At 39.7% G+C, this 72,089-nt stretch overlaps 1 protein-coding gene, 1 long non-coding RNA gene and 1 other non-coding gene across 3 annotated transcripts; 1 reads left to right on the top strand and 2 right to left on the bottom strand.

Moving 5' to 3' along the window:
• Window positions 1-22,254: 22,254 nt before the first annotated feature.
• On the bottom strand, window positions 22,255-27,938 carry LOC133457693 (uncharacterized). The gene is made up of 3 exons (XR_009783896.1): window positions 27,686-27,938; window positions 22,759-22,820; window positions 22,255-22,642 (listed from the first exon to the last, which is right to left on the bottom strand). It is a non-coding gene; the product is annotated as an uncharacterized LOC133457693 (long non-coding RNA).
• A 1,824-nt stretch (window positions 27,939-29,762) lies between these two features.
• sox14 (SRY-box transcription factor 14) lies at window positions 29,763-31,852 on the top strand. Its single transcript, XM_061737001.1, has one exon. It carries the CDS (start codon window positions 30,260-30,262, stop codon window positions 30,968-30,970), a length of 711 nt encoding a protein of 236 aa, XP_061592985.1. The 5' UTR covers window positions 29,763-30,259; the 3' UTR covers window positions 30,971-31,852.
• Window positions 31,853-48,815: 16,963 nt separating this feature from the next.
• On the bottom strand, window positions 48,816-48,888 carry trnar-ccg (transfer RNA arginine (anticodon CCG)). Its single transcript has one exon. It is a non-coding gene; the product is annotated as a tRNA-Arg (tRNA).
• Window positions 48,889-72,089: the final 23,201 nt, after the last annotated feature.

Raw genomic sequence — 72,089 nt, 5'->3', positions numbered from 1 at the left:
ATGTAATCATTAGGAATTGAGCACATGAACAAAGGTGACAGGTTGGGAACAGCCAGGTCACCAAACTGATAACTGGGGGCAGCTGCCTTTGTTGGAAAAAAGGAAGCAAAGCTGTCAGCTGAAAAATTTGAGACAGGTGGAAGTGGAGGTGGGTTTGGCAGTGAGTTGAAGACAGAAACAAGTTTCCAAGTATCTGTGGTATAGCTGATCTTGTCGTTGTAATAAGCTGTTTTTGCTTTTGTGAATAGGGTAGAGAATGAGGTGAGGGGAGACTGAAATTCTTTGAGATCAGCGGGATTAAAAGTTTTGAGAAGTTTCCTTTCAGCAGCTCTGAGATTCTTGCGCAACATACGGATGGTATCAGTCGGCCACAGGCAACGCTGAGTCAAGCGTGCAGGTTTGGTGGATAGAGGACACGGACTATCCAGACAAGAGCTCCAGCATTGAACTCAACTGAGGGGAACATACTAAGAAGGCAAGGCAGTGGTTGACACATACTTGATACTGGATTTGTGAAAAATGAAAAGAAATTGGGGGTTTATTTTGTCTATATCCAGGTGTATATAATTATTCTAACGATTCCCATTCTAATGACTCCCAGTCATCAAGGACTATCATGTAAGTGTCCTCTTGGTGAATGTCAGTTACTCCAACTACTGACAGTTATAGTTTATTACTTTGTGAAAAAAAACATTAAACATTAAATTACCAATATATCTATTAATCCAGCTGTCTGGCCATCTATACATTGATTTTAAATAGCTTTAATATTCAAGCGCACTGATTTGTGCTGGAGTCTATCCCAGCTGTCTTCGAGCAAAAGACAGGTTATACCCTGGACTGGTCGCCAGTACTACAATATAAAGACAGTACAAGGAAAGTACATTTGAGCTAGAAAAGATGCAAGCAGCTGTTTTTTGTTTGTTTGTTTTATGTTTTTTCTTTACTGTCAATGCTCTAAAACAACCTGAATAAAAACCACAACTGAAAGTGAAGTTGTATGGCGTAGTAGTTCCTAAATCCTGATCAAGCAACCAAAATTTTTGAGCATGTAACATGTATTTTGAATGCAGATTATTCATTTACTCACTTGCTTACTTACTTATTTTGTTTTCTGGCAAATAAGCGTCCTCCTAGACTAATAGGCTAAACCTAACCATGCATTGGCAGAGATGATGATTATCTATTTTAATTTATTTTTTTAATCATCCTGGAGCAGACTTGGTGACAGGCTGTTGGACAATCTTGGATAAAGAGCAACACCAATATGGCGCACCATAAAGATGGAGCCTGAAAACAAAGAATATGAAAGTGGATCACGCCATGTACTCTGTCGGAACAGGAGCGTCTTATGAAGAACATTCTTCACTTATCCATGCTCTTGTTATTGCTTGGTTGACTTTTATTTTGCTTGTCGATAAAAAAAAAAACATTTGATAAAAATGTTTGAATCAAATATATATTTTGTGCAAATTACACAGTTATTTGTTTTTATACTCCTGAATGCATTTAGCACAGCATTCATTGTATTAAGTCATATGCAATGTGTTCTGTGAGTTGTTTTATTCCTAAAATAGATTTGCTATCAAAGCTTTGTTGAAATGTTTAGATTTTTTAGAATTAATTTGGTGTTTCTCTGTAAAATAAAACAATGAGCGATGCATTGTATTAAGATTACATTTTATACAGCGGTTGCCCTTGTAATGCTTGGTTTCATTGATCTAATCAGAGATGATTTTTCATCATCTGCTTGAGTCATATTTAGTGTGAAAATACCAACATTTTTGGTTGGATAAATATGTGAATTTATTGCTCTTTCTACTTTTACTTTTTTTTTTACATTTTTTACTTTTGTTTCATTGTTATTGAGTGGACAAAGAAAATACTAACATGGGCCTCCTTGGGCTTAGAGAGATGTTTTTTACTTTCTTGGTCAATAATTAAAAACGTCTCGATAATACTCGATAATAAATTGTAGCCTGGCATGCTGAGTCACTCTTCAATTAGCCCATCAATTGACCCTTTGTCAACGAGATTGTTTGATTAGTTTAGCTAATAGCACGGTGGAAGGGTGAACTGTGAGTGTGGCTGTTCACATAACTTTATCCAAAGCAGACATTTTTTGGGATTTATCGTCGATTTTGGGATGAAATGTATTTCTGTGATTATTTCTGGGTAGCAGGTGTCACTTTTACAAGTGTCCCAAGCACACGGCTTACACATTTTAAAATAACGCTTTTGCAGTTGTAGCTTTGGGTTTTAGCCAGCTGCCAAATGACTTTGTTTTGGTAGTACGGATACGATTTCTGCCAGTTTGGGGATATAAAATACACATTTTCCTCACTACACTGTGTGAAGTGTGTTCCCAAGTGTTTCTTTTGTTTGTTTGTTTATTGGTTTAAAATATACAGAAACAATGAATGGGCATTAATCAACATTTCTGACATGACATGAGCACAACAGTTAAAAAGCATTAAAAACAGTGCTATACCTATTTATAAACTACATTGCATACAATACATTATAACATACAATAAAATAAAAAATCATTACATTCTCTTACATGTTTACTAATAAAAAGTTTTAAAAAGATAATCCAGTGATTTAAATTTCGATACAAGGGATGTAAAAACTACGCTTTTTCCAATGATATGAACGAGACAGACGGCTGTTTTGTCCAACCGGATATTCTGACCCGGATGTATCAACGGAGAATGATTTTTCTGATTGGTCAGTGAGGGACCAATCAGAAGGATGACTAAGGGTCAATTACAACATTTTTGATTACACTTAGATCATTAGAAGCATCACCTAATTAAATAATGTTATGATATAAACATATTACTGTAAAATTCACAGGAGACAAATTTCGTTGCAGAGCTTGTGAAGGAATACTTGCAAGTTGTAGCTCTGAGGTGAAACCTTTTAGTCAGTCTGGTTGTGTGAGTGCGTGAGCCTAGCGCCATTTACCCTGAAACAGTTCAAGGAGGTGATTGCACCGTTGTGTACAGGAATGAATTAAGAAATGCAGTGCTGGGAAAGCCACCAGTATCTGGTGGTTTTGGTGGTTAGCACTGTCCCCTCACAGCTCGTTCCTAGTTTCAATCTTGATTTGGGCCTTTCTGTGTGGTGTACTTAAGAGGGATTCCAGGGACTCTGGTTTTCTTCCGACAGTCCAGAAACATGTACATCAGGTAAATTTATGATTCAAAATTGCCCGTATGTGTATGTGTGTTGTTTGACTGCTGCACTGTCCAGTGTGTATCCCTGCCTTTTACTGCCTAAATAGAAATGGATAGACATCCATGATGCTAAATGGAAAGAAAGATATATGTAGTTCATCTATCTAGAATGGATGAACTCATTACAAATAACATATGAAGTAAATGACAGCCAAACCCAAATTGGAAGATGTTTGACAGGAACACAGTGGTGATTTGATAGTGATTACATTTAGGACCAATAGATACTAGTGAATCAGTTCCTTGAATTATACTGAAAATGTATCACTGAATCTGATAGGTGGCTTTAATAACCCCTTCCCCCGACAGAACCGCTACCGGGTCGACCAGCTGTATGCACCAGTTCATGTATGAAAAAGTTACTCAAGTGATGTCAGGGTATTTTCTTTCAACTTTTTCTCAAACAAGAAGCCCTAAAGCCAATATGTCAAAACTCCAAGTATGTTTAGTCAACAAAGTAGCGCCCCCAACACGAGCAACACCCAGAACAAAACGTAACAGAATGCAAGATCAATTTTTTCCACCCCAACGTAGTGGGTATCATATGAAACAAAAAAAAAGCCTAAAAAAGCCTGTCATTTTCAGTCTATCCACACTATTGTTTGAGCAGAATTCACGGCTTAATCCTTCATAGTAGTGAAACTGCTCCATCCGTCGTCATTTCATATACTGCCGGTCGCGGCCATTTTGTTGACTTCTCATGGCTTTTGGGAATTTACGTAAGGATATATTACACTTGAACGAAACATCATCGATCAGGCCTCTATGGTTGAGCGTAAACTCTGGAGCGCAGCAGCCATCTTGGATCAGTGACGCACAGTTGCACAGTTCAGAGAGCGACACCCACCGAGAGACCCGCATAGAGTGCAGGGATGTTTGGATTGAGATTTTACATTTAAGAAATCATAAGTATTTTATAGCCACATTCCCTTCAAAGAGGTAAAAAACACATTTGGCACAGTATAGGTATCCAAGTGGCAAATAGAGAGTCCGCCTGGTACTATCCACACTAAAACCTTTGTCACAACCCTGGCTCAAAGGCCATGACAAAAGAAGGGGAAAGGACGCAACGTACTAGTAAATTAAGATATTTATTAAGGTAAACAAATAAGATAAGGAATGGGATGTGTAAAGTCAGTAAAATCAGTAGTATGCATGTGGATGAGTGTAAATGTGCTGTATGGTGTTGTGTGTGCAAAAGGCTCAACAAAACCAAAAGGAGTGCTGCCAGGATGAAAAGAGAGAGGAAGAGAGACTGAAGCCCCAGCCTTTTCTCTTCCTGAGGAGCACCCAGCCCAGGTGCTCCAGATCTAGCAATCAGCTGGCTCCACCTCGAAGAGGAAAACAGAGAGAGAGGGACTGAGACACAATATAACAGGCCATCACACCCCCCCCCATAAAGTCAATGTTTCCCATGGAACCATTGGCCCCCACAACAACCAAAGAACAAATCATACTAATGACAAAACATAAGCCTATCACCGTCCTCCTGCCTGCAGCCCACCACTGTGCCCCATCTCAGCAACCCTGGTACCTGAGAAGCAGATTAAGAGGATGAGAGCACAGAGCAGTTTAACAGGCAGAACAGACAGTTATTTGACTTAACACAAAGCCAAACTAACACAAAGGTGCACGTGATAATGCATCAACAATAACATTGTCTGTTCTTTATATGTCTAATGTCCAGGTCATAGGCCTGCAAAAATAGAGACCATCTTACAAGCCTCTGATTGGGACATTGATTGGGGTGCTCGAGCTCCTCCAACATAAACTTCAAAAATGTTGTAAGGCCCAAACAAGTGCCAACGCTTCCTTCTCTTCTTCCAAGACGAACCAACGATAGGCAAAAGCGCCAAAACCTGGTCGCCTGGACTGTAGTCATGACGCACGGAAAGACGGTCATACAACTTTTTCATTTTTTCTTGGGACACAGACAATTTTTCCCGTGCCATACAACCAGCAACAAACAATCGATGACGGAACCCGTTTACATAATCCAACAAACTGCTAGGCGGGTCAGTATCAACGCAGTCCCCCTTCAGCACTGCTAACGGACCCCGCACAACATGTCCAAAGACCAACTCATTTGGGCTAAATCCTGTGCTTTCTTGCACTGCCTCTCGCGCAGCCAACATGAGCCACGGGAGCCCCTCTTCCCAGTCTCTATCCATCTCCGTGCAATAGGCACGTAGGAGAGACTTAAGCGTCTGATGGAACCGCTCGAGGGCCCCCTGGCTCTGCGCATGATAAGCTGTCGATTGGTTCTGTCTAATACGCAGCAGCCTCAACACTTGCCCAAACAAGTTAGACGAAACGTTTGACCCCTGGTCACTCTGAACCACTTTGGGGATACCAAACACTGAAAAAAACTGCGACAATGCCTTAACCACAGCCTTAGTTGTAATCGACCTCAAAGGATATGCCGCCGGATAGCGGGTGCTCTGACACATCACCGTCAGCAGATATTTACAGCCAGACTTGGACGGCGGCAACGGACCCACGCAGTCCACAATGAGGTGCGTAAAAGGCTCACTCGCAACCGGGATAGGTTGCAGCGGCGCCGGCTTGAGACTCTGATTAGGCTTTCCAGTTAGCTGACAAACATGGCAGGTTTTAATGTACGCGGACACATCACGCTTAACGCGCGGCCAAAAGAAGTGTTTCAAAATGTTCAAATACGTTTTGCGCACACCAAAGTGTCCACACTCATCATGTGCCACCTTCAAGACAAGAGGACGAAACTTCACTGGCACTACCAACTGGAAAACGTCACCCTTCACACACTCATTAACAACAGGGACCCACTTCCTGAAAAGCACGTCATCATGCACCAAGTAACCATTTGCAGCACTAGATATTTCCGAAGCAGACAAGGCACGCTCAAACACCTCTTTCAATGACAAATCATTACGCTGCTCCTGTACAACTTCCCCGTGTGACAAGGATAAAGGCAGTTCAGATAACAAAGGAACCTCTAGAGCTACATCACTGTTACTGTCAGGCCCTACCGGATCAGCTTTGCTCATAGCTCGCGTAATTACGCATGATGACGAAACGTCTGGCAACACACCGGAGCTCTCCTCAGACATAAACTCAGACTGACAAGATGTAACTACAGGCGATGGAGGCGGGTCGGCGAGAGGTGTGGACGGAGTATCAGACCAAACCCGTCTACCAGCAAGGCCGTTGCCCAAAATCAAATGCACACCATCAATAGGCAACGCCGGCCGCACCCCAACAGCCACCTCGCCTTTAACCAGCTCACATTCAAGGAACATTTTATGCAACGGAACAGGGAGAATTTCTAACCCCATCCCCCGACTGAGAACACGGTCACCAGTGTCAGACTCTTCAGACAAAGGTAAAACGGAGTCAACAATGTAGGAATCATACGCCCCAGTATCCCTCAGAATTTTTATGGGGACCTTCACATCACTCCCTACAAGTGACACAAAACCATCACGAACGAAATGAGCATAAGCTGCCAACACATCTGGTTCACAGGAGTGAGGAACAAACCCCTCCGACACACAGCAACTCTTAACAGGTGCAGCAAAGGCAGCAGGCCTAACACCAGATCTCTTTCCCCCGGCTTTAGATTTTAACACAGGACAATCTGCCTTCCAGTGCCCTTTCTCATGGCAATAGTTACAAACATTGCCACTGTCAAAACTGCCACCTGCCTTGGAGTCAAACCTCCCAAAACCAGCTTTCTTTGAACGCTGCCTCTCAAACGTGTCATCAGCCCCAGTTCCACGCCCCCCAACATCACGAGCAACAGGGCGCTCCCTGAAACTGCTTTTATGAAGCAACATATACTCATCCGCTGATACAGCAGCATCAGCAGCAGTAGTGACTTTCTGCTCTATGATGTACGTGGCTATGCGTTCTGGCAAAGAATTTTTCAACTGCTCCAGAATCATCAGATCACACAAACTGTTAAACTCAGTGACGTCAAGCGCAGCTAACCACCGCTTAAAGTGAGTGGACAGGTCCCTAGTGAACTCCACATAGGTCTGACCATTTTTCCTCTCCCAGGACCGAAATCGCTGGCGATATGCCTCCGGCACGAGTTCGTATACTTTAAGCACCGCCGCTTTTATCTTAACGTAACTAGAGCTGTCCTCAAGGCTCAAAGACGAATAAGCCTCCTGCGCTTTCCCTGAGAGGACACACTGTAACATCAGGGCGCAGTCTGCATCAGACCAATTTCTAGCCTTGGACACACGCTCAAACAGTAGAAAAAAAGTATCTGGATCCCTTGCATTAAACTGCGGCAGCCAACGCAAATTGTTTATATCAAAGCGATCCACAGAAGACTTAGACCCCTGCTCGCCCTTAACAGACACATGCTTCTGCAACTCCAACTGTGCCATCTCTGACTCATGGCGAAATCTCGCTATTTCAATCCGTGTTTTACTTTCCAATTCATGTGTTTTACTTTCCAATTCATGCGTTTTATTTTCCAATTCATGTTTTCTAAGTTGTAACAACAAAATCTCCCTCTGCTGCTCAAAAGTTAACCCGTGTGCAGGCACAGCCACCGTAGGTGCAACAGAAGCAGTGGCCTCACCAAAATCTTCCTTTGAAAGCGCATCCAAAGCCTCCTGAGACGGATCGGCAATAAATGCGTCCACCACAGACATGACAAATACTTAGACCGAACAACAAGAACAAACTTTACGCACACAACCGGACCCGACAAGCAACTGTGCGCACCAAAGAGGAATAATCCTCCACTCGGCTTGGAGTTTCCCCGCTATTTTTTCCAAAACAAAAAGGGAAAAGGTTAACCCAAAAATAATGAAACAAAAGGAGATGGAGATCCCAGCCAAAAAGAACAAAAGAAGGGTAAGCACAGGGCCAGCCACGCAATGGGCCGTCGGACCACGTACTTTCCCCACTAAATAAGAAAACCCAAGGTAAACCTATAACCAAACAAAACCGATAACAGGACCACCGGCAATCTCCAACTCAAACTAAAATAAGAAAAACTCTGCACCAATTCACAGACAACTACGCACAGCCACCCTGTCGGTCCAGCTGAAAATAGCGAAAACAGGACAGACAAGCCAAAAAGCTCCCTCAAAAGAAACAAGTAACCCAAAACTTCGTGCAAAGCCACAAACAAACTTAGTTACTTACCCTGCAAAAGCACTCCAAACTTAAAGTCCTTTCCCTTAAACGAACAAACAACCGTGCAGCCGCCTGCACTAACAAACAAAACTGTGGGCGCGCACTCCAAACTAATTACGCACACCTGTGCCAAACCAGACTGCAGCCCAAACAGGCCCTTAACAAGCTGCTACAAGTTCATCAAACCTAAAGCTGCAAGCACTAAACTGCACAACTAGGTATTAAACAAAACAATGGCGCACACCTCACTCATTAAAGCTTACATAGACGCAAAATAACCAGGAAAAACACGGCACGAGCCCCCATTTGTCATGCCGGTTACTCACCAAACAGCTATGGACGAGCCCCCATTTGTCACAACCCTGGCTCAAAGGCCATGACAAAAGAAGGGGAAAGGACGCAACGTACTAGTAAATTAAGATATTTATTAAGGTAAACAAATAAGATAAGGAATGGGATGTGTAAAGTCAGTAAAATCAGTAGTATGCATGTGGATGAGTGTAAATGTGCTGTATGGTGTTGTGTGTGCAAAAGGCTCAACAAAACCAAAAGGAGTGCTGCCAGGATGAAAAGAGAGAGGAAGAGAGACTGAAGCCCCAGCCTTTTCTCTTCCTGAGGAGCACCCAGCCCAGGTGCTCCAGATCTAGCAATCAGCTGGCTCCACCTCGAAGAGGAAAACAGAGAGAGAGGGACTGAGACACAATATAACAGGCCATCACACCTTTATAAAATCTATGTGCTTTAAGCTATTCTCATGTAACTTGGTACAGTTGTAGTCAAGGAGTTGCTGAATTCAGGCAGTGTATCTTTATGCATAGATGCATTGCTATCATGGTGTTTTCCACTGTGCAAACAAAAAAAAAAAGTTGAGGATACAAATTTCAATTTTTTTTTTCTTTAGTTTATCACAATTTGCTCAGGCATGTGAACATTCACAATTTTTCTGACACTGGAAATGTATGCTGTGAGGTTTTCTCTATCCATTGACACCAAGATTATGCATATTGTCCTTATAATTGTGGAGATATTGTTGATTTAATTTGGATAGGCCTGTTTAGGCGAAATTCACCTCCAAAATTCCTTTGGGGTTAACAGGTTAAACTCAAATTACAAAAACAACACATGGATGGACACTATGTTGTGCACTGTATAGACCTCCTTTGATGCATTGCCACACTGTTCTTAAAATCCTACTTTTAATTTCATAACATAACTTAAGTGAGAAAGTTCGACTTCATCTCATGCACATGAAGAGCTGTTTGACAGTATTTGATGAATAAGCTGTAATTTTCCAGCTTTGGGTTAATTGCTGTCATTTGTAAGAAGTAGAGCGAGCAGGAATTTAACCACCTCCCTTACATAAACTGCATCCAATAAGGTCCTGAATAAATATGTGCAATCTGTCATATCCTAAGATTATAAATCGTTAATTTGACATGGATTCATGTTCAGAGCTGTAGCTTAAAAAAATAAATGAAAGAAAAACATTACAACCATCATAATCACATGGGATCTGATCAAATGGAGATCAAATGGGATGGACAATTAAATAATTGAACATCCTAAGTTCATGGTCTGTTTTCCCTTGTTTATTTTATCTTCATTTATTTTGTACAACTGTTACAGGGAGTCAATAAAATATGTATCGACTGAACCAGGAAATAAAATTCAGGAAAAAAAAATTCTACAATTCACTTTGCTCAAAACCCCTAAAAAGGATTGTAGACTCTCACTCTTCCATCTTTGTTAGTTTCTTTGTGTTTTTTTTAAATACATTTGCCAAAATGTTAAATAATGTTCATTGCAAGGCAAGAACTCTTTGTCCTGAATTTTCCTTATCAGAAAATTCAGAAAATATCTATATCAAAGTGTCAAGATCATGAAAAAAGTCACCATATCATTTTGTGCGTTGTTTTTTTTGGACAACTCTTGTAAAGTTGCAAAGGTTAAACAATGTTACCACATCTTTACTGTCCTCAGACATCATCTTAATTCATTCCAACCTTTTGCAACCCTCAGCGAAACCCAGCTCCTCACCCGCTTTTTTGTCAAGGCAACATGAAACAAACCAGAGAGCAAGCAATTTTATTGTTCAGTGATATCTTTAATTGTGATGAAAACGGATTATGTAGATTTCTATAAGCCTCCCTGACAAGACACATTTCAAAGTGAATAGACCATAGAACAGGAATATGTGTCAATGATGGAGGCTTAGTGGAATGCATTCTTAATAATAGGGTAATCCTGGAGTCTAGGGATCCCTCATTTACCCTCTCAGCCACAAGATGATGTGCACTGGTCTTCAATTTTAGTGTCTTAAAAGACAAAGGAAAGGACTCATACTGTGTGTCTAAATGTCATGGCTTTTATCTTAATTAGTCATTTCAGTAGTATGCAGCAGTATAACCAAGTGAGAGAAATTATTTCTTATAAACAAACAGGCTATTTAGTTTTCATATACTGAAGTTCAAAGGGTGTTGCATCACTTTACTTCAATTCATCCATTCATTATCTATACTCGCTTTAAATTTTGCACAGGGTTGCAAGGGTCTGGAGCGTATCCCAGCTCATTACAGGCAAAAGGCAGCGGTACACCCTGGACAGGTCGCCAGTCCATTGCATCAGAGGCGATTCTAGGGTCTGTTGGGGCCCTAGGCAAAAATTTCTAGGGGGCCCCTCAAACCAGCGTTCATCACCGTTATGTTATAATAAACTGACACCAACGAAAACTTTATGAAATTTATATTTATTTACACACTGCTAATTTACACACACGACACTGTGTGTAGTTTTTTTTTAGTTTTTTTTTTGACACTGCGTACAGGTGGATGGCCGTGATCATGGGAATGACAACGTGGGGCCCCTTAAGGGAGGTTTCTTACTGGCTACTGAGATGTCATTGTTGCCTTATGTTTGTTTAAGGAGGAGGATGTGGTCATTGCGGTTACCACATTTTGAGATCTGTACAGTAAAAACAGCCTTCAATACTTTTTGAGTCCTCAAAACCCCTGATAGGAAACACTTTTGTAATAAAAGTAATTATTTAAAAAAAAAAAAAAAAAAAAAAACATTTTTTTTTTTTTTGGGCCTCATGGGCCCCCTAACAACTCGGGGCCCCAAGCAGTTGCCTGCCTTGCCTGTTCACAAGCTGCACCCCTGCATTGCATACATACATGGCTACATACAGTATAGAGACAAACAACCATACAGACTCACATGTAGGCATTTTAGAATCATCAATTAACCAAACATATATGTTTTTGGACTGTTGGAGAAAACCGTAGTATCTAGAGAACATACCAACCTCACACAGAAAGACTCCTGCCAGGTCAGGGAGTCGAACGGCAAGCCTTTTTGCTGTGAGCTAACCACCAGGCACGGCAAGTTTTTTTGTGGAGCACAATTCATACACAAGGCAATTCAAAGTGCTTTACAACCACATGAAATCACAAGAAGGCAAATACAATTCTATAAAAGATAAAAATAATTAATTAATTAACTAACTAAATTGAAAATCATTTCAGTTATCATATGAACAGCTAAATACAACTGTTTTCAGCCTGGATTTGAACAGTATCAGAGTTGTGGTCTGTCTCACATCTTCTGGAAGACTGTTGCAGATTTTAGGAGCATAAAACTGAAACTCAGCTTCACCTTGTTTAGTCCTGACTCTGTGCACCAGCAGGAGACCCCTCCCTGAGGCTCTCAGAGTCCGACTTGGTTCATATGGAGCTAACATAGCAGAGATGTACTTTGGTGCTAAGCCATGAAGAGATTTGTACACAAGCAAAGCTGTCTTAAAGTCTATTCCCTGAGCGACAGGAAGCCAGTGCAAAGAGCTGAGGACTGGACTAATATGGTCGTACACGGTGGCTTGATGGTCAACACTGTTGCCTCACAGCAAGAAGGTTCCCCGTTCGATTCCTTGGCCAGGCGAGGGTCTTTCTGGGTGGAGTTTGCGTGTTCTCCCCATGCTTGCGTGGGTTCCCTCTCGGTACTCTGGCTTCTTCCCACAGTCCAAAAACATGCGTAGTAGGTTAATTGTTGATGAGTGTGAGTATGTCCGCTTGTTTGTATGTATGTGGCCCTGCGATAGACTGGCGACCAGTCCAGGGTGAACTCCTGCCTCTTACCTGTGACGAGCTGGGATAGACTGCAGAAGACCCCCGTGACCCTGCAAAGGATAAAGCAGGTATAGAAAATGGATAGATCTCAGTCCAATATTACCCCTAGATTTCTAACCTGATTATTAGGTTCTTGAGAGAAAATCGCAAGGGAATTGATAACACTCTTTCTTTGTCTCTGTGGACCAAAGACTACAATTTCAGTTCAACTGGAGCAAACTTTTTGCATCGTCAAACTGATCTGTTTGATGCAGTGACACAATATATCTACAGGCCTGTGTTCCTCTGCTGTCAGTGAAACCGATCTGAGTGTCATCTGCATAGTTGTGGTAGGACACATTATAAATGCATGTACAGAAAAATATGGGTCCCAGGATTGACCCCTGGGGAACCCCGCAGGTCATAGCCGTTTAGTCTGAATCACAGTTACCAATTTCAATAGAGCAGAAAGAGATAGCAGCTGAACCAGTTTACAGCAGTTCCAGTGATTCCCATCCAGTCTTCTCCCCTCTGTAATAAGATCACATGGTCAACTGTGTCAAAAGCAGCTAGTGCTCATGTCCAGCAGAACTAAGACAGAGACTTTGCCTGCGTCTGTGTTCAGGTGGATATCATTTGTCACCTTTATCAGAGTTGTCTCAATGCTGTGGTGGGACCTCAAGCCTGATTGGAAAGTATCAAAAGCATTGTTAGACAGAATAAAATCAGTAAGCTGCTGGTATATAACTTTTTCCAAGACTTTCCCCTAAGAATGGCAGGTTTGATATGGGCTGATAGTTCTTCAGTACTGTGGCATCAAGACTGATCTTCTTTAGAAGACACTTAATGACAGCAGTTTTTAAGGCCTATGGAAATGTCCCACTCTGAAGGGAGATGTTGACGAGACGAGTGAGTTGTGGTAACAAACTGCTCAGGACAGACTTTGAAAATCTAGTGGGCAAGTCATCAAGGCAGCACGTGGATGGACTCCGATTCAGATTCAGATTCAGATTCAGATGACTTTATTAATCCCTTTGGGAGGTTCCCTCCGGGAAATTGACATCTCCATCTCACACACACAGCACTGTAATTTACAAATCAAACACCCCAAAAGCCAAACACCCATATAAAGATAAAAAGATAAAAAATAAAGATAAAAATAGAAATAAAAAGTAAAAACTAAATAAAAATAAAAATAAAAGCAGTCTCAAACTGCAGATGATCTCTTCGATGGTTTTGTCAGTGACCGATGTGAAATGCGTCAGCGCTAAGTGTCTAGTTGGCTGCAGAGTTGTCATTTATGTTGTGGAAATTATTGTATTTTTAATGCTTTGAACTTCATCATTAATTAATATTCCAAACACATTACACTTAGATGTAGAAATTAGTTCTCTGGGCAGTGGAATTGAAATGTTTGTTAATCTGTTTAATGTAACAAACAGGACAGGAGAGTTGTCACTGCAGTTTTTGATAATTTCAGAAAAATGTTCTAAGCAAAGTCTGTGCTAATCAGTTCAATTAAATTCAATTCAATTCAGTTTGATTCAGTTCAATTCCTTTCAATTTAATTCAATTCAGTTAATTTTACTTGTGCCTTTGCTTTGCATGTTTTAAATGTTTCTCTGCTCAGAAAATAACTGATTTGATCACCAACAACTAGTCATCAAGGTCTACATAAATCAGTCAATGAACCACCAATTTGAGCCAGTGGTGTTTGAGCAAGGACACATCTAAAGTAACAGGGAAGTGGATCCTGAGGTCCTGGACTGAAGAACACAACAAAAAATATAATGGAGGTTAGTCCAATTATGGTTCAATTCAGCCCTTTTTTTTATCGTATCATCAATACCTATGTCATATAGTGTTTAGATATCAAACACATTCCTACATCATGACACTGAGATATTTTCAATAGATCAGTGATATGTGAGGAGCATGAGCTTAAAACCCATCTCAATCATGCTGTGACAGCATGGACTTAACTGTATGGCAGAGTACTAAAATGTTTATAATAATAATTTTCATGTTTTTCAAGATCTCCCAGGTTAGCCAAGAAATATAATCCCTCCAGTATGTCATAGATCGGCCCTGAGGCCATATTCCAATTCAACAGAGCCAACCATCAGACATCCACTTAGATGACTGACTTACATTACGACAAGATGGCTCATCTAGATGTTGAGGAGAAGTGGCGCTTTTCATCTGGTACCTCTCAGATGACTGAACTTCTTACGTTATCTCTAAGGGAGAATCCAGAAACCCTGCAGAGGAATACCCATTATGTTTGACTATACGTGAGGTTATGAACAAAGATCAACCTCTAGATCTTGCCTTTTGACTCAACCCTCTTTTCAACACAGACCAGTGAAGGGGCCACATAACTGCAGATACTGCAACGCTCCATTCTTTCCTCACTCATGAACATGACCCTAAGATACTTAAACTCTTTCACATGAAACAACATCTCAATTCTGAAAGAGGGGGATTTCACCGTGTTACAACTGAGAACCATAGATCTCAGTTGGAAAGTACTGATTCTAATAGGTCATTTACGCTAGTAAATCACCTACTCAGTTCTGCTTCACTCGACTGCTCTGCTTGAAGGGTTTTCCATGAGGTGATGGTAGCAGTTAGTGCCCATTTTTTTTGCACCTACTTGGTTGGGGTTCTAACTGAGCTGAGTCAGGCTGAAAATGCAACATCACCAGGATGTAGGCCAATGACATTTAGAGTACCATCTCACAACTCTTTCACATCTGCCATATTTAAAACCTAGCAACAGCGATCGTGATATTTATTTTACGAAAAAACTTTGGTGGAGCAAAAAATGGCAAGCAAACTAGTCAAACTAGTCAAGCAACAAGTCCACAAGTTTCTGTGCCTCGTGGCTGACGACTGCATTCAGAGGGAGCTTGATGGGGCAATGCTTTTCCGGCCGCCTTGCAATGAAGGCTCCACCCAATTGAGATGGTACTGAACTGTAATGGAGAAAAACTGAAACAGAGGCGAGAAGAGTCACGACGAGTCGAGGTGAGTCAAAAACTGTATAATGGAAAAGGGACATAAGTTTGAGAATCAGCCATGGTTCTCAGTTTGGAAGAGCTGATTTTCATCCACACTTCACACTTTGGTTGAGAACAACTCCAGTGAGAGCTAAAGATCCCTGCTCAATGAGGTCAACAGGACCACATCATCTGCAAAAAGCAGAAAAGAGATCCTTACACCACCCAACTGGACCGACAGAAGCGACAACAAACTCTTGATTTTTTTGTAATCCATAAGAATTTATCTAATTGCCCTTAGTCTGGCCCATCAACCAGGACTAATTTCCCTGGCCAACATAACTCCTGGGATTATTTGGGCATGCAAATCCCCTCCACTACGATAAGGTGGCAATCCCAGGAGGGGTGCATGTACCACTGATTTTGCAACAGTGGTTCACTATTTCTGACAGTTTAAAAGACATGTGGTGTTTCTAGTTAACTTGAACATTTTCCGTAAAAAGGTTGCCAAAAGCAGCAAAAACATTAACACGGAGAACATAAAGGGAGCTTAACAAACAGTGAGAAATATTGTGTGGTTTTGACATCTGTCACTTTCTACTTTCCTTACACAAATGATGTTTGCAGACAATAAATTTGGCTTAGCTACTAGGCTATCATACAAATCTCTGCTGTTTGCAGACCATGTGTGTGGTGCTGTATATTGTATCACTTTATTTCTGCAGTAAACTCTAACACACATCCTTGAACTATTCTAAACATAGCAACATGTATTTTTCCATTCAAATACTTTTACATCCAGTATGTCCATTCTAAATGTAATGATTAAATAAATAATTGTGTTTTATTTCAAAGCTACAGCATAGGAAAAGAGTAACCCCAAAGCACCGGGCATTTTTGGTTTTCTTTTGTTTTCACATATTTTAGAAACACTTGTTACAAATGAATGGAATAAATTATGAGCTGCACATTTATTTATTTACACACACACACACACACACACATATATATATATATATATATATATATATATATATATATATATATATATATATACATATATATATATATATATATATATATATATATATATATATATATATATATATATATATATATTTATATATATATATATATATATATATATATATATATATATATGTATATATATATATATATATATATATATATATATATATATATATATATATATATATATATATATATATATATATATATATATATATATATATATATATATATATATATATATATATATATATATATATATATATATATGCCAAAATGTTAATGATTATCTGTAATTCTTTGTTTAAAAAAAAACAGCATTTTAATTACTTTTTATTAGTGAAGTTGCAGACCAAAGCAGATTAGTTCTGCTTGTGGCACATTCATTTAGTTAATGTCTGTATATTCGAAAATGTTAGATTAATTTACTGTACCTAAAATTATTTTTTCATTTATTTCACCTGATCTGATAAGGTTATTTCCAAACTGTTAGCTGTGATATTATTATGAAGTAGTGTATATGCAAGCTTAAGGTTTAAGGGTTTTAAATGTGTGTTGAAAGTTTTATCACTGGAATAGTTCTACCTATTCAAAGCCAAAAGTTTTTGCACACTGAATAAAGAATGTGCATAATATTCAATTGAAATCCTCTGAAGTGAAAACCTTGTCACAGATTTACAATGTGAGGTATTTTTTTTTTTTACCATACTGACAAAAAAAGATGTGTTTGGAGAGAAATTTCTTTTTAAAATTAACCTTTTGAAAATCTGTTTAAATTATATGTGCAATCATTGTGTAAAGGGAAGTCTTCCTTCTTAGAGACTGAAAAACTTTTAGACATTGCTTGTTTTCATTTTTCTTTTCCATGAGAGCACCCCTTAAACTCACTTTGCACTAAGATTTATATATGAAGGCAGAGAGGCAACATCCGATGCAGATCCAATTGAATGTGTTGGATGTCTGAAGACACATTTCCTGTTTTCCCCATATTCTTTTGTTTAGTGAAGATATTGATAATGCTGCTCAAAAACAACACGAAAACACAAACTATAAGCCTCCAATGCTTATAACTGTGCTTATATTTATTTACACACCACTGGAACAGGCAGTTAAAAAACTTGCGTTTGTGTGTGTGGGTGTCAGGGGGAGGGGGATGTGACTTGCTTCTGTAGCCTCAACAAAGAGTGTAAAAGAAAGAATAAAAAAGGCTTTGTGAGTTGTGGATAAACAAAGACTAAGACTAATTACTGCTGGGGGTCAGCAATCCAGAATCAGATTGAAAGCGTTGGGTGTTGCCATAAATTTATAGCAGTCACAGTGATTTTAATAACATGAATGGGCAATTTCGCAGTGATTCTTCAGAGAAAGGGGGCATGAAAAAGTTGTGAAGAATTGATGATGGACTCTTTGAGAGGGAGTGAGATAAAATTGACCATGAAATCTGGAGCTTGGAATTCAATTGACTGGAAGAAGGGAAGAGGAAAAGGTGTGAGGCGTGATCATAAAGATTGCTTTGTCTTTCTGAAAATGCTAGGGTTAATTTGCACAGCAGTCAAAAGGATATTTTAAATGGTAGGAGATCTCTCGGGACAAAAGAAGGCCTAATAAGATTAAATGTAGTAAACATCTGGAATAGTTGCAGTGATTTGTGCTCAGTTTCTCTCTGAGAGTTTTGCATGTTTTTGTAAAATAATTGGTGTTTTTAATTAATATATATTAACAGTATGCTGTATTTTCTTTTAAGCCTCTTAAAATCTAACACAGTATCGTTTTATTTTTTGTATGAAAGAATATCAGAAGTTGAAGATGTCATGAAAGTGAGAGGTTGCACTACTTGACAAATTAAAGTATTCAACAGCGGTAAATATCTTACATTCCATCAGATAATACAGTATATACAACATTTTATGTATAGCGACTTTCTATTATTGTTAGCAGGCATATTTCAGTGTATACTTGATTCTCACAAGGATGCCTATAGTCTGACTTTGATTATTCCAACCATTGCTTTGTTACTGCAACTTTTTGAAATGCTGAAAGCACAATCTTTTCTTTGTGGGATTCAAACTTTGCACTTATGAATAATAGATCTTCAGGAAATCACACATGCACATGCTGACCATGGTGGGGACAAAAGCGTGTGTGTCTGTCTATCTTTTCCAACATCATTCAGTAGCTACTGCCTACAGTAGATGAGTAACACTGTTGGTTGTCTTCCAGGGTTATATACAGTGACCTGTGACATTTGGTTGCCTTGTGTTCGTTATCTTGAGCGCAATGTAAATTTTACCATTTGTATCCATTATACTGATGTCACCATTCAAAAGTTTTTGAAAAAAATTTGCTTATAATATTGGATCAATTATAGTAAAAAGCATAGCTTTTATTGTGGCCAAGGTCACATGGAGTTTTTGAAACTGTCTCATTTTCTGGTGCCTTTGGAAACATAACAAAAAGTATTAATTTATTAAAATAGCGTTTTGAAAATCAAAATTTTGTAGCAGAACCCTTTGCAATGGTCGTTTAATTAGTTTGTTGCAGATTAAGGTCTTGTTCCTACACTTCAGCTGCACACGCAGCTTCACAGAGTTGTAATGTCCTGTACGTCTTTACCGTTGTCATCTCCCAGGGATTGTGTTATTAGAATATATGCTTTTTAGAACATTTTTATTTCTCCGGTGTGGGCTGGCACCAGCTTGACCTTATAATCCTCAGCATTCCAATATTTTTGCGTCAGAACTGGTGAAGACACTGCAGGGACACAATAGACGACTGTTTTGTTCTCTTTGCCCTGAACCCCTCAGAGTTCAGTATACCGGATAAAGTTACCAGGGCATCCCACCTGCTAAAGTTCTGTTTGTAGCAGGTGTTGAATTCATGCAGAGGAGCATTTGTGACACAACCTTCCTCAGTTCAGGATCAGCTGAATGAGGGAGCTTGTACTGAATTTGATATGAGAAGACCTTGATGATAGTAAAGGAGTGAGTACATTTGAGTTCTTATGGACAGGTGAACAAAGACCAGCAACTCTGCAGATTTTCCACTTAAAGGCCCAGTCTTCCTCTTCCTTTGGAGATTCCAGTTTTTTAAAGTCTACTGCACTATGCTTCACATGTTCTCCCATGTGCTTTTTTCAACGAAGCAGCCTCAGTGGTGGTTCAGAACCAGTGCCTAACGTAGGACTAGTTCTTTGTTTTTCTAACAGCCAACCATGAAGAACGCACTTTTTCAGAGCAATGAAAACTGGTGTTAATCTCCTGGGCTGCATTAACTGTGTATGTTGTTCTTCAGGAGCACATCAGCTGGCCAGTAGAGAAGGCTGTAAGCCATCATTCCTAGTTGCTCTTTAGTAGCTGTTTTGGGCTCATGTGATAGTGATAATTGAATTATTTAACATTAACACACAATAAGGATCTTAACTTGGGTCCTGGTGTACTAATGATTACATTTTTGTTGTTGGTGATTCAGTAATATTGGAGGGAACCCTGGACCTTAGTATATGGCCGGACTGATTAGTGGGGCTGATTAGTTGATAACTTTAACTAGTTTGTAACTCGTTAATAACTAAGAATTTAAATTAACAAAATTAAAATGGATGATAAATGTTGGTAAATTGCAGTAACAGACTTGAAATGACCATATCCAGGTAAATGTCTGAGGGTAAGGGGGGGTTCAGGTCGTATTTAGCCCACGTTTCAGACTCGGGCCAGGAATTAAAAAGTAAACAAACTACTAAATCAGATGTAACTGACAGACGTGCACAGCTTTAGCATCAATACTGGATATTTACAGTGAATTAATGTTGAATAAATGCCACATATCAGTTCTCTTAGCTTTCACTGTTAGTTGTACTTTAGTACTGACTTGCCCCTAACTGATAATAAATTCTTTCAATCCGTCTGACGTCTGAAGTCGGAAATTATTTCCCTCATTGATACATTTATGAAAACAAGTTTTACTTCAGTAGGATCAGTCTGTAGAGCTCAGATGTGGCAGAGATGGAAATGGGTCACACCGAACAAACTTTCCGAAGATTTCCTGATCTAAATAGGATATTCGATTAAAACAAAATAACAACATCCCCAATAACATGACACATCATCTACATCAAAATCCCAAAGTCATTCCCTCGGCCCACTTGAAAGAGTTTGGTGAAAACCAGGGTCCAATCCGTTGTCCAGGAAGGCCCTTCATCATGGCAATAGAGAACAAAGAAAGCCAAAACCTTATGCTATTAAAATAGATTCACCAAAACCAATTGTTGTATATTAGCTTGGAAATGACACGGAGGAACTGATGAGAGCTTTTAGCTGCAGATGGAGTTTCCCCATACCATGAAATTTGTATACTTGGCTACTAAGAAAACAATTCTTGCTGGTAGGTTGAGCAGCCTTCCTGTTTTCACAGAGAAAGTGACACTGGGAGAGTGAGCGAGTGTGAAGCCTCTTTAATTGGCTTCGGTCACCCACAACGTTGAACCAGAGTGCCACGCAGCTTAGCAAAGGAACTGGGCACAGGGCCTGATAGATATTTTATCGCCCAAGTTAACGGTTAATGAATTCCCAAAGTGAAATCTGTCACTTCAAAAATAAAGAGGAAGGCAAATTAAAGGGAGATAGAGAGAGACGGGGGAAGAAAGGAACTGAAGAGGGTGACACAGTTTTAGAATGCCCTATCTTTTGGCCATCCGTTTTTCAATGGAATAAAGAAAACTCAGCCTCTTTCTTCTCCTCTTTTCTTATTCCACCTCTTTTTTCACCCTCCCATCCTCCTATCTCTCACACCGCTTTTCTCTGCAAAAATTCTCATGAATGATTTATATGTGTCTTGTTATCAGCAATGATTTCTATAGACCCCGACACATTCACCAAGACATTTGTGGCGTAATTGTTAATTTTAATGCCATAATGGCTTCAGATGGGAGCTTTGATTAGACATTTATTACACAATTAAATGAAACATACTCAAGAATCACAAAAGGCTTCCGTAATTATTTCAGGCCATTAATAAAATGGGCATTAAATTATATTGGACACAAAAGAGAAGTGAAATAGATTTCCATTAGAGCAATAGCGGCAGAGAGGGGTAATAGATCCTGCCTGAATTCACTCTGAAATTAATTGTTGCCCAGCCTATTTCCACACACAGAGGAATAAATGAATGAGAAAAGAGAGGAAGAGGAGAACGAGTTGGTGGCCAAGAGAGTGAGGGGAGGGTGTTACATTAAGAGCCTCTGATAAAAACCTTTTGTTTGACGCACTACAATGGACCCTCAATTCAAGAGAGTCAGACCAATTTTAGTTTCCGTCCACCTCTGCAGAGTTCTGACTTGAGCTTCTATCTTGCTCTCAAGTTTTTTGTGCTTCTGAATAAACATCTTTCACAGATCAACCTGTGAATGCATATATCTAAATGTATGACCTAGTAGAAAGTAATATGAAGGGCGAGATGCCATCCGAAGACTAACTGCTGGTTGAAGAACCGGGCAGTGAATTACAAGATATCTATCTGTTCTTTGATTAATAAATGACCTGCTGGATCACCTTCCAGCTGCAAATGATATCGGTCAAACTAAGTAGATAAGAAGAACATGTATAGAAGCTGTGACTCAATCAGAATCTTCAAGAAAGAAATGCCAGGGAAGATAATCAAAAGCTGGTCGTAGCTTCAATGAAATGTGAAAAAGAAGAAGGAAAAAAAGAGAAAAACACAATGGAGCAAATTTATTTTCCATCATTTCTGAACAGTGAGATTATGACAGTTAAAACACATCAAAGCCCAATGTATGGCAAAGACTTTCTGAAGCTACTTCCAGTGGGAGCTCTAAATTGAACGGCCCTTTGAAATACCAGTCTCTTGAGATCTTCAGTAAAAGTGTAAAAGAAATAGAAAGTGATATCTCACAAGGCTAGAAAAGATCATTCAGCCAAAATTAATTAATCATTCACTGATACAGATTTTTTCCCCTCCCCATCAGTCTGCTTTGCTTCAAGCGCTCTTACTTTCTTTAACTGTATTCTCTTCATTATTGCACATTTGAGTTGGCCCGGTCTTTACCAACACTGCAACGCACTGGTATATTTTATTTCATGTACAGGTTTCGCCACTTCATAATTCAGGATGTAAAAGTCTGCAAATAAAGCAAAGAGAAAAAGAAGAAAAGACAGCTCATTGATTTTTGAAAATTGGAGACAATCAAAGTTGCAAATTGGAATATTGATGTTCAGGTTTGGTTTTGTTTTTCACCTGATCTGCAGCGGTTTTCCAGCACATCTTCAGGTCCCAGATGAGCAGAAGTACAGGTGATCCTAAAGTGAAGGTGATAAACAAAAAGACAAGATAATTAGAACAATTTCAGTTATGCAGAATATTTATAAGAACCTGAATGTAGGATGTACTGCTTTGGCATTTACTTGACAATTTCATGTGAAAGTGAGCCACAATAATGCCCACTCCAATATAAGTTAGCTCTGGGTTTTCTATACTCACTTGACCACCAAATCCAATTAACAAAATAATTATACTCCACAAAGAGCTTTATGAAAGAAGAATTTTCCTGGTATTAAAAAGGAGAGAGTAAGGTTGAATTCGGACACATGAATGATGTTCTACGTTGAGATATGGCTCCTACGAGAGAGGTAATAAGTTCATAAAAATGTGTCACGATTGTTATCACAAATATCTTAGTTCAATGGTTGCAAAGATGCTGCTATTTAATTCAAAAATATCAAAAAATGAAATATTTTCATAACTGTGAAAACAGAGGTTCTCGTGTGGACGCTCCTATCAGAGATGAGTCTTGTATCATCATCTTGTTTGAACTTAATCTTTCTTCAAGGTTTTCTTGCATGAAGAAATGGGAGTTTTCAAGAATATTTTTTTCTTCTTTTTTTTTTAAGGGAAGCGTGACAGAGAGAGAAAACACTTTTACTTTGGCTTTGGCCTATTATCTATTCAGGTTGAAGTATTTTATCAGTATTTTGAACCCAAATGTTTCATGAGCGTCATTTATGCTGGATGGTTCTACACTCCAGCCCCTTGTTCTGTGGAAAGAGCAAAGGTTCTGGAAGTTGCCACAGTCGGACAGTCATGAATGTCTGTTTCTTACGAGCAGTTTGATTGCCATAGGTTCATTCTGATGTTAGATACTAGATCCCTATAGGAATGCACTCCGAGAAGGTGGTTACTTTGCTGACAGGCACTGAGATGAGTTGAGCTAGCAGAATCTCAGGGGACCAGGCAGGTTTCAACGAAAACAGAAACTTGAAAAGACAAACTGAGCAGAGACTTCATAGCTCGTTGGTCCAGAGCAATGTTCTTTTCTTTGAGTTTCAGCCTAGCACAAGTTTGATCTTTGTCAAGGTCTGGAAAAAAGGAATACAAAAGCAGACATGATCCAAAACCAACCCTTTTCTTCAGTTATGTACAGAGAAATGACTGATAGCCTAGGAAATAAAAAATAGACATTTAATTGTGCTATTGGCATCGTCAGACTCAAAGTGAGAGAAAGGAACGTTTGAAATTTGTTCTAATATCTGCTGAAGTGTTGTGAGCTGGTTTATTATTTGTTTATGTGGGACATAGTGCTGTAAAGCAATATACAATTGTCACATGAGGCGACTGGGATGGGGATCCCTGTTCATTTGTGCGTTTTTTGACACAAAGATCTCATGAATGAATGTATCAAATACCTGGTCTTACAGGGTTATTTATGCTGTATACAATAGCTGCTTGATGAGAAAACACTGGAGGTGCTGGGCTCTGGATCAGAACTGGTAGGAAACCACATCAGTGATCTGATTCTTCCTGTACCATTGACGATGAAAGCAGATGAGGTAGATCTCCAATGCTTTGCTCATCCTGGAATCATGCTGAATGGGTAATAGGCCAAATCATTGAAAGGATCTATCACTAATACTTATTTAGGACCTTTTCCACAATCAGCACGTTCAAGTTTCTCATGTTGTTGTTTTAGCAGGGTTGGGAGTTTTCAACATTGAGATAAACCTTAATTTTGAGCAAGAGGCTTCCATTTCTGCTGTTTTGATGAACTAGCATGGAAACATAGATGTCTTCTTCAGGAAATATCAGACACCACATGGACTACTTGCCTAAAAGATTCTTGGAGACTGCTTTGTGAGTTTGAAAATATATAAATGTTAAGCTGTATCACAACCCAACAAACTCACTATCCAGAAGCAGTTTTGTAGTTCTTCTCTGGAGTAGTTGTAGAGACTGAATATCAGATCATGGGATACAACCATAACAAAATAATTTGCTTTTACCAAAACGCTGCAGGGCATGGCATACATGCACATCGTGGGACCTCTGTTCATTTGATTTATCAATGCACTGGATGATTTTTCTATTGCACTGTATTCTATGGTTACCATGCCTATATATATATATATATATATATATATATATATATATATATATATATGTATATATATATATATATATATATATATATATATATATATATATATATATATATATATGTAAATATATATATATATATATATATATATATATATATATATGTGTATATATATATATATATATATATATATGTATATATATATATATATATATATATATGTGTGTGTGTGTGTGTGTGTGTGTGTGTGTGTGTGTGTGTGTGTGTGTGTGTGTGTGTGTGGGTGTTATGTTAGTGTTTAGCAGCAGTTCAGACTCTACTGGGTAAATCTTATCTAGAGAGTCAGAGTCTCAAGTGAAAGGCTGCAATCCCCCAGCAAAGAACGCTAGCTATAAATTAGTTTTGTTTTTTTTTTCTTTCTAAATGAAGGTCAGAAGAGGCACATCCTTCCTTTTGTGATAATTTATCCCTATCTCCTGTTATCTCAGTTTTGCCCCCTTAATCCTAATTGTATTGTATAATTGTGTGATGTGGACCTCATGGTCTTTGAAGTATTGGCCTATCCTTTCATTATTACCTGATGCCTTGAACCTCTGCTAATTTTTTCTGCTCTGTTCTGTGTGTTATCCACTATTGCAGAAGAAAAAGAAGAAGCAGCTCAAGTTCAGTCAATTTGAATTTTTTACAAGTCTGATTTAACTATTTTATTGAGAAATTATATGTATAATACACATCTCTCTCTCTCTGTCTCTCTCTTTCCCTCTCTCTCTCTTTCTCTCTCTGTATAGATACAGTGTGTATATACATATATATATTACGTGTTGGAAAAACATTTACAGTGTGGTTTTCTGCTCCTTTGATTGATTCTTTGAGTCTTTGAATGCTACTTGGAGAGGGATAATGTAATAAATTCTACAGTATTGTGAAAAGACTTTGAGTGTATGTAATTGCTTCCAGAGTAAAACAAAAGGCCTGATGTGTTAGATATTGCAGGATCGTGTATTAACAATTTTTGTATACAAGTCTGTATATGTTTTACACTACCTTGACTATGAACACTCAGTATTTACATTTATGAAGTTATTACATGAAGCAGATGCAATATGATCCATAAATAAGGCTCAAAAGCAACTTAGCTTTATTCTGTAACTGATCATCAGTTTCCATTAGAAATGAGATTTTTCTATTTTGGTCTGGGATGTGAGGGCTCATGAGGAGATTAACTTTTTGTCAGATCAGTGTCTGTGTTTGTGTGTGTATTTGTTGACTTGGTTTAAACAAACCAAAAAAATAACATGACAAAAAATGTAAGATTTTTAAATGGAGTTCATATTATATGTCTAAACTAAATAAAAAAAAAAGTGAATTGAACTAGCCAATTGCTGGTATTGTGTAGTGACTGAATGTTTCATGTTGCTCAGACATCCACCATGAAACCATCTTGCTGGTGGTATAAACACAACTTACTGTAGATGTAATGTTTTTCGGAAAATGTACTTTGGGTTACATGTACATGTAAGTATGTTACACTTGGCCACCCAGAAAAATAAAAATGTGTGTATTGCAATGAGTTTTTACAGTTCTCCAACAGTTTAATAGAAAAAATATTCACTTGTAAAATAAGAAGCAAACACATAGTCACAGACACAAACATATATATATATATATATATATATATATATATATATATATATATATATATATATATATATATATATATATATATATATATATATATATATATATATATATACATACAAAATACATACAAACATACAAAATATGTATATACATACATATTTTGTATGTATGTATATGAACAGACAGCCATCACTAAATAGGATGAAAATACAGTAAGGGGTATTGAAGTGTCAGCCTTAGCTATTAAGTTTTCAGGAAGGACGCAGCAAAGCCCTGAGCTTCAGCACCATGGACAGTTCCGCTGCGGAGCTTACAGCGCTGCTCTCCGGGAGCCGGCTGGGCTAATGGGCTCTGCGTGTCGGCCGCTCCCCATTCACTAGTTCAAGATAGATGGATGGACACGTGTCCGAAAATAATCCCACTTTTATGTCACAGCGCGTTCACGCATGCTCGCCCTCGTGCTCGACACTGTTTATTTGAATTTTATTTCACAAATAGTCCAAGTTGATATAATGATCTATAGCACCTATGCATTTCCAAATCTTATAATGGTCTATCGTATGCATACTGAGTAATATAGTCATGCTATAAACTTTTATAAATTGTGCATGTTGTGATTTATTTTTTAAGTTCCCTTTTCCTATTACATGGAGTTCCGACTTGAAGTTTACGTTTTTACTCCGTAACGCGTTTTCCAGTAGCAAAACCCAAACCGTACCAGCATATTATATTTTATTCTCACAATTTCATCTCAGACAATAACCGGGCAGAATAGAGCAATATCGGGCTATAATAAAGAAAACTAAAGAGAAAATGCTGATGGAAATATTCTCAATCCTTGACAAAATCAAAACCCACTGAATTTCTCATTATCCCGCTAAATTGTTGCGGGGACTGTCGGGCGTGTATTTACTAGACAATCAGCATTTGAATAAGAAACATAGCTGACTTCTCCCTTGTGAGTGGGACGCTCAGCCCCTAAAATAATTTCCTGTTATCTAATTCATTGATCTCAAATGGAGTCTAAGCTGGTGTGGGTTTGCTGTCCCCTAAACGCCACACTGCAGACGCTGTTCTGTGAAAGATAGCGTAACGTAATTTAAAACTTCAATGAAAGCTGAAACATACAGTTCAAAACATGCAGTATACTACCTTGTGGTCGCAGATGAACATTTAGTCTTCCGATTTAGGAGGTGTGGAGGAGATATTTCGTTCTTACATTAAAAATAATACTGTCGTGCGGGTAAATAATAATAGGGTAAAAAAAAAAAAAATCTGGAATTCGGTGTAAGGAGGCTCTTTTTTTGTAGAAGAAAATGCTGGTTTTCTTAAGGATTGGGACCATTTCGGGGTTTATAGCGAAAGATATGATGGAAATCTTCTGGTTACATGCTGCAGGCTGACGCATGCGTATGTGTGGAGAGGGGGCGCAGAGAGAGCGTGAGAAAGAGACACAGATGGGGTTGAAATATGGGAATATCACAGGTTGAACGATCAACATTTTTTCTTTTTTTTTGCCCTTCATGGTCCAAAAGTAAAAGAATTTAGTTTTTTTTTACTACAGAACAATATCTTAGTATTACCAGGTAAAAACACTTACACTCATATATATATATATATATATATATATATATATATATATATATATATATATATATATATATATATATATATATATATATATATATATATATACATATATTGATATATATTGATATATATCTATGTATAGGCTGTGTGCGTGCGTGCATACGCGCGTGCATGTGTGTGCATGTATGTATGTATGTAGTCTTTTTTCTTGTCAAGGACTTTATGTAATAGTATATTAATATCGGTTATGTTTGCATCAAGTAATTCAAGTGACACGTTAATGAGGCTTAAATGAGCTTTAAAGTAGCCTAAAGTGCCGCACAGCCTATAGAGAGCAGAGACAAAGATGAAGTGCTGATATTTGGCCTACAACATCTGCGTGTCCTGCTGAGTGCTCGTGAGCGCATGCATACAGTATCTACAAATACCCAGAAATATAGGCCAATGACTACCTAAAATAAATCTATATTGCAGTGTGTAACTAACCAAAAACGACTATCTCCAGTCACAGTATTTTAACGTGTGTGGGGGGTTTGAGGCTGGGGGCAAAGAGGAAGAAAAAAAAATCTGTCTGCCTTTCGTTTAATAATCACAGCTGAAGGAATCATATATCAACCACATTAGCCCGAGGCCAATTAGGCAATGGTCCTCACTGAAATTAGCATTTTAAAACGATCACTCAGTGCCTCCTTAAGACCACATGCACTGTCACAATTACAGGCTCACAATGACGACTTTTCTAAAAAACGCTTTTACTTGATGTAATATTTTCTGAATGTTTGTAATTCCGTCCCGATGTGTAGTCTGAAGTTTCACTAGTTTCTGCGGCCGGTGTCGGTCTCAGCTGAGCTCTGCAGACGGGCCTGAATGAAATGTTACCTTTGTTGATGTGTTTTTTTTTCTTTTTTTTTAATAACTCCCTCATGGTTTGGGTTTTTTTTTTTTTGTGAAGCCTCCTCCTCCTTGTGCTGCCGAAGTGTCCTTGAGCCAGGTACAGAGGAGCTGGATATGTTTGTTCATTTTGCTTAAGTGGCTCCTTTGAATCCCATGGGTAATTTTTTTTCTGTTATTATGTTATTACTATGTTATTATCATTGCTGTTGTTATCAAGTCAGTACTACCCAGTTTTCAGTTTATATATATATATATATATATATATATATATATATATATATATATATATATATATATATATATATGTTCATGTGCAAATCATTTTAAAAGAGGCTATATTCTCTTATTCTCTTGCATGCCGTCTACCCTCTGGATTGAAGAAAGATTTAAATGGGAGAGGTTGAAGGTCCACGTTTGTTGCGACTCATTAGGTTTCATTAGATGGAATCGGAGAGGGATCACAAGTATTACCCCCTCTAGACACAAGCGCACGCACGCCCATACACATAGAAACACACACCCTTATTTCCTTTTTCTTTTTGTCTTCTACTACCATCCCGTCTTTTGTTTTTTGTTGTAATGTACATGCCTGTGTGTGTGTTTTTTTTCGTGAAGGTATTCTAATAGCCGGTCTCCGTGCTGATTGGGCGCTCAGGTTAGTGAGTGAACGCCCTGCAGATTATGTCAGATTGCGTGCGGAAACCAAACCAGCCCAGCCTTTGAACTTCACCGCTTTTGGCTCGTATTCACGCTCTTCCGCTCATTTCCAAACCAGGTGCTTGACGACAAACCTCAGAGAGAGAGAGAGGAGAGTCTGTGACAGAAAAAAAAAATCACAGTGGACACTTTTATGAATCCTGCAAAACTGAATGCGGAACATTGCTTTCACCTTTGTGGATTTTTTTTTTTTTAAAACGTGTGTGCAACTTTCATGTGTTTTTTTTATTTTTTTTGTTGCCGCAGGTCTGACAGAGTTGTGAGCGGACTTGGTGCGAGCGCGTCAGTGTTTTAACTCGGGGAAGAAGAACCGAACCTGGCGCTTGGATTTTTTCCCCTTTTCTTTTTCCTTTTTCGCTTTGTTTGCCCCCCCAGAAAGCAAGCTGAACATCATCGACTGTGGCATGACCGGTATAACTGGCATTTCGACAGGTGAATAATTTCCCCTAATTCCTTCCGATAAGAACTTTCCCTTGTCATTACTTTTTATTGGGGAAGGGGGATAAAACTTAAGTTTTTTTAAAGATGTCGAAACCCGCTGATCACATCAAGAGACCCATGAACGCGTTCATGGTTTGGTCCCGGGGCCAGCGGAGGAAAATGGCCCAGGAAAACCCCAAAATGCACAATTCGGAGATCAGCAAGAGACTGGGCGCGGAGTGGAAGCTGCTGTCGGAGTCCGAGAAGAGACCGTACATCGACGAGGCCAAGCGGCTGCGGGCACAGCACATGAAGGAGCACCCCGACTACAAGTACAGACCCCGGCGTAAGCCCAAAAACCTGCTGAAGAAGGACCGCTACGTGTTCCCGCTGCCCTACCTGGGGGACGCCGAGCACCTGAAGGGGCTGCCGGTGTCCCAGGACTCGCTGCTGGGCGCGGCGGACAAAGCCCGGGCGTTCCTGCCGCCCTCCTCCTCCTACTCCTTCCTCGACCCCAGCCAGTTCAGCTCCAGCGCCATCCAGAAGATGACGGAGATGCCGCACGCGTTGAGCACCAGCACTTTGCCGTACGCGTCCTCGTTGGGATACCAGAACGGCGCGTTCGGCACCCTCGGGTGCCCCAGCCAGCACACCCACACCCACCCGTCGCCCACGAACCCGGGCTACGTGGTGCCGTGTAACTGCACCGCCTGGTCGGCGTCCAGTTTACAGCCGCCCGTGGCTTACATACTGTTTCCAGGTATGACCAAGACTGGGATAGACCCGTACTCATCCGCACACGCCGCTGCCATGTAACCTTCAAAAAACTGCTTCTTTTTGTTTTGATTTCATTTTTTGTTCCCCACTTGAATACAGAACATGCATGTAAATAAGTTCCGGACAGTGCGCCCCCCAACCCCATCACAAAAAGGCATAAACTTTGTTGAGTTGCCGCGGACTCTTGGCCAAAAAAAAGAAAAGACAGAAAAGAAACTTTTGCAGAAATCCAACAAGTTCTTCCTGAGCAAAAAAAGGAGCTGGGGTTTGGACGTTAAGGATGGAGCCCATGTGAACTGTAAGAAAAATGTAAATGTTATAACGTTTATGGCAACCAGAAAAAAGGAGGCCTTTAATTTTATTTATTATATGTACATTTCAGTGCTGATATGCTGAGTTGTGTTGATTATCGCTATAGGCTACTCGTTTATTTTGAAAAATTGGCTTGCACAATTAGGGTTCTCATTTCCTGTATAGGCCAAAATAGTCCACGTTTGGTAATTTTATGACGATGTTCTGGATATAGGGCCGAAATCCGAACACATGGGCTGCTTTATATACGGGTTATTTTGTTTATATTAAAATACCTGAAGCATACAAATAGATGGACTGTTTAAGATGACAAAAGGGAGGGTGAAAAATCATTCAAAAGTTTCAGTTTGCATTATTTCCTGTGGATCACTCCTCCCTATTTAAGTTTTTTTTTAATAGCAATTATCATAATCATTATTATTATTATTATTTTTGAGGATCACTTCTATTTGAATTCAAGGAGTTCTATGTGTATTTTCTATTTAAGATGGTAATTTAAAACATGTCATGTTATGGAAAGGATATTGTATCCAGAAGGTTGATACCTCCTGCTCTTTGTTCAAGTGCTGAGCAAAGACATTTTGAATAAAGACAATCTGTCTTCAACCAGATCAATTTCCTGTATTTGTAGGTTATTGATTTGACAAAGATAATATCATCATGCATAGATGCAGAGGGGCGGCCAAAATACCACGATACAGCTTCATTAAATAAATATTACGTCATTAGACCAATAGAAAGTCATATTGATAATAATAATATAGGGATCAATAATGAATATTTAAAAGTTGTGATAATCCCCCCAGGGGTTTTTTAGATAAACAGACTCCACAGAACAAGTCGGTGCTCCTTCTTGTATGTGGCAGTTGATGCTGTCGACTTTAATTATTTCCTCAACCAGATTTAATTACCTGCGTACATATGCTGCTGCCTCTTTTTTAGTTGCATCGTTGTTGTGACAATTCTCCACATTATCAGAGATGCAGGCTTCAGGTGGGTTGTTGCTGCGGCGCTGTGACACCGGGATGAACCGGTTTGTGATGTTTGACAGCTCAACAGAGGCCCCCGGAGGGATTCCGCCCGTCCGACTTGTCTGACTGCTTAATCACTTCAAGGAGCTGCTTAATTATAGGTTTAAGTCATGGAACAAAGTCAATGCCATTTTTTTCTTTTTGTGCAACTTTTCTGACTACTTGTGCAGCAGTCATTCTACGGCTGCAACGGTGTGTCAATGTGTGTGTTTGCTGCTGCAGCCAAAACTCCGCTTGCACTTCTCTGCATTAAAACTTCTCCCACGAGCTCGAACCTGTACCAACTTGAATGAAACACGGAGATGAAAAAGCAAAAGCCAGATCGAACCAGAATTTCAATGTGAATATGGCAACATTTTCATTTTGGTTTTCCTTCTTACTCTCATTTTAATAGAGGATAATAGATTTGCGGGCAGTGCGCGCCGCCAGTGTGCAGCTTGGCCATATTAGTAGGGTGGCATTAATTAAAAAAAAAAAAAAAAAAAAAATCATGTCACATCCAAATTGTTTACTTATCTGCCAGGAACATATGTGGAGAGATGTTACCATTCTGCACTATTGCCCAAGGTGCAATCTAGTCCTGGGGAGGGAGGGAGGGAGAGAGGGAAGGGGGGAGAGGAGGGGAGGGAAGGGGGGGCAGATTTTTATGACAGACTTAGTCCTTATCTGCAGCTGTAAATTAGGGTGATACTTCATTGAACCGAATGGGAAGTTTTAGGCTACATCAAACCCCTAAAGCATCCTAATTCAACTTTGAAATGAGACAATTATAATTACTTTCAGAACTGTAGCTGCAGCCTCGGTTACACATATTTCAACCTTAATATATAAGACAGTGAAGTTGTTTGAAATCCCTTTTACAGCCACTTTTTTGCCGGCTAGAATTCACTCACTACCTGTAATTATCCAACTTAGTCACGGGAATTGACTGCGGTTTCAACGGCACTGAAATAAATAACGATAAACGGCATCTGAGAGGTATAATGGGAGGGAAATTATGATTTTAAATTATAGTGGAAAGGGTGTGGTGTGTGCGTCTGTGTGTGTGTGTATGTGTGTTTAAATCTCTCTTCCCCCCTTGACGTTTTTATTGGAGCACAACAGAGAGAATTCAATCTGCCTTATCTCTCCAGGACTCCTTTTCAGCACAAGATCAGAGAAAAAAGGAGAGGATAATTGTTCTTTATTTTATTTAATTTAACGCGACAGCCAGCGCTTTCAGGTCATTTATATGCTTCATTTAGTGATAACAGTCAACGAGGAGGGGAAACACAGTAAAGCTGCCGCTTTGACTTCTTCTTTTCATCATTTTATTCCCTCCACAACACTTTGGTCCAAAAAGAACACATAAAATACATTAAACAAATGTAAAATGAGGTGGCATTTTAATTAAAAACTGGAGGTCATTTACATTACTGCGTTTTAAGTCACCCTGGAACTGTCAGCAGCAACTGGAGTTTGATACGTGACTTATATGCGAGCTAAATTCTTTAATCACAAGAAAAAGTACCAAGAAGGGGCTGTTGATGATGTTTTTAATGACGAGGATGATGATGATATGTAATTATGGTTAGGTAAGCTGATGATAATGATGACAGAGGAAGAAGTAATTGTGTTGAAATGGAAGTTCATAATCAAAAGATCCATTTATTTTTTCCGCGTCTTCGTGTCAGCGGCAGATTAATGGCAACATAGGGATGTGAAAGCTAATCCAATTCCAGCATACTAAATATTGACAACGCCAAAATAAATAAATAAATAAAATAAACACTAAAGAAAAATAATCACTGGCTAAATCCCGGTCTATCTGAAATTGAATCTGGGATACCATTTTGACGGGAGAAACAGTAACCGTACAGTTGTGTTGTTTGAAGACACGGGGGGGTTAAATTTGGGAGTCCCTGGATTCTCATTTGAAAGAAATGAAATGGTGAACGAGCTGATAAAGAAAAAAGACTGGGAGGAGATTGAGGGAGTGCATGAACTGAGAGAAAGGGAATCATGCCACGCTTCTTCAACACCCCGCGCCGGTCCGAAAAGTGATTAAGACCCACACTTTATTCTCTCCGACTGATATGAAGACACTGCGCGTCTTTTACTATCACTATTTATCGGATGCATGCACATGCACACACACACATGCACATGTTGGAGTGTGATTCTTCGGAGATGGTCAGACCTGCAGCATCGGTGCAGGACGCGGATGCGCTTCCAGCAGGGTCGCTCCCTGCACCGGACAGAGAGCTGAGGGTTCAGGCCGCTGCACGACCTGTCCGGTTAAAGCTGCTCTCCTGCAGCGACTCCCACTACTGAAAACTACACCACATTTTACAGAGGTGCGCTAAAAAAGGCGCTCAGAGCAAAGCGAGTCTTGGACTGATCACGCCTTTTTTGCACAATTTTACTGAAAATATTAAAGAAACTGTTTCAAAAGCAAAACTCCATTTATGGATACGCGTTTGGACTGAGGGGATATTGGTGCAAAATGTTGTATTATCTTGTACAACCTCATCTGTGCCAAAGTTTTACTGAAGTGGGTTGCACAATGTTGAGTCCTTTTTTTGTTACTTTTCTCGATATTAAAAGGTAACATCTACAGTGTGTAACAAAAATCACCGTTTTCTCTGTCTTATCCGTCGCCCGGGGTAACCAGTTATCCCATTCTTTTAAATCTTTTACATTTAAATTTAAATTTCTACCAGACGTTTATATGCCAATGAATTACATCAAATGAGCAAATAAGAAATGATCTCCACAATGGCATACAATTGACAAGAAATGTATTTAATTTTGCATTTCTACAACTTTCTTCACATTATGATTTTTCAACATTTTTACTTTTTTCTTGACTTTTTCTTTCATTAACGTTTTGGAGGCTGCAGCTGCTGCTTCTGTAGTTTCTGATCACACAATCTGAGGTCAAGTCCCTATAATTAAATAATAATTATTATAATAATGATAATAACATTTTTTGTGAAGAATAAAGTTCAGCAAGTTAGTGATCTTTTGACTGACTGCTTTTTTTCAGGATCATACACAAGCATGTGGCTGCTTTTGTGTGTCAGTGATTAAATACATGAACACTTTTGCTCAAAATAACCTTGAGTTATTCATGAATAATCAGCTTTTTGTTTTTCAGTACAGCAATTGGTTTAAGATTTGATATAAAGTCTAATTCTGATTCTCATTCTAATCTTCTAATCCCCAGATATTCAGTGAAACATGATTTCCATTTTTTACGACACCTTTATAGATCTTTTGAGGAAGAAAAGATTGAAAATATAAAAATATGAATACTAAACAATATAGAGATTAATGATCATTGTGTGTCAATAAAATTGTTTATTTATATATATATATATATATACATATATATATATATATATACATATATATACATATATATACATACACACACATACACATATACACACATATACACACACACACATATATATATATATATATATATATATATATATATATATATATATATATATATATATATATATAATATAAAAAATATATATACTTATATATATATACACACATATATATAATATAAAAAAATATATACTCATACACATTATACAGTATATGCATATACACGTATGTACAGATATATACTTTTTCTGGTGTTTTCTTGTTCTTTTCAAAAGTTACTTGACACCTTGAGGATTCTGTGATGTTTGATTTATGTGTCCATTAGGTATGTTTGAAGAACTCTTCAGTCATGAAATGAAGAGAGGAGCTCTGTAATCTTTACCACGTAAGCTCATGTGACTCTCCTCTTTAATCAGGTCTCACTTCTTTATCCAGACAATCTCTTTAAATTTCCTTCACAAAATACCCTTTTGGAAAAGTGCCATAACCACAACGGTACAACGGTTCCTGTTGAAATGACACACGCTGAACGTTGAACAGAAAGATGAATGTAGTCACATTAGCAAAGATGCAGGCTGCATATGGCCAAGTTTCACTGCGGCCACCACCAAGGCTTTGGGGAGTTTATTCTCTATTAAATTCAAAATAGGGTTGTGTGTCCCCCAGTATTAATAACAGACACTAAACTTGATATATATATATATATATATATATATATATATATATATATATATATATATATATATATATATATATATATTTCACAAAACATTTCACAATTTATTTGGTTGCCATTTTTCCATTTTTAACTTTCTCAACCACAGTATTTGTAAAACCCTGGTTGTGGTTCCACTATTGCATCCATGCCATAAAATAAAGGAAAGCTCTTATACTACCAGGTGTAGAGGATGAAAAGGAATATCCGCTTCTGATGTCAAGCTGTGAGAGATGCCTTTGAAGGGTGGCTAGCAACTCTCTCTCTCACACACACACACACACACACACACACACACACACAAGCACACAGCTACCTGGCTGCTGTAGTGCCGTCAGCGGCCCAGGTTGAGGGCAGCACTGGCCGGCCGAGCCAATGGAATCCCTCAGTAAAGAGGATGCTAATCGGAGCTTCGTGTGCCTGAGCATGTCTTTCTGGGCCAAATGAGATTAGAGAGAGTGGGATATGGCAAAACGACGTGCGTGGGGTTCTGGAGGTGAAAGGTAAAGGCACTTATCAGGAGGGTTCCCCTGGGGTCTTCGACGGCTGACTCAATCAAAACCCTGCACGCACTTCTCACTGGATTAGACTAATCAGGAAGGAGCAGGGGATGTATAGACCACTTATCTGAATAAAAAACATTGGGCTCTCTTTCCCTTTGAAAAGACCCTACAGAAATGTTTGTTAATTTCATTTATTACAGGATGCTTGTCGATGTGGCAATCTTCCATGGAATCATTAAAAAGGGCTCTTCCACTTACTGAAGGCACGCACTGTTTACATGTTACAAAGATAGAGGAGCCTTTGATGCCCCCCCCCCCCCCTTCACTCATTGTCTTCATTATTTACATATTTACTGAGATTTTTCCCCCCCCGTTTATTTTCACCATTTGCGTTTCTCATGCCACAACATATCATGGTGAAGGTGGTAAAAATAACAAAGACCCTGAAAGGTATATGAATATTTAATTCAGGAATGACTTCAGAGCCAGACAGGCCATTAGCAGTCAAAGCAATAGTAAAAAGATAACAGCAATTTTCACACTTAAGATTACCTCCAAATTAATCTCTTTTTCTTGGAGGTATATGGGGTAGTTGACTTTTCTATCTTTCATGTCTCCATTAAAAGGTTATTTAATCCAAGTTTCAGCTACTTGTTTGAGGAAAAATTCAAAAAACAATAGAAAAAATCTGAGTGAGAGCACATCAAGAAAAGGGATAAACTAATACAGAAAAATTGACAACAGCTAAACTTTTTAATTATGCAAAATCTTTTTTGTGTTTTTTAATGGGATGAACATATATTTTATAGATTTGCAATCTATAAAATTTTGAATATAGAAAAGGGGTTTTACTCTCACAAAAATATCCATCTTGACAATCTCCAGGCTATCCAGATGTGGCCAAATAAGAAAAAATAAAGAATCTTCAGACGAAATAGTTTCTTGCTAGCCACATTGTGACGAAAGTGAACAATGACTGGTGCTTTTCACTGATTGAATACATTGATTTTTCTTTAATCTGATGAGTAAAAGTACACTTGACACTGATGCGTCATCCAACCACCTGCTCAATGCTTTTTAAAAAGTGACTGTCCTGTTTGGACTGACTTCCATTCAAGACTTCTTAGACATTCCTGTGTAACAAACTATATAATGTTGGCAAGAAGTGGTGCAGGAAGTGGCGATGCACCACTTACTCTCACTGCCAGAAGGCCTTGATGCCGTACTCTAACTTATGAGGTACTAATTCTTTCTGATGTACTGGGAAATACTCAGTAAATATCGTACATGTATAGGAATGGTAATGGAGAACTTGTTTAGAACCAGTTCCTAGTGTTTAAATTCCTTTGCAATCGTTTGCCAATCTTGCAAACAATTCCCTTTTTCAACAGTGGGCACGAATTATGTCATCACGCAAGTTGCGTAGCTAACGTTGCGTAGCTAACGTTGCGTAGCAGTCAATAGTAAACATGGCACCGAAGTGATACAAACACTCTAAAGTCTGGTTAGATTTCAGTAAAAAAGAGAAAGCAGGGCAACTGGCAATACTCCAGGGGAAGAGACACTACCAACATGCAAAAACATTTGCGGGCACAGCGTGCAACCCTAACCCATTTTCCAAATGAGAATCGATAAAGAACTGAATAGTTAAGCAGCGGCTTAACCCAGCGGCTATGAACATAGTTGAAAAGAAATGACTAAAGTGGATGCTTTTGTACTGAATTCCTGTTATATTTTGAGAAAAACATGTCAGAGATTGATTAAGACTGAAAAGGCTGTAAAATTGCTCCTTCAACTACTTCAAGAAGCAATGTGTAAAATAATAGGTGAATATATCAACCAAAAACCTAGAAACAGCAAGAAAACAAGAAAAAAATAAGTGCAGTGCAGTACAAAAATGAGTATGTATTTTGCTAGTGAGATCTCTACCGAGCTAGCGTGTTAAATAACTCCCTTTGGTTCGTCCAGTCTGTAATACCAGTGTCTGCCATGTGTGGCGGTAGAGAGCAAGATAGCGGTCTAAAACATGGGGCACAAATAAGCCACATGGTTTGCCGGCATACTTAAACCTGTTGTCAGTCACGTAGGTACTACCTGTGTCTGCCCCTAAGATACACTTTTAGGGTAGGAAAACAGAAACAGCAGCTGAAGCTCTTATGGGGAGAACTTTGCCACCAACACAACCACCTGGTGCAGGGAACAGGCCTCATCAGGAAGATACAACAGGCCAGATGAAAACGGCTAAAACCAGAGTAAATGTCAGCAGTGCTTTCCCCCGTTGGAGACAGCTAATGGACGGCGGAAAATTTTACTTTAATGCGGAACTTGCAAATTTTCTTTTAGATTTGTTAGTAAACTGCTGCTGATTATTGTTTTGCTAAATAGTTTTGATGGCAGAGTAAGTCAAGTAACTACGGTGTTAATTCAGTTCCAAATGTATTGATCTTAACTACGTCCTGCCTGCCCGCAGTAGATTGACTCGGCTCTGATTTGACTTGTTTCAGAATTGCAACAGCAAAAAGAAAAAGCGCCACTGAGAAAGACGGCTCAGAAATGGAGAGGGTTTTAGAAATCATGGCGAAAAAAGAAAAGTGTGACTGAGAAAAATGATTGCAGGTGAAGATACAGATTTCTTGGTTACAGATTCTGTATTTTGATTCAAAGATTTTGGGTTTTGGTTCCCAAAACATTTGGCATTGACTCGATAAGGAGGGACTGTGCCTTTTCTGTTTTTTTACGCAAGCGTAGACCAATTCACTTTGCGTAGGTATACTGCCCCCATTTGGTGGGAGTGTGGAGTATGAATTAATTTTTGGATTCACATTACCCAATGCTCCTTTAAACTGTCTGAACAAAAAGGAAAGTAAGAGTGAAACAGAAAAAATATATCTAGATGTGACTAGACTCACTTAAGATAATGAATCCTGCCTTCAATCTGAAATGAAGTGCCCTGACAAAGGCCTTATGGGGGGTTTAGACCCGTCACCAAAATTAATTTCTTCAAACCTATTCTATCAACACACCTAGGAGCCGTTGAATTTAGTTTTTGTTTTACAATTAGAAACAACACCATTTATAAGGACACATCATGTATATCTTTGAGATGCAACAGATTTGATAAACCTGCACTTTTTGACACTATGTGAATGAGCAAGCATTGTGTACGTTATATTTGTTGCAAAAGAGTACCATTTAACAAAAGTTGCATGGTTTCTCATGATATTTGTATAACTGCATAACAAACCAAGTGAAGAAAATATCCCTCTGCACTAGTACAACATATTCACCTGTTTATACCCACTTCAGGCCTAATACATGTGCCATGTGAAATCACCAGGAATGCAAGAGCTCTGATGCTATTATCATGGAAGCTATTATGCACTCTCTCTGAGAGTCTGTACATATGTCTCCTGCCTGCAGCAAATTATAAGTGATGTGGGGGAGGAAAAGGAATTAAGTTATATGGTTTCTTGCACATGTGTGTTTAAGAGGTCTCCATAATACATAGTACATGTTTCAACATCAATACACAAACAAAAACAAGTCCTACAATGTGGCAGCTGAATATATTTGAACTTGTGTTGTCCGTGCCACTGTTGTATTCTCATTCTGATGTGGTAATGTGTTTTTCAATAGGCTGACAAGTCTCACTGCCTGTGAGCAGTGAACTGAGCCGCCATGGCATCTAAGAAACTTCAAGTATGTCACAGCAGCAATTACGTCTTTATAATGATTGTGACTGCAATCATGATGACAGTTCTAAAGTCCTATGGTATTCCAAGATGAACCAACACCCTACTTAAATTGTTTACCATGTATGCAATCAATACAGAAATCTTTTTGTTTGATATCCTGATTGACCTTGGCACAAAACTGAATGTGAAGTTACTCCTTCACTCTCCATTTACTTGATAGAAAGAGAAAATAGTGTGCAGTATACAACGCTGTTAATGCCACAAAGCCACACAGAAATGATTATGCCAACTAATTATCGCAGCAAATATTTGAGGAGCAGAAGATGAATAAGATATCAGCCTTGTAGAGAAACTTAATTTACTGTATTGTTGAATAATGTGGGTTTCAGGTGCCACTCATAGTTAGTTTCCTGCTGAATGCTTGTTTATTTTACCCTTGTTTCGGTTATTATTCAAAGAATTGAATTGACTAACACAGACACACATACATCTATACAAAAAAACACTCTGTGACTAATAATCTTATGTCACATGCCAGTGAATACAGTCACAATAAAGTGCTCCACGACTCTTAGAATTTGGTCGTCATACTTCTCGTATGAATATCTCGTAAGAATATTATTTTTATTCAATTTATTTTAAACTGATCAAAATGCAACAAATACAAAAGTGATTAATTTAACCGTATCAGGTTCTACTGGATCAGTCCTTTGTCCCACCACCTTAAGTTTCCTTGGCAGGATATTGAACGTCCACATCAGCCCTAATGACCTCATTGGACAGTGATAATTAAAAATAAAATAGTAGCATGAATGTTTTTGTGAGAATTGGTAAATGAGAAATGTTGAAAAGTACTTTAAAGAACCTGGACAAGGTTAAGCATGTACTGTAGATGTATAAATGCAAACCATTGATCATCATATCATTGAAAAAAATCATTGAACTATCCTTTAAAGTCTGACATATGAAATGATACACAGAAAAATCTTTATATTTTATTTGAAGTATATATTATACTGTTCTGTATATTGTAATAAAAAACATTTTTTTTATTAAAAAGTTTAAATAATCTTTTATCTCCATGAATATATTGGGTAATCCCATTTTTAATATATCTTTATTCTCCTTTTTAAAATTCTACAAAACCTTTTGCTTATTGGGTTGGTGCAGAGGACTTAAATGTTCAAATCAAATATGATGCAGGCTTCAAGGGTTTACCTGAAAAAAAGGATCCTAGGATTGAATTTAATTTATTTGAACTGAATTGAAGTGTGTAATGGTAGACAATATCAAGTGTAATCTTACAGTTTTGTCCCCGTCAGCTGTGAAGGATAATACAATCTTCATGTGGTCAGCATAATACGCATTTTTACTTTGGATCTAAAGGAGACACATGGACTTCTTCAAAAACTTGCATGAACACTTTGATGCAACCAGTGTTGATTAACCAACTCAACACAAGTTAGTTCTCTTATAATCACACGACATGGAGATAACTTCGGGGGGTCGGGGACAGAAGGTTGAGGTGATTACCAGGACGAGACAGGCGAACAGGTCGGGGTCGGTAACAGGTGATCAGGCCGGGGAAAACTGATGGAAAGTCAGGCACGACACAGGAACAATCTGGCAGCGACTGGCCGGGAGTGGAGTGCTTAAGTAGAAGCCCAGGGATGATAGCAGATGTGGAGCAGGTGTTGAAGCAGGAGAAACCATAGTGACACGAGGAGGTGGAGCTACAGGTGAGGGAGGCAGGTGTGGAGCTGGAGTGGATGTGACAAGTCCTCTATTTTTTAAATATTTTTTTGATATGGCGACCATGGTCTTTGGCTCATATCGACAAATATTTGAGCAAAATTGTAATTAGAATTATTAAGTCTGAAGTAGTCTGTTAAAAAAATAAAAACCAATATTACTGCATAAGTTAATAAGGGGCTGCTTGCAATTGCTGTCATGTCATTTTATGTCTTTGAGGTCTCACAATGTGAGACCTTGAATACATAGTAATAATGTTCATTATCCTGCAAACCAGCTTAGTGAAATATAAACGAAATGACAAGTGAGTGGTTAGTCAGCGTGTTGGAGGGAGAAGAAATGAGTCAGTGTAAAGACTTATTTTATATAAGACACACTTACAGACACCTGGGTTGGAATGCTTCCAAAAAAGCTGTTGGTGTACCGGAACAAGCAGGATCCACAGAGACTAAAACTTGCAAAACCTATCTGCTGCTGATACTGTAATGTTCAATGAACAGTCATAGTTATCTGCTTATGAACTTTAATGAGAGTCGAGAGAAGAACACATGGATCTGGAATCACCGCTGCTTCCGTACACACTCCTGCTGCACATGCTCACACTGCAGTCTCAATCTCAGATCACTCCGCAGCCTTAACTAGTCCCATTTATTACTGGACATTACAGCTTCCTTCCTTTGAGTAACTAAAGAAGTATGTGTCATAATAAATCAAATTCAAGCAGTGTGAAATAAAGACAGTATTGAAATAAATAAACTCTTTCTCTTAGTGCTTTTGCTGTCTTGTTAAAACAATAACATGAACTTAGTCAAGTATTTCTGTAGAGTAAATGCATGACAAATCTTTCAGGTGAGATGGCTGTTTCACTATTCTGCCTTTGATGTGGTGACAGCCGCTGGTGTTTGCATTGTTGTTGATTCATCTTGCTGTTGTTCATTATTTTTTTCTGCCATGTTCTTTTCCGTGGTTTCCTCCTCCTCATCAAACTGAGGCTGAGAGAGAGAAGGGGGCTGTAGACGCAGATGGCGCCTGTTCCTCTACAGAATGCCATCTTTGGTGTGAATCAGCACGGCCGGCCCATGCTACATGGGGCTCTAAGCAAAATGTGATTTTGGGGCCCTCTATTACTGCCAATAATACTGATTATTGATCATTCACACACCCACTATAAACTTATTTCATGTTCTTCCCTGTCATTACAAATACACTTGTAAAACTAGATGTAAGAACTTTTTGTTGTAGTTAGATTGCAATCCACAGTGATTAAGACCATGGAAGCTACAACAGATTAACAAACTTGCAGAAAAATCTTTCAATTAATATTTTGCAAAGTCAGCAACTGGCCCTACTGGCCACACAGAGAAGCAACAGGTCAAAGGTCAGAGAGCTGCACAGTTGCAGCAGAGTTGTTTCCATCATCCTACTGTCAGCCTGGCAGGTTTTTACCATCTATGGTTTTTAATCTGAAATGGAGCAAATTCAGCTACAAGAGCGGCCTGGGGTTGATTTAAACTTAATATTTAAAGTGTTATAGTACTAAGTGTGATACTGAGTGTCATCTACAGTGTAGGCCTACTAAAAGAAACAAAATAATCAAATACATCATTCATAAACCATTTACTGTAAACACGTTATCTACTTTATTTTTGGTTTTAAATAAACTGCAACTAAACTAGTCAATATTCCAGCAGTAGTCTACTCTAGTCTGTTAACATAATATTGTTCATGTAATAATATTAATTATTGTGTTTTTGTACAATAACATACCTTTGATAATGTATAAATCATCACTCACACATAAAAAAAATAATTGGATTTTTTTTATTTTTTTTAAACTCTTGGGGGCCCCCTAGTGGTCAAGGGGCCCTAAGCAGCTGCTTATTTCACTTATGCCTTGGGCCGGCTCTGTGAATCAGGTAGGTATTTGTAGGCAGCCTTGGCTCTGGAGTTTGCTGCTTTCACTAGGGCGATGTACGGCCACCGTGGGAGAAGCTTTTCTTCAAGTGCGGGAATAAGAGTATTTATTTGATGGCCTAGCATCAGTTGGGCCGGACTGTAACCTGATGCTTGGATGAAGAGCAAATGAGGGATCTGCGGCCTTAACTAGTCCCATATTACTGGACATTACAGATATCTCTCTGTCTGATAGCACAGGGCATCTTCAGAAGTCCTGTAGTTTTGGTCATATCAAGTCATGCAGACAGAGCTGGTGCCAGGTTTTGGCTTTAACAATGTATGCTTTTTATATTCTTACTATAATTGTCCTTAAAGCAGCCCTATGTAACTTTTCCACCTTAATATAATATTTCCAGAGTCATTGTGATGGTACATCAACTTCCAACAGGTTTAATGAACCTCTGTCATGGTCTGGGGGGTCTGTATCGCCTTCACTGGCACTATGTAACTTTGAGGAGCATGGTAGGAAAATGCCCGGACAAGAATAAACATTGGCCCGGCGTTCACTCGTTGGCGTGAGCTGAAAGACGAGGAGGGATGTCCGACAAGAGAGACAGAATTGTTATGATACGATGAAATGTAAATGTAGAGTTCTATGTTCAAGAAGAATCAAAATTAGAATGTTTTCACATACTTGCGTTCTAGTATTTTTCCTGAGAACCTTAAAATTGTGCAGGGCTGATCTGCAAAATATAAGGAATGGGCATTCAGTTATTCACACGTTATAAAGTATTTTTTTATTTTGTCAGTAAGTATGTTGGACTACTAATTTATGACAAAGTCTCTCTAAAAAACGTTTGTAGTTTGGAGCGCATTATCTGGCTGAAACAGGACAGGGGGGCGGGGGTGACTTCACTAATAAAACCAAATTGAAGTTATTGATTTTCAACATCGTCATATTATATTGTTTAGCCAAAAATAGTTACTTTACCTCTTCGCTATCCATCCTGCAAACGACCGCTGAAAACAGAAAAGTAGTTTTGAAAGTCCGTCCCGTCTTATTTCATTCACTGTCAAAACAAATGCAGCGACGGGACAGGAGTTTTCCGGCAGTACGCGCTGGTGCTCATGGGAAATGTAGTGTTCTTTCTGGTAAAGCACTACCGCTTTTGTCCAAAGGAGCCGCCAAACTCAACAAAAGCTGAAAGTTACATTGTGCTGCTTTAAAAGAGCATGAGGCTCCTTTTAAGAAATGAGACTCTCTAGCGCCACCCTTCACCACGACGGCCGTCGGGGGTACTGCAGCCAACAGTGAAGCCGGCACGGGAGAACGGGGAGAACGTGCATGCAGCGTCATGTGACGTCACATCCGCAGCCCAGCGCGGGAAATTCGGGACCGAATTGCAGCACATTTTGCAGCACACAGCCTGTTCAAGGCAATGGAGAGATACACTAGAGGAATCATTCTTTTGGGTTTGGAACGCTTCATCTGACATTATTACTAGAAAACTTAAAATGTATACGAATTTTTTTCATAAATCCTGCCTCAATCCTGCCTCAAGCTCCTTTAAGTAAACTCTGTATCTTTCTGTCATTCTGTTTATAGACAGTATCCTCTCATAGGTGCCCAAAGACATGGCTAATAAACGCTCCTTTTTTTATGACACAATGCTTTTCATAAATCACTGATGAAATCTTTCCTGATGTTTGGTGTAAATGTTTTCTACACACAGCTTATACACCTTAACCAGTGAACACCATTTTGGTGACCCCAAAACCACAAAAATCAGCACATGTTGTCATTATGTTATTGGTCAACTGTTAACTCAATTAAGATGTTAAAGTTTAGCATTTGAGTTTTATATTTTGTAGGTTTCAAATTGTAGAAAAATCAAATATGTTTGTATGCAGCTCACAATCAGAAAGCAGGCAAGGCCCATGTGACCAACTCATATCCCTGAGCAGAGTTGTGGTATAGTAACCTCAACAGTATTTTCTTTATCCTGAGGTGAACACATCCCGATGGTAAAGAAATAATATTTAGAATTCAAACCAATACATGGGCATTGATGGGTCTTTCTGGTCATAAAACTACAGTGAAAGTTTCTGTAGTTTTTATGTCGTCTTAGAATAAACAGCATTTATCACCGGTCAGAAAATGTCACCTCTTCTGGGTCTTAGTTTGCATGTTCTCCCCGAGCTTGTGTTTCCTGCAGGTAGTCCAACATCCTCCTACAATCCTAAAACATCTTTGTCAGGTTAAATGTTGATTCTAAATTTGCCATAGGAGTGTGTGTGAGTGTGTGTGGTCATCTGTCTACATGTGGCGCTGTGATGTTCAACTCATCAAGGGTTGATGATTAGCAACAACTTTTTGTAACATATCTTATTAAACCATCTGTAAGCAGTAAGGGGGCACTTAGTATTGATCATTTGGCTTTTATGTTATTTTTGCTTCATTTGAACAGCACTGTAACTATTTATGTATGTTTATGTATACATTATTTTCCTGAGGTTGTATTTTGCACCCTAATGTTGATATTTCAAAATTTATAAAAATAATATTCAGATCTGAGTAACTTTTTTACGCCTTTACTGTAAGTGTATAATGAGAAAAAAATACTTATTTTAGTGCACATAATACTGAGGCTTCAGACTTCCTCTTTGGCGTGAAACAGCACATTTGAATTCATGAGGATGTCAATCAAAATGTATAGTTTTCAGCAATGAAATGAACAAAAATTAGTTCATCTAAGGGGGTGATGTCTTTTGAAAAGGAGGGGGGTTGTTCCCCAAAAACAAATACGTTATTGTCAGATAATTGATAAAATTATTATTTAGTTATCTGTTTTGATAAAAATTGAGTAAACATTAAGAACATGCAGACCAGTGTAATGGGGGCATTTTAAGAGTCTTAAGCAACCACTGCAGCGGGCCATCGCAGGGTATTAAACAGACCTCCTTTGTCTCTCTGGAAAATGTCAAGGTGTAACTGATATTTCTCACCAGGCCCTTTATCTTTGTGCAATGTTTCAGCTCCTCTGATCTGGGTTCATGCTGACCTTTACCAGTGTAATATTTTCTCCCGCTTTTTTCGGGCCTTACTGAAAATATCTCAATGGAATTTCAGCATGGTGTCTTTTATTTGAGACAATCTTCCCTTCTTCCTCCTACCCGCATCCGCTTTGACAACAGCTATTTAAGTTGAGACTCAGATTGTTCAAATGCTGTTTGATCCAAGCTTTATTGTAGATGTCTGTCCAGGCTCTGAAGATCCGTCTTTCAGCAAACTTCTGCTTTCTACCATTGTCCTTGGATACTCACTTTGGTAATTCTACTTCACATTGTCTTAATACATACAAAACAGCTTGGAAATGAGAATAAAAATAATAATAATATAAGATCTGGGAGATTAATATTTTACCTTGGAAGTCTCAATATTTTCTAGTTCTTAATAAATATTGCAGAGAAAAGCATTTTTCTAAGGCCAGTTTAATATTGTGTTTTTATTTTAACTGGACTTTGGTCTGAGTTTTTATAGAGTAAAAGAACTGCGGAGCATCTCTTTAAAGTGGTGAATCAGAAACTAACTTTACCATCCTGGATCTCTAAAGCACTGAAAGCGGCTTAGTCGTCCAGCCCTGCAGAACCGCGATCCGAACGGTTCGGTTTCCTGCTACACACTGACGTTATAGCCGCTGAGCAGGCTACCAGCGATGACACAGAGGAGGAGGTTTATACCTGGAGGTGCTGCAAATGCTGCTCTCGCAAACGTTAAAAAGTTTCAACGAAACTCAAAATAAAAACTAAAATCCGCTGCTGATGTCAGCACGTTCAAACTGCCCGGACCCTGCGCCGCCGGGGTCTGCTTAGTACACACAATATGACACATCCATTGGTAGGTCAAATATGTGTCATATATGGTCACGAATCATTGGTTGTGTCATAATTTCAAAATACGTTTGAACGCCTTTGGCAAAAAGACCTGAATGGTCTTACTTGATATAAATTGGGATGACTGATTGGACCATCCAGTGGATCGCTAGCCATCAGAGGTGTTCATAAAGCCAATCACGCAATGCAGCACCACTAGCTATGTCATATGTAACGTTGGATGTTTAATGTTTATGAAACAAGCGCCCGCTGAATTGTGGAATTAATGTTGGATGTCACAGAGCAGCAACGCCAACATCGACATAAGTCACTTTGAGAGTTAGCTACTGCTCGCAGTGACTACGGTAGCTTTCAGTCGGCATAATAATGAAGACAAATTGGCATTGAAATAACTGGACTGTAATGTGGATTTTCCACATTTGAAGAAAGAAGAAGAAGAAAGATTCCCTTAGTACTCCCACAATGGGGAAATTCTTTCTCTGCATTTAACCCATTTTCTAGTTGAACTAGTAGCAGTGGTCTGCCATGCAATGGCACGGCGCCTGGGGAGCAGTAAGGGTTAAGGGCCTTGCTCAGGGGCCCAAGGTGGTTGACTTTTGGTTGCAATCCAGTGGCTTGAACCTGGGTCCTCCAGACTCCAGCCCTCCTCTGTAACCACAAGGCTGCCACTCCCCCCATAAAGAAAGGTCTAATGAGGCTTCCCGACCCAGGTGGGACTTGAACCCACAATCCCCAGCTCCGGAGGCTGATGCCTTATCCATTAGGCCACTGGGCCACAATGAATGAGTTCTTATTAACTGTAGTAGTCCGGTTATTCCATTGAACATACTGAAATTGTGGGTAAATTATCACCTTCCAGTTGTAAAGAATTTGTTAATGGGATTTTTTATAGTTTTATTGGTGATTTAAAACATCAGAGTCACATTTCAACTAATCAAGTCAATTGATAAATAATAATAACTAATTGATTCACAATGACCAGGAACTCTATTTGTTATTCCAATGTGGCCACAATGTATAAAAATATAACACTAGGGAAAAGGGTTGGTGTCTGGCTTGATCTGCCGGCATACACATGTGTTGATGATACCCTTCTATTAATGGAGGAAAAATCCCCAGTGATCACTGAAATAGTAATAATGAAAAATTAGTAATGAATAATAATTTACAGAAATTTGACTAATGAAATTCAGGCCTCGGTTCTGAATTTTTTTTATGAACAAAGGTGGGTTTTTTTGTGTACGTGTGCTGGTGAAGAAGTGTTTTCTTCACCAGCCCTCTTGCCAGTCTACTATATTTTATTAGTCCCTCAAGAAAAGGTAAAGAAGAAAAAAAAGAAAGAAAAATAAGAGGACTAAGATCACCAAACCCCTTTTTAAACAGAGGGACCACCACCCCGGTTTGCCACTCCAGCAGCACTGTCCCCTTCCTCCATGCAATATCACAGAGGCGTGTCAACCAAGACAGCCCTACGACATCCAGAGACTTGATGGACTCAGGGTGAATCTCATCCACCCCCGGTGCCACTGAGGAGCTTACGAACCACCTCAGTGACCTCGGCTCAGGTGATGGATGAGCCCGTCCCTGTAGTCAACTAGTAAATATACATATTATGGAAATTTGGTTTGAGAGAATCAGTTCAACCAAACTAATAAAAATTAACAGGAACACCTAAAAAAGACTGAAAATGACACTTTAAACTAAAGTATGTATAATTAGCCTCACAATGTTTTCAAACTTATAGTCAGTCACTGTGACAATTTTGAGGGTGAAACTCTGCTGTGCTGTTTGGTATCATGGTGTTCACCACGCTGAACTTGGACCAACAAAGAGTTGTCTGAGGAGCTCCGAAGGAAAATTATTAACAACCAGAGGATCATCTCCAAACAGTGTGTTGTTTCTTTGACTACATTTGTAAATTTCTATCAGAAATTTAGGGTCCACAAGATTGTAGGACACCTGGACGTGGTAGCGCAATGAAGTGAAGAGACGTATATTATGGATTGTAACCAAAGAGCCCAGAACAACTTCCAAAGAGATTCAAGATGAACTCCAAGGTCAAGGTACATCAGTGTCAGATTGCACCATCTGTCACGACTTTAGAAGTGGGTGGCCGAGGAGGAGTCTGGTGAAAGCAAATCATAAAAAGCGAGACTTAAATTAGTCAAAATTCAAATTGACAAGCTGTGATGGAAATTTTTAGTCACTCTGACCAGTAATGTGTCTGTGCAGTTTTGGTTCAGCTGTCTGACACAGCTGCAAAGAAGTTGTTTTTAGAAATGCTTGTTATTTTGTCTTAAGAGCACTGAGCTCTGTTTTGTAAAACCGCTGTACTGGTGACTCTCTGTGTCTCCTGCATTGAAACTTAAGATGTACGTTTGACCCTTTTGCATGCAAAAGATGACTAAATAATTCACTTCGAGCTATGTTGCCAAAACTTTATTTTAGAGTGCTATTATATTATTTCAGTCTTACTCATGTACTGCTGTCACCTTGAGTGGTTTAAATTAGTTATACAGAGGTATTAGATATTTATTTTCCACAACACAAGCCACAAAGCTTCCGGAAGAATGTCCCTTGGACAGATGAGACAAAACTGGAGCTTTTTGACAAGTCACATCAGCTCTATGTTCAGATACAAAAACGAGGCATGTGAGGAAAACAATACCGTACTTAATGTAAAAGGAGGAAGAGATTCAGAGATCTTCTGGAGCTGCTTTGGTGTGTATGGTACCGGTTGCCTGTAGTTTGTGCAGGGTTCCAGGACCTCTGAAGACAATGAAGACAATCTGGAGAGAAATATGATGCTGAGTAACAGAAAGCTTGATCTCAGATCATGAGTCTTCTAACCAGATAATGACCAAAAACAGGCAGTCAAGATATCAAGATAGCCGTGTTCTCCCCTACAGCTGATTTCTAACCTAGGTGTGCAACCAGTGCAACCGAGGTGTGCAACCAGTTGCTAGCTGTCAACGTTGCCAAACTTTAGGTCATATTTTTGCAGTAACAGATGCCCTAAATATGATTAGATTTTTATTTCCTTGCAGTCCAATGGCTAAAAAATACAATATATTAATACACATACATACATACGCTACATATAAAAACAATGCCTTAGTTGTCTGTGTGCACTCACTCAAACTTCATATAATAAAATTCATAAAATTAGAGGGAAATAAAATGTAATCTTACATCTATGAAGAACAGATAACTGGTTATTTTAAATATGAACACTGTGACTGTAGTTTAAGAGATCAAAAAATGATTTGTTGACATACCTTTACAGCCTATAACGGTGTTGTATTGCATTTACACTTCTAGGCCACCGTACTAATGCCTTTAAGAAATATATCTAATCAACACAGACAGTCAGTCGAGTTCAATCACACAATTGTGTGTCCCTTTCTTTTCCACGGCTTGTCCTTTTCCTTGTTAAAGAAGGAATTCCCCAAACTACTGTAAATGCTGCAAAATAACTGTGAGCATGTTCATCGCCATCCCTCCTATATAGTCTTATTTTGACGGAAGATAACAAAGAATATGTACAATATGCAACGTAATCCAGATCTGCTGCTGAGAATACATGGCATATATCTACGATGTGGACTCCTCACGTAACGTTTCAGCTCTGCTCTTTGAGCAGCCACAGCTATCTTCAAGCCTCTTAGTAACATGGAGTGTAACTGAAAAACCTTCAAATTCTTTCCTCCGAGCCGCTCCTGCCACAAGCACTCTGTGATGCATGCTTATTTTGCTCCTTGTCCTCTCCACTTCCTCTCCCACTTCTTATCTGAGGGTCATCCACACAGACTTCAGCGCTCCCTGGATTTCCAGCACTGCAGCATTTCTCCTGCACTGATGACTTTTAACTCAGGTCTAAAGAAATCCCTTATTCAGGTAGTTTTATGGACAATGCAAGCTCACTCAAGTGTGTGTGTGTGCGTGTGTGTTGGGGGGGCGGGGGGGCACTACTGTTGTACCTGTACATTGATAACGTCCCCCAATAAACAGCAGGTCAGGTTGAAGACATGTCTTCACTTATGCTTATGATTCTAGACGTACTGAATAAAAGAAACTCTATGTACATGGAGACAATTTATTTCAAGCTTCTTGGATGTTAAATGTACTTTTTCTGAAAAAGAACATTTGTAACATCCCAAATAATCAGGTATTCTACAGGTACAGTATGCTTTTTCTAATTCCTTAAGCTTAGGTTTTACTACAGAGCTAAACTATCTGCTACTGCTAAAGTCCAGCTTTAAAAACACATCAGTTTGATTCTAATAAATTCTTGAACTTTGGGAATTATCCTATGTTAAATCATATTGTGCATTACTCCCACTGAAAATCCACTGTCCAGTTTGGTTGCAGACTGGGGTGAGATATGCTTGTAGGTCAAACACATACAGCTATAGCTCTAACTTACTGATGCTAAAATCGGACTAACTCCATGCTGCAGAGACAGTTTTTCACCAAGTACAGCATTGTAAAGTAGTGCTGCTGGTTTTTCAGTTCAGCTGCTCATTTGTGAATTAATGTCAGTTTTACTGATTTTGCTGTCAGTTTGGACAAATACTAGGCTATACAAATGTGATCAGAGTTGCTCATTTAGGTGACAGGTAATCAGGAATGAAGTGATGGAAAGGTTGGTAAACGTTTTGATGAATGAATGATGAATGAAGTGTGTTTGAAAGGCAACAAGAACATGTATGATTTAGGGGTGTCAAATCAGTGCATTAATTGCGATTAATTAATAACAGGCATATTTAGCGTGTTGTGTTTTTTCATCGCTTAATATATATTTTAATTTCTAACTTTACTTTTTCTGTTTGCGAGTTGCTTTTATTTTGAAATCTGTGTTTGTGAGGTGGTCAGTTCCACCGTGAAGTGGACGTTGATTTGCTGTCCCTGTATGTGGGCGTGGTTAACTACGCTGGTAGGCTACCATTGTAGCTGGACAAGGGGGTGAGGAGAAGAGAGTGGATAAAATATGTTTTATCCACTGCTCTGGGAGGAGCATGTGAAAGTTGAGGGGATTTGCATTTCTAAAACGCCCTGACGGCAGCTTTGATAAAGGTAGAGTGATATGTTGTTATCTTTGTGGAAAGTACTTTGCTCACCACCACCGAAGCAGCTCAAGTTTAGCCACATAAACGCAAAGTACCCGGTCACGAGCGCAGCTGCAGCGGACGTTAGCAGCAACGATGTTGCCACAGCAACGCTCTTCCCCAAAATAAATTTAAGGAGAGCACCGCGCGCATGCGCACGTCTGCAACAGAGAGGATGGCGAATGGCTAGGACTGCATCAGTTCAAGTCTGTTAAAAAAAAAAAAAAGCCACTTTTGTGTTATCATAGATCAATGTTTTGATCTGCCACAATAATGTAATGAATTTAAAGGAAAACACCTTAAGTTGACGGCTTTTCTCAGCAATTTTTAGGTGAGATTAAAAAAGAGATTAATTAGATTAATTACATTACATTATTACATTACATTATCAAACACTAATAATTAAATTATTAGGGCCTGATTTACTAAGATCCTAAATAAAGAGTACTAAATTGCGTGTGCACTGAAAAAGTTTGCACGTGCTGTTGTTGTGTGTTTTGCGGGTGATCAACTAAGAATGCTTGCGCAATTGATAACAGGTGCAAACAGCAGTATTTAAATGAGGTGTTGCGTGTCTTACGGTTTGCGCCATGGAGAGTCTGGATGGAAAGCAGGATAGTCGCAAGCGCAAAATGAAATTTGACGAGTTGGAGTTAGAGATATTAGTGGAAGAGGCAAATAAACACATTCATGAACTACAGCAAAGAAATTTAAACATTACCAAAAGAAACGCAATATGGGAGAAAATCTGCGATAGAATAAATGCAGTTGGTAAGACAAAAAGAACGGCAGATGAGGTTAAAAGAAGGTGGCAAGATATAAGGCGAAGAACTAAAGAAAAAGTGGCCTTTAATAAAACTTGTGCAACCATTTTTAAAATAGCATGCAGCAGAATAAAGACTCTCTCTCTGCGTATTCTTTGATTTTGGCATGTCGCCTCCTTGCCACAATAACAGCAGCCATCGGTGCGTAATGCTGGGCAGATTAGCACCTTCCTTTCGAACGTATTAAATACAGACGCAATCACAATCCCCGCAATTACTTTCAGGCTTGGTAAATCTCATTGCGTGTGGTAAATGAACCTATTTGCATTTTCCCCTCCCAGTATTTAGCGCTTTCACGCCCCATATTGATTATTCATCAGGGCAAAAGTACTAAATGAACAGCGTGTGCTATTTTGCTCATTTGAGAGGCGCAGTCCTCTTTGCACGCTGTTAGTAGATCAGCTGGCACTTTGGTTTGCGGGTGATGTCAAGTTTGCACACGTTTTTACGCACGCAAACCTTTAGTAAATCAGGCCCTTAGTGTTTGAAATACTGTGCATGAGTCTAAAAGAACTGACAGCTGTGTCACTTGGATTGGACTTGAATTGGACTCTAGTTGGATCAATATGGACCCGACTTGACTTGAGTCCAAGTCCAAGCTTCATGTTACACAATTAGATTAGTCTGGTGTACTTACCAAGTTCAGCATCGCATGCATTACCAGTACTAGCTGCTTGTTCATGATAAAGTGCGCTCTATCATTGCTTTCTTACTCTTCACAAATAATATCAGCAAGTTGCTTACCTTTGTCATCGAGTCCATGCACCAAGTAGAGAAACCTGGCAAAGGAACTGCGGGAACTGAGTTAGTTCTATTAAAGGTCAATTAAGACAGCATGATGAAGTGGAGGAGGCCACAAATCTAGACCAATTATTATGCTTTCTTTTTTTTCTCTTAAGTTGCCATGTCTTTACACTTTCACATTGCCATCTATCCATTCCTCCTCCGGTGTAGAGATATTGTGCTCGGCTGCTTACCAATGCTCACAACAAATGTGTCATAACTTTCCCACAACACCACTTTCTTTAACCCGACATTTCTCTGAAGCATATTTGCATTTAAAACGTTTTCATGTTGTTAGGAATTTAAAACAGCACAGATATAAATATCTTCTTTTATACGCATTCACTTAGACTATAATTGAGTGTGATTAATTGGGGTATAAATTGTTATCCATTTTTAGTTTGACAAATGATTGTTCTGTAATGCTCTTTAGTGTCTGTACTGTGCACAGATAGTTCATTGAAGTTTTTTTTTACCGTAATTCTCACCATTACCACCACTGACCGGATCCTGCACCTGTGACAAGAGTCCATGGATTAAAACTTTTCCTGTGGAAACACTGACCGTTGTACCTCAGGTAAAAAGTCCACTGGCCATAGAGTCAGGTGGGACACAATAAGATGAGAAAGAGCACATATATTTTTGTCCATAGTATGGTACGTGAGCTTGGTTTTATACTGAATTACTCTGACGGTGAGAGTAGGTCGTTACTACTTCATGCTACGATTAAAAAACTGAGATTTTGGCAACAAAATGTCAAAGACAAATGCACTGAACTTCTGCAGCGCTTGTCTAGTCTGGTTCACCAGTCACAAACCACATTCACCCACGTGCACTTCTAGCTGAAATAGATCTGCACAGATTTCAGTGCTGTTTATATCAGTCTTACTGTACAATCAAACACTAATGAACACAGTGGAAGCAGTGTGGTGTTGCAGCACGTGGTCAAAGGAAACGTAAGCATCTGGACTGCGAGCCAGGAATCAAACCACCAACTTTCAGGGTGGCGGAGCTGAGCCAGAGCTACCCTAATGTCTGTATTTCAGAGCGTTAAAAGCTTAAGTAAAGGACAAAAGGATGTTTCGTGACATGGTGCTGTATGCTATCATGTATTTCTTCTTGTCTCTGAAAAAGATTATACAAATCATCAGACAGCAAAGTTGAAGGATGCTTCTAAACTTCAGTTAGGTGACACAATACACACCAATGTAAAAGCATTCTCACACTTTCTCTTCTTTTAAATCATTAAACTATTAACCTTGAGGATTGTCAGTTCTTGTCGGTAAGGGATACTATCGTATAATGTTGATACCGTGGAAATACAGAGGACGTGCTTGTGTGGACTTCTCTCATAGCATTTTGTGTGTGATGTCAGACTCCTTCATTCTATTTCTTTAAGTCAACATAATTTCTTATACAGTATGTTGCTTAGTTGGTGTTTTTGGCAACAATAACAAAAGTCAGATCACTCAAATTAAATCAAATCCAGTGAAGAACACAGACAGATACTTGTCCTGAGACATGTGCAACTGTTGTCATTTTTGCACGCACTTATTGTGTAGCTGAATTTGTAATCCCTTTTGAAATGCAAAAATGTGCTTCATATATGATATGGTTGACTGCATCCAATTATGACCTTTAATTTTGAATGATTTGCTGCTAAAACCTATTCCAGGCAAGTGTTCCTGACAAAAAAAAAAAAAAAGCGTCTTGTTCTCTGCAATCTTGCACTGAGCGCCGGGCAAAAGCATAGCTACATCCACCAAAACGGTCTTTCATAACTAAAGTGAAAATCAGCCAACCTCACACAAGTGCTAGCTGATGGCCTTGCAGTAGTGTGTCATTAACATTCATTATAGTCCTATAAGCCAGAGTAATTACAGGCCCAAGTGCATGAAGTAATAGCAGTTTACACTGCTAGTAATTTGATTTGCATCTACGCTAATAACTTCTTTTGTGTGTGTTTATGTGCCGTGTCAGAACACAAGTGCCATTTGGCTGCAGGCTGTATGAGGCAAAAAAAGAAGCCTTTTAAATTCTAAGATTGAGTTGCCTTAGCTTTGAGCACTCAAAGCTTGCAATCTGCTAAAGCATTCAGATTAGCGTGATCACAGAACAAGTGATGCTGCATTTTTCTGAAAGTCATTTTGATGGGCTCTGAAGGAAATGTGGGGCAGTAAAGGAATAGGAAAAAGGATGGGTTCAGCTGAAGTCACATGTACAGTTTTCTTTTTGTTGCAGTTCATTATTAAATGTGTGATAGGGGACACAAAAGTCCTATCATCAACCACACGAAGACAGAAATTATTAACTCTACTACTTGTACAATTTCTTCAAAAGGAGTTGATGTTTCTTCGTGTAATAACAGTTCTTTTATGAAGCCATTTCAGTAACGCTCGTGTTGCCACAGGTTCCAGGACTTGTATCCTGCTCTGTAAAAGCAGCAGCAGGCCCAGAGGGAACTAATACCTGTGGTATCTGGGCAGTGTCTTGAAAAAAAAAACAAAAAAACAAGGCTCCTTCTTCTGATGACTAACTGAGAATAGAGAAGCATTCCCCAAAGCTGATGAGGTCACAGGGTTAAGACTATGCTTTTGTCCTGGCACAAAAGCATCCTATTTACCTGGCGGGGTCCGCCTTTCTTCTCCATGCAACTGTGACCTTAGTGTGAAAACCAGGCCTTTGTCTTCTTGACAAATAGAGGCTCAACGTTCTGATTCACTTGGTTGCACCTCAGTGGCCTTCAGTTGTGAGGCCTGCAGGCTCCTTATGTGGTTACAATGTAGACAGCCTCCCCTGAAGATATGTGAGCAACAGCTTCGCTGTTAGACCCAGATTTTTGATCGAGTTTACAGACAAAGCCCAAAAGCCATGTCCATTTATCATCTTGAAAAACATCTAACTTGCACATTATACCTAACATAAAGGCGCAGCCGCAAATAAATGATCCCTTGACTGTACAGACCTGCATAGAACTTGTTTTTTGTTTTGTTTTTTAATCATCTTTAACCTTTAACCTGATAAGCCCCTGTATGCTACTACAGCTGCTTAGTATGTAAAAAGAAAAAAAGGGAAATTAGAAGGTTGTCATTTACAGATGTCTTTGACCAGCCAACTGTAGTATTAGCAATGATCATTACAGCTAGTCCTCCATGTGCTTTAGTTTTAAGCTACAATACTACTAATTGTAATAATTCTTAAAATAACTCAAGAAACCCTTGTACAGGGTCACGGGGTCCGCTGGAGCCTATCCCTGCTCATTGCAGGAGAGAGGCAGGAGTACAGTACACCCTGGACAGCTCACCAGTCTATCACAGGGTCAAATATACAGACAGACAACATGCACGCTCACACCAACACCTATAGGCAATTAAGAATCATCAATCACGGACCGTGGGAGGAAGCCGCAGTACTCAGAGAAAACTCGCACAAGCATGGGGAGAACATGCAAACCCCACAGAGAGGCTCCCACCAGGCCCAAAGTCAAACCAGGAACCTGCTGTGAGGCAACGCTGCTAACTGCTAACCCTATCTCAATACAAATCTCTGGGATTGCCTCAGTGTTATCTCAGTGTCTTACTCACAAGTGAGGAAAGAAGGGAACAGGATGTTACAGGCAGATTGGTGCAGTGGCACTGGTGGTAGAAAGAGAGTTTCAGCAAAAAGCAAAACTCTGTTTGTCGGTGAATCTTTGGTTTAACCTTCACCTATGGTCATGGGCTATTGCTGGTGACCCACAGAATTTAAATTGTGAATATAAGTGACCTATGTAAGTGTGTGCAGCATGGCTGGACCTTCCCGTAGAGACAGGCTGTGAAGTTCAGTCATCCAGGAGGAACTGGCAGTAGAGTCCTCCACACTGAGAGGAGTCAAGTAACGAAGTACAAATACTTCGTTACCTTACTTAAGTAGAAATTTTGGTTATCTATACTTCACTGGAGTATTATTTTTCAGAAGACTTTTGACTTTTACTCCTTACATTTTCACGCAATTATCTGTACTTTTTACTCCTTACATTTTAAAAACAGCCTCGTTACTCTATTTCATTTCGGCCTTTAATAAAAACTATCCAGTTAAATTGCTCCATCCGGATAGAGTGAATTTGGTTGTGGTTGTTTCAGATGTTCTTGTCCAGTTTTGTTCTTACATCCGTTCCCTCAGATTCCTGCAACTAAACTTGGATGTACATTCCAATAAAGGTTAGGATAAATGATAACGTGCCTCTGAAGTTTGACTTTTTGCACCATTACAATACTTATAGGCAACTAGTCATCATATCTCCTGCTCTCTGAAACACATGTTAATGCTCAATAGTACACATATATGGTTCTTTAATATATTTGCATTATACTAAGATGCATTCATTTTCAATGGCTTTTGTCCTTAATGGCCTTTTTCCCCCTTACATTACTTTTACTTTTATACTTTAAGTAGTTTTGACAACAGTACTTTTATACTTTTACTTGAGTAAAAAACTTGAGTTGATACTTCAACTTCTACTGGAGTATTTTTAAACTCTAGTATCTATACTTCTACCTGAGTAATGAATGTGAATACTGAAGACACCTCTGCTCCACACTGAGAGGAGTCAGTTGGTTGGAATGTGTCTCATCAACAGCAGTTGGTGGTTCAGGTGTCTACTGGTTGGCTCCGTGGGCAGGTGATCCAGGCAAGTCCAACCAGGAGAAGAGACCTTGAGGCAGGCCAAGGACACATTGGAGAGATTATATTTCCCAGCTGATCTGGGAACATCTTGGTGTCCTCCTGGAGGAGCTGAAGGAAGTGGCTTGATGGATAGATGGATGACGATCTTCACCATTGTCTGTTTTCAAACTGGGCATTTTCACCAATCTTAATTGTAATTTAATCATTTTCCTCACCGTTTATTTGAGTCTCTTTGGGCTGATAGAGTGATGAGTTTTTACTAGATGCTACATGGCTGTGTACAGTTAGTTTTTTGTCTATTGTCCAAATCTGTTACTTGGTACCTAGCACATGAGAGTTTTGGTATTGCCTACGCCCAGGTTCCAGACAAGCTGTGGCTAAACGCAGGCAGGTGAGGCAGCACCACGGAGGACTCATCATTACATGAGTCATCACAGTACTGCACCGCGCTGCTTAGAATACTATGATATGTGGACTGCTAACAACTGGTAGTATATTTATAGACAGACAGAAACCTGCAGAAGCCCACAGGGATCTGACTAAGAGGTGGCTTCCCTTGATGTCCTCTAGTACTGCTGAGTGCTTCTCTTTAGGTGTAATTTCGGTGTATCTCAACCTTTTTGTATTATTTAGTTACCTTGAAAATGATGCTGATGATGAGGACATGGCAGCGATGTACGGGTTAAAAAGGTGGAACATTTACAGCTGATTGAGGAGCAGAAAGTGTGCAGAGGCTTCTTACTTTGGCAAAGAGAGGTAAGAAGGTGAGAGGGGGCAAGTCAGTAGTGACTCAACACACTCCTCTGGCAGTGGCCCAACTTTTTCTTTATCAAGAGGAGGCCAGATGCCAACAACCACAGTCAGGAGACTCTACTTATTTAATTAAATGACCCGATCATCATCAGTTGCCACAGATTTTTTTCGGGAGGCTCAGCTAAGTATTTTGAATTGAAACCAGCCATTTCTTCTCAAGGTTGGTGATGGGAGATTAAAGCTTTAAAGACTTCATGGACACTTTTTCTTTCTTTTTTCTACTTTTCTGTGTTTGTAATAAATATGTATACAGCCTTAATATATAAGTTTAACTTGAGAAATTGTCTAATTTCTCAAGTGAAGATTTTTCTCAATATCTTAACATCAATTATAGAGACACCTGATTGCCAGCGCCCGGAGCCCTTCTGCTACTCGTAATCCACCTCTAATGGTTAGTGATGGAGGCCCAGTGGAAGGTTTAAGGGGTTGAAGTGTGGAAATCCCTGCAGGAGTGGGAGTGTTGCGCTTGAGGAAGTACCCAGCGAAGCGCACCAGCACCGGAGACAGCGGTGGGACCCTCATGCCATGTGCACCGCGGTGATCAAGGTGACCCAGCAACACAGATTTACCAACCACACACTCATGTGCACACTCACATACAAAAGACCAATCTTTCTTTATTGTGTTCACCGTGGAAACCTACCCTTTAAAGAACAGATCTTTCTTACAAAACTGAAAATAAATAAAAGGAAAACTTAAAAAAAAAAACTATCATGAGTCTAATGTTTTTATGGCTGAAACCCAGAAGACCTGAGAGGAATATTTGACAGCTATAAACTGCTACAAGCATTTAAGCAAACGTGAGGCCGTGGTGGCAGAGATGTGATATAGCACACAAATGCACACTGTACATAAACTGCTAATTAAATGTGGTCGAGTTGTGTAATTTCCATTATCAGCTGATAAGGGGCTTAAAGGTTCTTGCCATTTTCTTTGCAGCGTATTAGCATGAGCTTTGTTAGCCTTTGATTGATGACTTAATATCATTATTTCACAGGTCCACATTTTCACACTGATTTATTGTTTGCACTCAAGAACAATTTAGGCAACCGTGTTGTTTCACCGCATTGTTTAAGCTTCAGGGCCCGCGGGAATGTTTACGTGTGACTTATTAGTACATGTGAGCGCGTTAGAGGCCCGAACTTTGACCCAGATGCTGCTGTCCTCGCTTAACAACAGCAGGGTGACTCTGTGGACTGATGCGCAGTGGTGGAAGCTGTTAGCCCTTTGATTTAACCTCTGGCCAGCAGCGCTGTCGTCACAATAAATCACAAATAGGAAGCTCATCTTATGGGTCAACCAAGCTGCTTCCTTTTTCACTTCATTGCAGCAGTTTAGGACGAAAAATGGCAGTTTATGTTGCATTTTTTAATGGTACAGACACAATCAACTTTCAGTTTTAGCCGAAGGCTACACACGGGGGTGTCGGGCTCCTGCCTGTGTGTATGTTGAGGCGCTGATTTGCATGGCATGTGTTCATGTGATGCTTATGTGAGACTAACTCTGAAGCCTGACAAGTATGCCAATTTAGATTGTTATTCTTCCCGAGCAGAGTATGACAGGTTCACGCCGTCACCGTCGGATTGAAACGGATGCAAAGAATTGGGTGGAAGAAAAAAAAGAAGACAGGCGCTAATCTCAATGAAGAGAAGGGTAAAAAGAAGATTGATATAAATATCAAATCAGGGCATGTGTGGGGAGAGGCAGTGTAGCGCGAAATGCTCAATCTAAACCGTGGGGACATTGGATGGGGAAGCACTAAATGTGGACTGACCTCCTTAACCCGTCCATCATGATTCTTTTTGCTTTAATAAATAATAAAGGATTGGTCGGGTCAAGCAGAACACCACTCCTCCCACTCAAGGTGTCCGTTTGCGGATCAGCCCCTTATGACACAATACGCATGTGTCCCATCGGCCTCAATCAATTATTGATGCTTGAAGAGAGAGGAGCCAAGACAATCTCTTAACTTCTAACTTGTTGGTAATATGAAAGTGAGATTGAATGGTGTTGTTGTAAATGGCACACCCTCCAGGTTAATTGTGGTTAAGCATCATTTGTGTGCTCGCAGCGTGATTGCTGCCCAGCGCAGCTGAGATGAGGCTGACCCTGAAATGGGCACTTTGAAATTGGTTTTGTGCACAGATTTTGTTCTATTAAACAGTGATTTTTTTTTTCTTTCAGCTCATTCTAGCCACTGTGCACGTTTGCTCCAAAAATCATCCACTTCGGCTCGCTGGCACATTCCAGTTTTTCTTTGCTTTTTTTCTTCTTCCTCTTCCTCACTGTCCTTCCTCGCCACCACGGCAGGAACCAGCCGCCGGGTAATATATGTGCACAGATCAAAAACAACTCCCATGTCGTCTCACATTTCAGCCTTAAATGCATGTAGTGTCCTAAACGGTGATTATCTGAGCGTCTGATCTTGATTGTCTTCCCCGTTTTTGCGCTCCCAGGTGGCAGAGCGAGGTCCACGTGTTTGCACAGGCACACCGGCGGTCCCTTGGGGGCCGTGCTGCCGGCAGCCAAAACCTCTGATGCTTCTGATCGCACATCGCCCCGTACATCTGTGTCTGTGTTTATCTATGCATACAACACGTGCACACAACATATTGACACAGTTCAGGTACGGTTGATGGACTACATCGCACGCTATTATTCTACAAAGAAAATAAAGGAAAGAAAAATAGATTGAGAGACAGATTGAGAGACTGCCAGGTTTTGAAGATGATAATCTGCTTCTTGGAAAGACTTTTTCAACTGAAACTTGTGAGATAATCAAACTTTCCAATCTGACAGTCAGATATCATATCACAATAAAATAATGAACAATAAAACTGCATTAGTGGCTTTGTGCTGCGCGAGCTGACTGATTTGCCACCACTTGGATCCGTGACAGTTGTTTATTGAGGCCTTGGGGCCACATGACAAAATGATGAATAGTGAGGAAGTAATCAGACGCACTCTTGAGATGCGCAGGAGATATTCCTTCTCCACAGGGGCCACGCTTAATAGTTACACTTTATTAATCATGATATTTTCATTTAAATGTAGCATATGAAGGAAAAACAATGAAATAAAGATGCATGAACTGGAATTCTTCCTTTCAGAAAAACCTAATTTTCAGACCGAGAAACGTTAGCATTGTTTGTCAAACTTTTATCCCAAACAGCCCTGGCTTGTGTGGTCGAGCTGCCCAAGGTTGAACCCTTTATGCCAGGCAACAGGTTTCTGTTGGAGTTTTTCAGAAATCAACTCTGCTTTCCTCTACAGCAGGATTGTCGAGGATGATATGAGCCACAGCGCGGCGTTTGAGATTCAACAATTGTGGAGGATAAAAACACGTAGTATCCGATTTTTGACGACCGGAACATTGCCCCGTGGAGACGGCAGGGAGACAAACATGCAAGCGGGGAAAAAAACAAATCCAAGTTTATCTCCTTATTTCCTTCATTCTGTTATTTCAGCTCACACGAATTGAGTCCTGTGTCAGTCGCTCTTTTTAACAAACGCCTGTCTTGTCTTTTCTGTGCCGTAAAGCTGCTCTTGCTGCCTAAACAAAATGCCAAGGAGGTTCTCTCTCTTTTCGTGACAACCCCATCCCAAATCATTCCTGCCGGTAAGTGTGAGGCCACAAAATATTGGCGGCGGCGGCGGCGGCGGGGGGGGGGATTGGGGGGTTTCAAAGCAAGAGCAGCAAGAGGTTGGTCGTCCTCTTGGAGGATTTGAAATATTTTGCAATCAGGAATGAATCGAGCAGACAACAAACATTTAAGGATCTGTGAACCCTATGGGATGTGTTCCCTTCCCTTTTATCTGATATGACTATTGGTTGTCCTCTCTTTGTCAGCCTCCTATGTGAGATGCCACACAGCAGAGAGAGCTCTGCTGGCCATGGAAAATGCTTGGATGCAGTGCCCTCTTGTGGAACCTGGTGAGTTGTAAAAACTTGGGCGAAGTCCTCCACAAGGCTGCCTGGCAGGGAGAGCTGTCAAACACAAAGTTGTTTCAAACTATTTAACAAAGAAAATTGTATTTCAGATATTGCAATGCATTTATAAAGAGTAAAATCCCCATTAATATGTGTTTGTGAGCCGCTGAGATGTTCAAAAACAGAAACAAAGGTTGGCGAAGCAACTGAACCATCAAGAGAGCAGGATTCTGGTCAAGTTTGAGGAGTTGACGTCACCTCCTCCTCCGACTCCAGTCCTCGTGCCTCCATTGGACACTTTTGATTGCCGCTGGCCCAGAATGAGCCCCTCTCCCTGCTCGGGAGATGAGAGGACAGGAGATAGGATTATGCGATGACTTGTTTTCACTCAATGATGAACAGGCCCTCGTTAGCGAGCACTTTAATGTGTGGACAGATAGCGCGCTCATTAGCTCTAGTAATGACCACTTCACAGTGTGCCGCGGCTCTAATTGCATGTTTTGTTCTTCCCGAGACTCTGGTGGCTCAGAACGGAAAAACATCTCTCCCTTTTCCCTCCAAGACGCTCAGTCGTCTCCTCTCTTCCGCCTCCATCTATCACAGCTGGAGGAAATAGCATAATAGTGGTCACCGTTCTGTCTGAATGAATCATGACGGGTTGGAGGGTCCAAAACTCATGTTGACTAAGTGGCAGACAAATGAGATTGGAGGAAAAAGCCTGCTATTGTCGCTGTGGCGGGGGGGCGGCTGACGTTCCAACCCAACTGCTCGGTTAATTCAGTTATAGAGCAGTAATAACTTTTGAAGATGCTGAATGATGGAGGGCTAGAAATATAGAAAACTTAAGATCTCACCTTTTGATGCTGAGAAAATACGAGTCGCTTCGAGCATGAAAAGCCTTGATCATATCGTATTTTCAGAATATAAATGGCTCTCTCCTCGCCCTATTTCACTTGCTCTGCTGTAGTGATATGTCATGGCAGTCGTTATATTATGCACAAGTGCTGTCTTTTTATTGTGAAATCCAAATCGAGTGGGACATTTGATATGGAAGCTCAGAGGATTCCGATGCCCTTCTATTTTCCTTGATTTTGTTACCAGTGGGACATTTTTGCCTCCGTATTCTTTCATGTCCCTCCCTCCTCTGAAAGTAAGTTGTTTATTCTCCATGATGACTATCTCCAGCTCAAAAAATATCTTCTGAAAAGACTTCTGAGCAAATCTGTCTAGGCTTGGTCCCTTTTGAAATCTAAGGCTTGGGTAGAAGCCTACAATGGCTTAGACTCCTTGGAGGAGGCAGCTTTCTTTTACTCTCTTTCCCCATTTCCAGTCATCTCTGTGATACTTGTGAACACACAGCTTCATGACAAGGAGCTAACTTAAATCAATTTAAAACAGCTTTTGAAATGCCTTTCGATATGCCATTGTGTTTACTTGAAAAAGAATGAAAGAAAAATCTGAATTGTAACATCTGTTATATTGGGTGCCCCCCTCCCGCGCGGCTTTCGTCACACACACAATGAGGTATTGATCGATTCAAGTCAATTTAGGTTTTGAAATAAATTTATATAAATGTATAAGCTATCTGGGCTGGAAAGCAGAGAAAGCAGGGAGAAAGAATTGGAGGGCCTGCAGGCAAACAAACGAATTAAAGACATCCAGAGCACAGAGCCAGCCAAGCTATGCTAAGCCAGCAGGATGATTCATTTAAGCACATCTCTGTAAGCACCAAAGTCATTGTTGCTCAGCCGTGTACATTGCAGCGAACAGCAGCTTTAAGTAGGAGAAAACTGTGGTGGTCATTCTTTGGAACAACAGAGAAAACTATTAAAGTTGAGCTAATATAGATCTGCTAGCTCGGTTTGTCAGGTCGCTGTATTTCAGACCCCGAGCTTGAATGCTTTTTCTCTCGTAAAAGCGGATCAAGTGCCTCTTCAAATCACACCAGATAGTGACCATGAAAAAGACCTTAGCCTCATGTTCCACAAAATATCTCATAGACCATCAGCCTGGCACACAATGTGACTCGAGACCCTTCAAGTGACATCTTAGTACGTACAGCGCGGGAAGAGATGCGGCGAAATACCTCTTTGCAGAAGCTAACCTGAGCTACAAGCAAATCCTTTTAATCCAGTACAGTATACTTAAGGACTGACCATTGGTAAACCCCAGAGAAGAGAGAAGTATTAATAAGCTGTCACAAGGCTTACTCATTCTATGATTTCCACAGACACTTAACTGCCATGGTGAGAGGCAGGGGAGGGCTCGGGGATGAGTGCTCACCCCTGATCTTTACCCCTCTTAAAGCAGTAGGGAAAATGGAGGCAGGCAGGGGATTATGGAGTGCCGTAATTGTAGAGAGGTGTTGGAGTCAGGATGCAGCGTTCCTGCTGGATTAAGACAAGAAGACAGGCTAATCTTGGATTGGTAGAGGAGACACAAGGGTCGGAGTTGTTCTGGAGCCCTGAGGCCGTTTGGAAAGCTTAAGTGCCAAAAAAAAAGAGAGAAGAAAAAAAAAACCGACTGCTTACCCATACCTCTCTTGTGCTGCGAGATGGCCCTCTTCAATACTGCCATCTCTTAGCATATTAACTGCCCCCTTGTGTTGCCATTCAACGCCACAGAAGCAGAATTGCAACAAAGTCTAATATCCTCTCTTTTCAACGTTGGGAAAGGATGAGGATATCTCTCGGAATGGTCACTTTCTTCTGCTAACATTCAGCAGCCCTTGGAGCTCATTAGTAATAATAATCACGACGGAAAGTGCTGGCAAACTGCATTTCTCTTTCTTCCTTCATTTTTTTTCCCGTCTTTGCCTTTTTTCGTCTGGATCCCTTTGTGCCACCACACTTCTCGCGCTTCCTCACTCCAGTTTGTTGTTGTGCTCCCATTGTCTCCCTGAGGGGAGGTGACCCCGTGTCGGCTGGTTGTATCAGCAGTCTTGCATTGTACTCAGGGGGGGGATTTAGACTCTCAAAGCATCTTCCCGCTGCAGCTTTCCCTGCAAACACCCAAAGTGGTATCTCGCCTTTTCTCTCAGTCAGACATTAATCTTGCTCTACCCTTCTACCTCAAAAATGCTTGTATTGTCAGGGAACGCTAATGTTTGCCTCCTATTCACTATATATACACATATATGTATTTTTGTGTCTGAGGGAATCAGTCGAATGCATTGTTCCCAAATCATTGTAATATCTATTTAGAGTGGCAACAGCACTGGCTGGCGATGCTCAGTATTCATGGAGCATAAACCAGCCTTAAGACTTAGAAAAGCTGAAAGGGCTTATCCCTATATTCTTAAACTCCCATCTTTTATGTTGGTCTTAGGCATTAAGGATAGAATTGTGAATACCAATTGTTCAACTGCTGCACTGAGAGTGAGTGTGTATATGTGGGTGGGGGTGTTTTATTCCCTGGCAAAATCCTTTCCCTTTCTCCTATTTTTTTCAACTGTAAATATTAACTGTGTTCTTAACTCTTAACGCCGTATGGGACACAGTAATGTGCTTTTAAGGATATATTATGTGAAAGATTTTCCACTGCATACACTGCTGCCGGAAAAAAAGAAAAGGCTATTTTATGGAGCCTGAAAACAAATTTGCCACGGCAGAAGAAAAAGAAGTGGATGAAAAAAAAAACCAGATAGAACTTTGCAGCATCAAGTCGTCAGCAAACAATGAAAGCGAGATCTCAAAGGGGCCAGGCGAATCTTTAAAAAACGATTGCTTTCAGTCGTATTTATTTATTATTTTCTTTCTCTCTTTTGTTGCATAGCTGTGTTTCAAATCCGTGCTCTGGCTTTCTTCAGAAAGTATGTAGTGCTAATGCATTTCAAAAGCCTTTTTTCAAAGCACAATGGAATATCGCCACAGAAGTTTAGTGGCTCTGCTTAAGGAAGTGGCTCAGTCATTGAAGGCTGTACTGCATTGTGCCGGCACCTAAAACATTCTTGTTTTAAAAGTCACCGTCATTTCTCACTTTCCAAAGCTGGAGTTAAAACGCTGTTATAAAAGCTTACACACCCTGTATTACCTTGTGGCCTCTTATAATAATTACCACAGTGAATCTTATCATGTGGCGTTACCGTGAGGAGGAATAAGATCTATTATTTTCAAATGAAGCAAAGGCCTGAAGTAGGTTCTGCACGAGGTTGAATCGGTGTCCGGGAGGCCAAGACGAGACTTAATCCTCGGACACGTGACCCGTATAAATATGCTCAAACCCATTTAATTGAAGTGTTGCAGCAGCGATGGAGCAAATCACCACGTGCACTGCAAAGTGCAATCGACTGTGTACAATCAAAACAGAATATGGCTCTTAAGGGATTGTGACAGCTGCAGCTGTCCCTGCTGATATCAAACAAGACCTTCTGAAACCTTAAGGATGAGTTAGCATGAAACAAATTGCTCCTAATTGTCAGGAGGATAAATGGTGACTGTGAGCATTTGTAATTCTGTCTGCTACCAGTCACCCCTCATCTCCATTCATCTAGGCCCAAGAGCTTTAATTGAAAGGTTCTGGGCGAGCTGAGTGAATTGGTAATAGAAATAAAGATGTGGTGTGGATATTTTAATCATCACTGACTTCTATACCAGGGCAGAGATGAGCCATCGCGCCATGGAGCAAAAACCCATCTGTCTCTGGGGCCTCAGATGGAGGTGGGGGAGATCACCCAGGGGAGGCATGGGGCTCTGCACGTATGGGAATTTATGGCGCCCAAACAACAAAAAGGGCATTTTATTTAGTTCAAGTTGATGAAATCCTGCACTAAAAATAACCAACAGACTTGTTACATCAGCGCTGAAGCACAATGAGGCTATTTGAATGGAACGTTATGGCCTTATTATGGTCTGAAGAAATGATCCTGAACATGGAATTATCTCTCTTGGAGGATGCTCATTCACAAATGAAAGAAAAACACTTTTAATCAGTTACCTTTGCTTTATCGTGAGAGAGAAAAACATGGAATAAAGCAATCATGATGAAAGAACTGGAACCCTTAACCTAAAACTAACATTATCCTGAACCCCGTCAGATGAGGAACATTGTCGGATATGAGTCTCCATAAACCATTATCCACAGTCTGAGACTGTTCTTCAGCCCACTGTACGGTAACCTGTGGAATACAGATGATGTTGGGCTTTTCTCTTTCCTGCAGCTACTTTTTGCTGTTTGGTCACAGTCACTGAGACCCAGTTTTACCTCTTTTGTTTTCCATTTCTTTTGTTTTGCTAATAGAACATTTGCTTTTTTGTTTTGTAGGCTACCCCCTCCAAATATTAGGCCACAGCTGACCGCTACGGTCCGTGCTGAGTTACCTTCTTGAAAGACTTTGTAATCGTTCCCATTGTCTCCACTGACAGCGCTCTGCGGCGGTCAGGTTTCAAGCGCTGCTGGAGGTGCAGAAACTCTTTTGTAGACTAATTAGCACATTTAGACTTGTGCAAGTGCTTGTTACTACCATGCATTTCTTTAACATTCATCTGAACAGTATTTATTTAATTATTAGTATGTTTTTGCACAGCCAGAAATCTAGGTCATGTTTATGTATCATTTGTCTTTGGCTACACAGATGAATTAAAAATGTTTCTTAATTGTTTTTACATAATAAAAATACAAGAAATATACTCAATATAAAATGTAAATTAGATGAAGAAAAAAAACATATATGTATTTAGATACATAGAGAGAAAGAGAGTAAGGAGATGCTATGCTGTTCTCAATTCTGTTCTCATAGTTTTGTGTCAGTGATAATATGTAAAAAATGTGACATAAACTATGACATTTCAAAAGATGTGTCCTTGAGAGAAAAAATCTCTCCCTCAAATTACTGAGAAATGTTAAACTGTCACATGTAGACCTTAAGGTCCACCAGGGCACTGCTACTCTGGAATCTCAGCTTGGCTGTAACAAAATGAAATGAAAGCCTGGACTTTCATTTCCTATTTCTTTTTTTAGCAGTGACTTGCTGTCAGTGCTTTTATTTTAAACCCCAATGTTCTGAGGTGTAAAGGAGCTAGCAGTGATGCTGATATCAGTCTTTGGGCTTAGCGTAGCTCGTGGACGCATGTGAAGGCGTTAATCATTCCCGTCACCTGCAACATTATTACACATGACAGCTGAAGTTGCCGTCCATATAAAAACACTTACTGTAGTAGCTCATGAATACGGAAATGGGAATATTTATAAAACTAGACAATAGGGAACAGATCAGAACGCCAGTCTATTTATTTAGCTCCAGGATACCCGGAGTGGCTGGCACATGCTAACCACTACATATTCTAATTTGTCCTTGTCATGTTTATCATTAATCTTTGGCCCCGGTCTGCTCTGGACACAATGAATTTGTTGAGATTTCCGATGGGAGAACTAAAGACATCCGTATGTATACTGTACATATATATGAATATATATTTGCACTGCCTCTCAAAGCCGTCGTGTGACCTTTGTTTATATGTTAATTTTTATACTTATAATTTCAGTAGGACTTACTATGACTGAATGGCAATTAATTAACAGATTCTCTATCTTGGCATTCACTTGCTTTTGTTTTTGTCTGTTTTTTGAGTGAGAACACCAGACGTGTCTCCCATATTGATGGAAGTGTTTGAAGTAAAATAAACCCATTTTTCATCAATGATTAATTTGACAAATGCAGAAGCATTTTTAGGCTGTTGCTTGACGAAACTCATCAATCAGATGATGCGTTGCAGCTCACTTGATATTAATGGGCGTTATTCAGCATGCTCCGTCCACCACTGCGAGTTTTAAACATACTCCTACAACAACTAGTGATTTGTTTAATTGCATGGCGTCATAGGACAAAGATTAAACTTTTAATCGTGAGCATTTTTCCAGCTGTTGTGTCATCATGAAGACAGATATTCTCCTTGTTTTGTGTGATGTTACTCCTGCATTAGAAAAGCGGTGCCTGCTGCTGAATCAGAGGACTCGTTTCAGTGAAACTGGGAAGAAAAGGAGAGGCGAGACGCGCTGCTGGCAGAGATGAATTAGAGCTGTGGAAAAGCACTCAGATAGTAGCAGGTGACTTCTTTGCCCTGCCTTTATGTTCCCACTCTCCCATTTTCCCTCCACGAAAAAAAGGGAACAGAGGGTAAAAAGGGGTTGTATTGTGCAAAATGGGACAACGTACAAAACATATTCAGAGAAAGTACGAAACTCCCAACTTCAGAAAGCCATTTAGATCATCTATCTGAGTGACACATGGGAAAATAATATACTTGACCCTTTTGTCTGTACACTTTGAGAAGTTTGTTATAATGGCAAGCCCTGTAATAATTCACTGTACCTCATGTATATTAAGTAGAAATTCACTGGCTTTTATGATAAATTGCTAGGGTAACGCCAGGACACCTCTTTTGCATTTCAATGCGAGAGAGTGTCAGATTCTTATTTCATTACCAGGCGACATATTAGCTGATGGATTTTAATTTTCTTCTCCTGACTCCTGCAAGCAAGAATCCACAGAGACCCGGCCGAAACAGAAAGGGATTGAATGTGAAGGTTGGTGAAAAATGAAATAAATAAATACAAATCAGTGTCAAGAACCATTATTGCAATTTGAGGCCATCACTGGAAAGAAGTACGGGGGAAGTCATTTTGTGTTCCTCTGCATATCTTTGCGGATTGCCTGTCCAGAGTGCGAGACGAAGTGGGGCTCTCTTTGCTGACTGGACGGAATGTAAAGGTTTAATTCACGTAATGATAAAAATCTGGATGCGGCTCAATCTAAGACATGCTGAGCAGGGGCAAATGTTTAGCTGATGCGAGAGCGTGGCCGTTTCGGCGCATCACGCAGCAGGGTGCTGGGCAGAACCTCAGCCCTCTCTGC

Source organism: Cololabis saira, chromosome 13, assembly GCF_033807715.1.
Source record: "Cololabis saira isolate AMF1-May2022 chromosome 13, fColSai1.1, whole genome shotgun sequence".
Lineage (NCBI taxonomy): Eukaryota > Metazoa > Chordata > Actinopteri > Beloniformes > Belonidae > Cololabis > Cololabis saira.
Note: the sequence above shows the minus strand (reverse complement) of the source record. Positions and strands in the feature narration are given on the sequence as shown.

Bases quoted from the DNA above. Each gene is read 5' to 3' on its own strand.
- sox14 (XM_061737001.1), top strand. From the start codon at position 30,260: ATGTCGAAACCCGCTGATCACATCAAGAGACCCATGAACGCGTTCATG.